Raw genomic sequence first — 51825 nt, 5'->3', positions numbered from 1 at the left:
GGTAAAATATCATCAAGAATAAAATTGGAATTGCGATCAAATTCTATAAATGCTACATTATCAAGCGATCTCCGTCCAATCTACGTAGTGTCATTGAATAATGTTAAACACTAGTTTTTTTTGAATAAAACACAATTAAAAATTAAAAATTTCATTTAATTTTTTTATTTTACAGGGTCAGACTCAATTTAATATATTTAGCTTTAGACTAGATCAAGCTTGACTGAAACAGTAGAGAGTGATACTCTTCACTGCAGAATAAGAAAAGCAGCGAAGAACTGCTTTATGCCACCCCACGTTCCAGACGCAAATAAGAGTGGGTTTCATGATTAATAAATGACATTTTACTCGTTACCAAACTATTATAAACTTGTGGTTTGCTATAGAAGCATAAACAAGCAACTCTAGTAAAGCACATAAACTAGATTCTTACATTCCGAACTCTTAACTACTAGATGATTTTAGAGCTTGTTTGGTATTATGGTTGCGGTTACTTTTTCAAATATTTTTTTTATGTCAAAATGCATGCTTAATAATTTTTTTAAAAAAAAAATATTATTTTTGATATCAGCATATCAAGACAATTCAAAAATATTAAAAATATATTAATTTAAAGTTAATAAAAAATAAAATAAAAATTACAATTTTTTTAAAATATGCTTTTGAAACATAACAACAATCAAACTTTATATTCAAAATTTACACAATATGTGCTCCTAGCATGGATTTTTTTTTGTCGGTGTATATTTTCTTCTTACATTTTTTTAATGTTTTATTTTGATTCCTATACTATTCTCTTCTTGCAAATACGTCTTTAATTGCAAGTTTTTTGGTCATCATGTTTTAAAGTCTTATACAATTCAGTCCTTGAATTGATTTTTTTAAGTCCCTACATGTGAGATATAAACTCAGTAAAATTAGTCGACTATTTAAACTGGTTGGCGAGTAAAATAAGAATCGGGTAGATTTAAATAGGTGTTCCATTTAAAAAATATTTATTTCCCCTATCATCTATACATTGCCAAAATTTTCTTTTCTTCCCTTTTATTTTTTTAATTCATTTTCTTGTTTAAAACCTAAAAAAATAAAAATTAAGAATAGAAGAAATTCTCATTCTGCATATATGATATGATAATTTTTCTTAACTTATTTTATTTTTATTAATTTAAATAAATATCTTTGTTTTAATCTAATCAACTCTTACTCTTTGATATATTTTAATTATTGTTCGAGTTTATAATTTAATATGTAAATAATTATTTTAAAAAAAAAGTCATCCTGGGACTAAAATATATATATATGAGTACAAAATATGATGAACAAAAAACTTTCAATCAAGGATTTATTTATATAGAAATATATAGGGATCAAAATAGATTTTAAAAAATTGCAGGGACCAAAACATACATGAGTGAAAAAATCATGTTATGAGTGTGCGATAAGTATCAATTTTTAACGGCGTTAGCGAATCAATTGATGGAAAATGAAAAAAAGAAAAAAACGTGAAGCGTAAGGTTTGTATTAAATTAAAAACAAAAATACTAAAGAGAGAGGGGGGGGGGGGAGGACAAATAGTGGAAGGATGTAAAGAAATATTAAATCATGACAAAAAAGGGGATGGGATTTAGAACTTTTCATATATAAAAAAAAGGGGGGTGCGTTTAGCACTTTTCATAGAAACAGAGGGATGGGATTAAATTAGATTAGATAAATCATGACAAAAAAAAAAAAAAACCTAGACCGAACTAAACTACGTAGCAGATGGGAGCAAAAATTCCTTGAACGTGTAAAAACATGCATAAGTAGCGGGAAGCTCTTTGATATTATTATTAAAATGGATTTATAGGGTGAAATTTTAAAATTTAACTCCATATTTGACTTGGTCCGAGTTTAATTTAAATGGAGTAAAAATTGTTTTGATGTTATCTTCTCGACTTGATTAGTTTATATATATAAAAAAATTATAAAATTAGGCATGTACAATTTGTACAACGAATGAGAAACATTTTGAATTAAAAAAATAAAAAAATATATATTTTTTTAAAAAATTAAGACTAAAACATTGAGATCTTTGTCAACTCGGTGGGTTTATATGAAAAAACATAAATCAAATGATAAAAAATTACAAAGACAACGCCTACCGCTAGTAAAAAACAATTTGATTTGAAAAAATAAAAATAGTATCTTTTCTAAAAAAATTTAATCATTTTAGTTGTCATTACCATGATAACCATTTATTTTATTTTTTATTTCACTGCTTCTGATGACTTTTTATCTCATATTTTTAACTCAAAAATTTTAAAAAATAAACAAGATGAATTTATAAAAAAAAAATTAAAATTATTGTGAATTTGGAGCTAGCTATATATTTTGTTCACTCTGTGCAGTCGAGTCCTATTTCCTCTGACTCGGTAATTGTATCATATTTACAATGCCAAATTCATATATTTAAGCCACTGATTGATGTAATCAAAGAAAACCATTTTAATGTGAAGTAAACATGAATAATTAACTTCAATTACAAAAAAAAATCACTTTGCATGTTTATGTTATATTATTTAGTTTTTATTTTTTTATAAATAAAATATTTATATTTTATACTTTTTTATTAAGTTACTTTTCTAATTTTATTTAGTATTGCCTTATAAATTAAAAAATAATATCCTTTTAATGTCCCATGTATAAATATATAAATAATAATGTAATTCTTTGTGGATTGTGCTAACCATACAAATAACTAGTTTATTATTTCAACATGAGGTAATAAATAAAAATAATTATTAATGTTACAAAACTAAATCATTTTATATTATACTGTTTATTTTACCGTGTAAATAAAATAATAACCGGTTATTTTTTACTGTGTTAATTCATTTTTAAAATAAACCATCTCAAGTCATGCTATTTATTTTTTCCTATACAAGATGATTACTTACTGTATTTTTATATGATTATTTATTTAATTTAACTTGGTAGTTTCCATTAATAAATAATTATTTATTTTCAATTAAAATTAACTAGTTTATTAATTTATTAAAAAACCACTTTCATAAATAATTGTTTGTTTTGTTAATTTTAAAAAACGATCAATATTTTTTTTATTTTACTTCATAGATAAAATACATGAAAAAAATCTAGCATAAAAAAAGAGGGAAAGATATTTTCAAAATTTAGAAAAGGAGTTTGGATAGTTTAAAAGGAGTATTCATTTAAAAGAGAGTGTTTGAGAGTAAAGTTATGATTGTTTTTTAAAGTACTTTTCACTCGAAAATATATTAAAATAATGTATTTTTATTTTTTTAAAAATTATTTTTAATATTATTATATCGAAACAGTCTAAAAATTATCAAAAAAATATTAATTTTAAATATATTTTTTTTTTAAAAAATTAAAAAATATAATTTATATTGCGATTCTCAAATATTCTCTAAATCTGACCTTGTGGTACAAACATGAGCTTCTCCTGGGAGGGTGGCGAGTCATGAAAAAAATTGGAATGGGTACTACACCCATATCCAAGTCAAGTATTTATATCTTATTAATTAGTTAAATTTTTTTTGGATATTTATTCTCAACTCATCCGGATTTTAGATATTTATAATATTGAATATAGACTAAAAATAATATATACACATATTAAATATAAAAATAATATGTTTACGTGTGTATTATATTAACATGGGTCGTGTATATGCTATATTAAATGGAAAAACTGTAGATATTTTACACAAATATATATATATATATATATATATATATAACTACAATTTATATTGTTAGAAAATAATATAAATCATATCTTGGGGCCTCACCTAACAACTTAAGCTTTTGGGTTGAATTAGTTCTTTGATATAGTATCAGAACTTTAATGACCAAGCGGTCACGAATTCGAATCTTCACCATCCCCATTTATTTAATAAAATTAAGCACAATGGTAATGTAAGCCTGTGCAAGTTTCAAGTTCAAAAGCTTTCACTTTGAGAAGGTGTGTTAGAAAATAATATAAATTATCTCTTGGAGCCTCACCTAACAACTTAAGCTTTTGAGTTGAATTGGTTCTTTGACATATATTTTATTTATTACCCATTGTAAAGAATTTTAAATATTCATATTTAATTAAAAATATTAAATGTTTTTTTAAAAACTCACCGATCCAAGACAATTTAAAATACCATACACTTCAAGTTATACAGCGATCCCTGTACAAAAATAGTCTCGTACTCTTATCCCATGTATACATCTAATAACTTCAGGAAAGAAAATGAGAATTATTAAAACACAACGTATTGACTTTTTTTCTTTTCTTTTTTTATTATGCTCAGAGTGTATTTGTCACAAATACGAGAACATCCGGAGATAGGTTTGATGGTGGAAAAGGTTTAATCCTTTTCTTAACTTCTTTTCGATTTTCGAAATTAACGTTAAATAAATATTACTCCTTTTTTTTAAAGACAAAACTAATAATGAGTTTGTTCATAAAGTCATATAATATTAATTGATGTACACACGGTTCGAAAATATACCTCACCATATAAAATAATAATAATAATAATCACTTGAGCAGAAAACATGGTGAATTGTAGCACGAGGGGCTTCATTATATTTTTTTAGACAATCATTCCAGCCTAGAATTCAAGTGATATATTTTAATATATAGTTTGTTTAAATTTTTTAGACTTGAATCTTGCATACAAAACTATTATTATCTTGTATTTAATTTTATTAAATAAAATAAAAAAGATAAAATTCAAATCCATAATCACCTAGTTAAATAAAATTCTAATACTATATTAAAAAACTATTTCAATTTAAAAACTTAAATTATTATAAGAGATATTAAAATATTATTTATATTATTCCAAAAAATTTAACCCCTCGGCCTCGGTAAAAAAAGTTAATTAGGATTTTATTATTATTGTTATTATTAATATGAGTGTCCGAATTAGCTCGTGTGTACTCTAATTAATCTTATAGGCCCTGAAGTTAATGATCATGTCCGGCTCATTCTTCATGTTTTTTATATCCTTGAATCTTGGAATGAATAAACAATTAAAAGTTAAAAATAAAGAATAAATGATATGAAGCTCGATATAATATTGATAAAAAATTAAAAGTTTAAGATAATATTTTTTTTAACATGGATGTTTGTACCAACTTGTGCATACCTTAATTAATTTTTTAAATTTTTAAAATTAATAATATATAAATTTTTAATGATCTCAAGATTTGTGAGATAATATTTTTTTGAAGTTTGTGATTGAAATTGAAAATTTTATGAATTATAAGGAAAACATACTTTACCTTTCTTCATTTTTATTTTGGTTACAATAATCAGCCTCTCCCATTCATCTACTTTGTAATCAATCATCAATGTTCTTTGATTATCTCCTTTTTCACATCATAAAAGTGAGATTAAACACCATAATAACCTAAAAAACCCATTTTTATACGAGCAAGTTCCCTAATAATCTCTTTTATTGGCTGTTATTCAGGGGAAAAAAAAAAAAAAAAAAAAAAACCCTTGTATTGGAACTTTGGAACCACGCGGGCGGGCTAGACAAGTCGGTCGAGTTAAACTGTGTTAAAACGACGAAATCACTTACCGGCCCATTAACGTTGGTGAAAAGAATCGAAGACATATCGGAGACAGAGAGAAGGAGAGAGGGAGGAGAGAAAAGAGAGGTTTAGAGAAGGAAAGGGGGCGGTAGCTATGAATCCGTTGACGCTGGTGAAACGAATCCAAAACATAAACTCAAAAGAAGCTGCGTTAGGGATTTCAGAGGAAGCATCATGGCATGCTAAGTACAAAGACTCTGCTTATGTCTTTGTGGGTGGCATTCCTTTCGATCTCACTGAAGGCGATCTCCTCGCTGTCTTTGCTCAGTAACTCTCTCTTTCCCTCTTCAATTCTGTGCATTTTTATTTTTAATTATTGATTAAAGGGTTCAACATTCGTGGGTTTTTTCTTTTGGTCTCGGAAAAGGCAGTGTGTGGTTTTCTGTTGATTATTACTGTTCTTATTTTCGGAGTTAGCTGCTTAATTAGAAGTGAGTTTGAAGGGATTAGCTAATAGATGATCTTGTTTTTTTCACTAATATTTATGTGTTTCAAAATGGGTTTTTCCAGATACGGGGAGGTCGTTGATGCTAATCTAGTAAGAGACAAGGGTACTGGTAAATCAAAAGGTTTTGCATTTATTGCATACGAGGATCAGAGAAGTACAAATCTTGCTGTAGGTTGGTTCCCCCTGTCTCTAGTATGCTTGCAAGGGACAGTAGTTACTACCTAAGTGTTTTTGCTTTCTAATATGCCTGCAATGGACAAATCTTTTTGGCTTTCTTTCAGATAATCTGAATGGAGCTCAGGTTCTTGGCCGAATTATAAGGGTTGACCACGTTACTAAGTACAAGAAGAAAGAAGAAGAAGATGAAGAGACAGCGCAGCAGAAGAGGGAGGCCCGGGGGGTTTGTCATGCGTTCCAGAGAGGTGAATGTAATCGTGGAGCTGGGTGCAGATTTTCCCATGATGAGCAAGTAAGGTTCATAGATCCCTGGGGAAGACATTTGTTGATATATCATTGTTTTTTGGATGGCTGTCCCTTTAGTAGTCTGCTTTTATATGCAATTAATAGGCATGGAAGCTTCAAAATGAATTTAAAGGTCTTAAAAACTAACATTTGATTTTAATATTTTCTCCTTTTCAACCTTATTCTTTATTTCCTTTTGAAATTAATTGGATGATAATGCTCATTGCACAGTACTCATCTTACATAAGAGAATCATTTTTCAAGTGTTTGTTTTTACGAGTTTTTCAGTATAATTTTACTCTTTTTTTTTTTATAAAGTAACTCGTTGATGTTCTAAAATCTAAACCGTTCTTTCATGCTATCCACATGCAGCTGGCTGCTCTAGTTTTAAAGGTTGCTCTTAGAAATTTGCCCATGAAATTGAACCACCCTGTCTGTAGTTGGCTGTGGTCAAATTGGTGACAAGTGACTTGCATATCCATTGATTTGAAGTCTGATTATTTAGCAGTCAGTGTTTGTTAATGTATATTTAGAATGAATCCTTGAATCAATGACCAGAGAAATTGCCCATGCCATGAAATAGTCCATGCATCGGAACTGCCCATCATAAGCAATTAAGCACTGATATAATGATTCCAATACTAACATTGAGATCAGTATTGATAATAGTTGATTGTGGTTTGAGATAAAATTTCTTTCTTGCTTACAAAGGTGGCTCATTGAGCTGGACAATGATGATTGAGAGTCTTTTCTAGTTGCTGCTTTAAGCCTTCAAGATATAGTTACTTCCTATTCACATACCTTCTTAATTGGCTGGGGATTTGTTTCTTTGATTTGGAAATCATCACTCAATCCTCTTAACTGCTTTGTTATTTTTTTTTTTTTTTTAATTCATCTCCTGACCAAGAGAATTATGTTATTGGTTTAAATTACTTTGTGGGGTAAGTTTGTTGAATGTGCTGTGCAGATTAGGTTCTTGCAACTCATTTTGCATTTCAATACAGCTGGCTCACATAATTATGCTTTGCTTTCTTTTTGTATCTAGAGAGCTGCAAACACAGGCTGGGGTGCTGAAGATAAAAGTTCTAGATGGGGACATGAAATGTTTGATGGTCCTAAGAAGAGTGAGGAAAGATCTAGCTATAACATGCCCTCAGAGAGCCACCCTAAACAAAATGATAGGAGGGAGGAAAAGAGATCAAGATGGCATGATGATAATGAGATTGTGCAGAAGCCAAGAGAAGATTATAACAGAAGGGAAGACAAGAAATTAAGAAGGCTCGAAGATGATGCATTTGTGCCAAAGCCAAGAGAAGATGATTATAAGAGAGATGAAAATAAATTGAAAAGGCACAAGGATATTGTACCTGAACTGAAGTTGAGAGGAGATAATTATAGAAAGGAGGAAAAAATATCAAGGAGGCATGATCGTGATGAATTTGAACCCAGGTCAAGAGAAGATGATGACACAAGGGAAGAAAGGAGATCAAGAAGGAATGAAACAGAGTCCTATTTTAGAGAAGAGCAAGATAAGAGACGAGGGGACAAATTGTCTGCACATGGGAGGGATTCTTCCTCCAATCGTCATCGAGAAAGAGATGATCACAGGCGTAAAGCAGAGAGATAATGCTCACATTACTAGATATGCTCACTTTGCCAGTACGCAACCAGATGATTCTTATCATGGTTTCTGATAGTGACAATGGCTTTTGTTTTGGGCACTAGGGTTGATCCCAGACTTTGTATTGTGAAACTTTGCATCAAAATCTGCATAGTTGCAGCTTGACAGAGCAGAGTGTCTGATGATATGTTTTTTCAAAAGGGATTGGTTTGTAGAACAGTTTGACGTCATTTAGGAAGAGGCAATCTCACATCTATATAATACGTAGAATGTTAATTGCAATTGGTTCATTGTATTGTGGTGGCATTCAATCCCTTTTTTCTACTGTAAGATGCCAATGGGTGCTTGCAAGTTCCAAGTACTTTAAAAAAGAAACACCCTATGGTCAGTCATATGGATGATTGCTCTGTTTTTCTTGAGTTATTTCTGAGCGGTAATTACCATAGATATTTGTGCTATGATTGGTTCAAATTTTTCACAGGTATATATGACAGGTATCTTGGATCGACATGCAAGGGATGGATGGCTTGTATTATGCATCTGATACTATTTCATTGTATTCTACAGGCCAAATGGCCGATAGCCCAATTGTGGTCTCACTTACTTTGTCATGACACCATTAACCGTCAGGCACTCGGTACTCACGCCTCCTTGAGGGCATGATCCTTTTGACCCGGTGCCTGCTTCATCTAGGATGTTGGTTAGAGGGTGTCAAAGCTGATGAATCGCATAGCTTGTAGTCTTCGTAATCCTTTTCTGTAGGTGTTACGTGAATAGATCCCAACAAATCAGAAGGTTCCAGGAGGTCACCAGAGGAGACTAGAAAACTGAGTTCTTGCCTCTGATATTACCCTTTTCTGTAGGAGTTCTTATCACATTTTATCTCAATCACAGCTGCCCTTTTAATTTACACGAGAGAGCGGAGAGCTGCTCAAATCGACGAGAGTTGAACGGATTGTTCGACTCTGCAAATTGTGAAAGAAAGTAACAATGCAATAGCCAGCCCAAGTTTCGATAGCAAAGCAGCTCGCCGATCCCTCTTTGATGAACCTCAAGGTTTGGACTTGATCCAGAGACGAGGAGTACTGACTTAAGATCGTATTTCAACACAGAAAGCACGTCCTGCTCTCCAGCGGTCGAACATTATGAAATGCTATCCTAGAAGTGCAGGAATGAAATGGCAGTATGCTTTTCAAGCCGTTTAGACTGGAAGCTGTTTTTGAAGCATATGTACTCCCAGGATGAGAGTCAAGTTCTTGAGTCGTAGAGCTAGCAAAAATTTAGGTGGAGTCATCTGAACCAGGAGTTCAACTCGACGAGATTCAGCCAGCAAAATTCTGGATCGGCAAATTAGCAAATTGCAAACTGGATCTCGGGTGCAAGATGTCTAAGACCTTAGCATCCTTCCATCGTGCAGCAAATTCAGTAGCATAACACAGCAAACAGCAAAGGGGCTGCGATATATATTTAATGAGGGGCACTAAGTACATTATTCAATAAGATAAAATTCAAACAGAAGCTATATTTACATAATCAAGTCCCGGATATATTTCAGCAGAAACAGGGAGAATGCGTGGATTATTGCTCCCAAAGCAGAAGTCTGAAAATAACAACAACAACAACAACAATTTGGTTCATCAAAAAGTTGCCCCAGGCACGTTTTTGGGCTTGGTTGCTTAGATTCCAATTGAGGTTTCAGCAAGGATGGAGGCTAGTTCCTTGGAAAGTGCTTCTTCGCTAGAGACTGCTTGTGGAGGATTTCAAACCAGGTACAAGAACAGTGCGTTGTTCATAAGTCAACAAGGTTTCTTCATCCTCCATGGTTACTGGGTTCTTGCAAGTTGGAGTTGTACAATTATTCTTGTCAGCTGGTACTGGCACCTCTTTTCTGCTACCAAAAGATTCCCCTGACTCAAGTTTTATGTCTGCATTAATTATATGTCCCTCCGCTGGATAGGCAATACCATTGACAACCTCATACTTACCATTTGATTTATCTTCTGCACAGGCAATGTGCCCTGAAAGCATTAAATCCTTGTTGACATCAGACATAACTTCTCCCCCCTGAAGAGAAACATTTCCAGCACCAACAGGCTCCAAATCTGGAGTATTGATCATTTGCTCCTCCATAATTTTTTGAGCTCCAGCATTTTCCCAATCCTCTGCAATCACTACACTGCTACTGCTTTCCCATGTCTTGAATATTCTGTCTGGACCAGGTTGCCAGACAATTTCTCCCGTGCTTCTTTTAAGAATATACTTGTATTGCATCGTCAAATCAATGCACACATCCTGCCATAATTCAGAGTTTGTATCATACACCTCATTGAATACCAGTAGAATAGTGTCTTTTAATAGTTCCTCCTTACCAGCTCAACACTCCATGTGTGTCCCTCTGACCAGTCGAGTGGTATGGCATTTGATGGATCCCACAGACCAATCATTGGGTCTTCCCCAACCAGGAGAAATTGCTCACCGAACATACACTCCTTCTGCAACTGGAACTTCACGTGAACAGTTTTTCCTGGTGCTGGGAGGCAGAGAAGCTACAATCAATATTTTGAGGTCACAGTAAGCACAAACTTGGATATAAGAATTTGGAACACAGTACTGACTTACTTATTTTTTGGTTCCCAGACACTGCAGTCTCGAAGCCAGTCAACACCTATTTGAAAATTTAAGCCAATCAAGATGAAACTATTATACGAACTTGATTAAGCTCCTATGTTGTGATAAAAACGAACTCCGGCAGAAAAAAAAGAACTCCAGCTTATCTTAATCTTAAGAGTGACCTCAGTGGAGCAACAGCATAACTCATTACCAATTTGAAACAAAACATGAAGGGTGCTCTTATACTACTTAAGTGGCACCATTGTTGCACCTCTGATATCAGAGAATCACAACGATGACTTTCAAGTTGTTCACATCAGCTAATTGACAATAACTAGTACTCTTTGTCAACATTGAACCTGCGCGTATCTTTAGAGGGGGAAATGCACTAAGCGATACTGTTGATCAATTATAATCAAGGAAATGGAAGTAATCAATGTTTAACATAGGTTTTTATGCATACAAACATGCTCATATGAGAAAGTCCACAGTAATGTATCCATTCTGATTACAATGCATAAATGAACCTGTCCTGTTTCTAAAGGCAAACATATGAGTTTATTTCTTATCCTGTTTATTGTTAAATGAAAAACATGATATAAGCAAGCAGAACCAAATCTTCAGATATCAATACAAATACACAAAGAAATAAGAATCCAAGAAACTTATTAAAGAAACAAGGCACCTCTGCATTAGATGCAGGATGGGATTTCATGACCAGCAATGGAACATCTCTGCGTCGACACAAAGCCAAATGATCAAAATGTGCTCTCTTTAGACTTGGAGATTGAGAAAAGCTAATATCAGATCGACCCAGTTGAGCTGATCTTGATGGTGATAAAGTTTTGTTATTGTTTTTTGTAAAGACCTTAGTGTACAAGCCAGTTAAAGTTTCCATTGCTAACAAACAAAAAGGCCAAAGCTTGGGTCTTGTTGAACTAGAAGAGACGTTTAGTATCTGTAGAGTGAGGAACGTGGCGGGTGTATTATATACACTTTGGGAAGACCAAGGAATGAGAAGGCTTCGGATCTAACATCAAGTTGTGGGTTTTTGACATGTGGCATATCAACAAGAGCTTGCTGGTTTGATTTTCTGTTAAACTCAACAGACCGGAGGGTTTCAAGGATCTTTACCAGGTTTTTTAGCTTCATCTTTCATTGTTTTGGATTGGTGCTCGGTCAAGACTCAAGACTCTTTAGAGCTCAGAATATGAAGAAGAACAAAAAAAAATCTTTACCTTCTGCTGGCCAGGATGAGTTTAATTTTTTACTAGGGTATTTCTTTAAGACGTGTCGTCCATTACTAAGAAACCTTGTATTTATGGGATTAGACGACACTTCATCTATCAGATCAATCTCGTTTCATGTTGCTGGATACTGGATTCTATTACAGAAACTTCAACATTTCAGCTACTGTCAACAGTACATGTAAAGGAATTGATGGTCCTGGTGAAGAAACTATCGCAGTTTAGGTACTGAACCCTCAACAGCGCAGAGCTTCCCAATGGGAGGTTTAAGATGTGGCTGCACCTGGAAGGACAAATGTGTTCAAGATATTCGAACTCACTTCAAAGAATTTGGAGCCCAAAATAATCATTGAACTTCAAGCAACAAGCTAAGTTGCTGACTCTTATGAAATCAGCAAAAAAAGTAAGTCAAATTATAACTCCACGGTAAAAATAGCAAGTTCTACATAGTAACAATGATTACTGCAGCACCCATCCCTGCAGTCAGGAGACAAGCTATCATCAACTAGAGGTTTGTACTCATCATTTAACAAAACAAAATGAAAGCCTCCAGCGGTAAATAGGTTCAAACTTCCCAAGGTTACAATATTTGCAAGTTCCTCCTAAAATCTACTCTTAACAGAGCTGGATTGCGATCAACTAAGCTTTACTCAAGAAATCGAATCCTCATCGGCGCATTCCAGAAATGTAATGGTTGACAATTTCCTCTAAGAGCCCATCAGTGTTCGTGAGTGTAATCATTTTCAGGGAACATAAAGTGCACAAAATAACACCGAGAATATAATTTCCAAGTTTTAAACTTCAATACTGACAACGTGCTGGGGAAAAGAAATAACTAGAAAACAAAAACAAAATCTGGATTTTCACATTCCATACATTTGCTTTGCATCACAGTTAAAAACAGAAATACCATCCAAGCAAGATGCTTCTTTCTTACTTAAGCTTGAAGCCCTGAGCAAACACCATGAGAAGTGCTGAAGACTTGATGAAAGTTTTTCAGCTTGGAACTCCCAGTTCTCCTACAACCCCATCACTCTTGCTTCCTCCCCAGACTACAATGAGGAATTATGTCATTCTGTAGAGAATTGAGGTGAAATCTTCAAACCATATTCCACCCTTATTTACCAGTAATCCATACATGAGCAATTCCCTCCACTAAAATGATGGAACCGATACCGATCTCTCAATAGTATATCTCTATTATAAAGTTTAGATATGAGCTTGGCAACTGAATGACAGTCCCCACAAACACGAAGATTTTTCACAATCCTAATTGGTTGTGATGGTTCCATCCTAATAAGCCCATAGGCAATTGCCAATTTTTCACTGTGAAGGTTAAGGGCATGCGCCTTCATGTATTCTTCTTCAACAAATTGTAGAAGGTGGGACTCGTCAGACACATAACCAGTTGATTTTATTCTAGCTACAATCTCGTCCAACTTAGAGTAGATTTCCGTGGAGAGAGGGTGAGAGTTATCTCCAACGAGAAACTCATGAATGATGCCATTAACCTCAATCGAGCTACAACCTGGTTCCTTCTCCAACCCAGAAACTTTCATGTGCTGCCTTAATCTAGAAACACAGTCCCATTTGCCTACTTTGGCATATATATTGGATAAGAGCACAAAAGCTCCATGATTATTGGAGTCTGTCTCAAGCAAACGACTACAAGCCATTTCAGCGAGCTCAACATTTCCATAAATTCTGCATGCTCCAAGTAGAGCACCCCACACAGAAGCACTTGGGACTATTGGCATTTTTTCTATTAATTCAACAGCTTCTTCAAGGCAGCCAGCACGACCAAGAATATCAACCATACAAGCATAATGTTTGCTACCAGGCACAACACCATAAACTGGCCTCATTTGATTGAAAAACAACCTGCCCTCATCCACTAGTCCCGAGTGACTACAAGCGCACAATAAATTGGTAAATGTCACAGCATTGGGCTTTACCTTAGTTTCTTGCATCTTTGAGAACAAATCAATAGCAGCTCTCCCATGCCCATGCATTGCCAACCCAGCAATCATGGCACTCCATACAAACACATCTCTCCTTTCCACAGAATAAAACACCTCAAGTGCCTTCTCTAGATGGCCACACTTAGAATACATGTCAATAAGCGAGGTTGTCAGATGGAAGTTTAACTTAATGCCTTGCTTCTTTATGTACACATGAATCCACCCACCTAAATCCATTGCTCCCAGCTGAGCACATGCTGCCAAGGTACTTGCAAGTGTAACTTCGTTTGGTTTTGTGTTCTTATTAAGCTGTAATTCACGGAAAATGGCTAGTGCCTCTTTTGGCTTCCCATTCTGTTGATAAGAAGATATTAATGCATTCCAGGCAGTAATATCTTCCCTGGGCATGACATCAAAAACCCTCCTAGCCGCATCATAATCACCCACTTTTGCATACCCATCAATCATAGTTGTCCACGAAACAATATCTTTCTCCTCCATCTTATCAAACAATCTTCTAGCATCTTCAAGGCTGCCACATTTCACATACATATCAAGCATTGCGTTACTCAAAATCAAATTTATATCAATCCCATTCCTCTCAATGTAATCGCAAGCCCATCTACCAAATTCCAAATCTATCTTCTTTGCACAAGCTGATAAAACTCCCACCATTGTCACACGATTGGGCCTCGCATTCTCCATCTTCATTCTTTTAAACAACTGCAATGCCTCCTCAGGGCTACCCCCTTGCACAAACCCCGATATCATTGAATTCCATGATACAATATCTTTCTCAACAATCTTCGAAAAAACTAAATAAGCCGAATCCAAATCCCCCGATGAGGAATAGAAATGAATAAGTGAGTTCGAAATAAACAAATCCGAACCAAACGATGCCTTCATAACCATTCCATGAATAGCTTGTCCAGCAAGTAAACTAGAAACCTCCGTGGCAGCCTTAATAACAAAAGGGAAAGTGTAACTGTTAGGAAAACGTTGGCTCTCATGAAGCATCTGGATAAATACCAAGAGGCCTTGGATGGGTTTGGGGCTTGAAGCAAAAGCACGAATGAGGGTGTTCCAAGTGTAGAGATTTGGTTGGGGAATTTGGTCGAACACCTTGCAAGCATAATCGAGGCTCGAGGGAGAGGACAAAGCACATGCAGTGAAGAGCTTGGTAGCCGATGGAGGGTCGAAGAAGAGACCAGTGCGTAGCATATGAGCATGGAGTTGTTTCAGGTGTTTTTTGTTGGCACATTTGTCAATGAGTACTGGGACTGTGGAGGGATTGCTTTTCTGTTCGTTATTGGCAGTTAAGAGGGTGGCGTTTGAGCTAATTGGGACAGAGGCAAGAGGGTTCCCTAGGGTTGCCATGGATGTTGAGATTATTTTTCCAATTTAGAGATTTGAAGACAGCATCCAGGTACCTGCCATCATCTTCTTTTGCAGACGTATCTCACTGCCGACATTTGATCATTTTGACTTGAAGCTGGCAAAGTACAGGCTGCAGCAGAAACAGTCAGCACTGGATGAATTATAGCTTAGCCTCTGTAGTTTACAAAACTAATTAATTAGTCCTTGTAATTTAAGAACTTATTATCAATCCTTATTTATTTTTAATTACATTTATAACATAATCCTTCGATTAAAACCTTAAATTATTTTGCATGGCCTATGCCCTATCATTTTCGATGCTTACATAAATTAGCCACGTGAAAATGAGTGATTTTATTTCATCAAGTATCTTTGCCTTTGTGTCTGATTCTGCAGTTTAGTGGTGCATCCTTTGTGTCTCTTTTCATCGTTGCCATGTTCTTCAAAAAAAGGACTTTTCTCTTCTCTTTTCTTTCTGGTTTTTGTGATTCTGCAGCGTGTCTTGGTTTTGTCAAATCTTAATGCATATGGTTTCATATTCTTTTCTTTATCCGTCTTGATGCACCCGTATTAGGTGCATATGTCTCACATCACATCGTGAGTTTTGTTTATCCAATAACAGTGCATGACAATTAGTTTTACAAAAAACCACCATCACGGACAATTGTATTTGTACATACAAAATCTTATGCTTTTGGTAAGCTTTGAGAACTTCTTTTGTTGTTTTTTTATAAAATTTAAAGAGATGTTTTTTGGTTACATGCCCCAATATAGGGTCACATATCATTTTTGTAATTATATATTTATATAGTGAATGAGGCAGCTATTATGGTATATAAATTTTGCTAAAAAAATATTGGTCGTTGAACACTAGATCTAGACCATTACAATATGTTAGTCATTTATTTTGCTCAACACTATTAAAAAATAAATTGTAGCAATTAAAATACAATAGAATAAATTATTCATTACTCTAGCTTTATTTGGAGCTCAATGATTACTTGGGGGGCTTACCACCAATTGTTTCGTTAATCTCTGTTAATATTTCAAGTCATCCTAGTTTCTTTTAAGAAAATAGGATCTGCAAGATATTTTTGTTTTGTTCTTATTTCATGCCTCTCCATGTAAACTTATTTTTTAATGCTGTATTTTACAAGTTTCAGTTCTGTATTTCTCCACTTTTCCTTATAACTCTTAACATATTTTATAAAATCTTAACATGCGAGCTATGTTGTTTATATTTGATGTTTTTTTTTTATTTTTTTATTTTTTTATGTATAGAGATGGTGATTATGTTGTCAAAACAAAACTTAATGAGCAAAGGTTCCAAGAAACATCAATGACCACATTGAAACAAGTTTTCAGTGGGCAATAGACACTTAATAAGCATGATCAATTGGACTGAACTTGAAATATGATAGTGGCTCTCTCAATTATTTTTTGTTTAACACAAAATAATTCATGTCTTCATTCAGATTATAGACATACAAGCTATTGTCCTAAAAAAATTAGAACATTAAGGGAAGCATGTTCTCCCTTGCGAAAATCACGAAGAGACATTGCAAAAAACAGAAACAACAAGGGAATCAAACTATGAGTAATTGAATTGTTCAATTTTCTCTATCAGTAAACACAATTAATAAAGAACAAAGTTTCAATGGCTGCAAAAAAAAAAAAAAAAAAAAACTCTCAAGAGATTAACTTAGATTTAATTAACATCTCATAAACAAGATGTGGATTATAAGTCAACACAAGACTGAAGAAAAAAAGCCTAATTTCGATCTTTGAACCTTTTAACAAGTAACCTCAAATTGCTACAATTAATTATTCATTAACACTAAACCAAAACAAAATCAATGCAAATCATTGTAAATTTTCTTCTTCTTCTTCAACACCAGGAAACATCGTAAAGGTGAAATTAGTATACGAAATAAATAAGTGGTTAGAAACACACAAAAATCAAGATACGATTATTACATCTTAAAAAAGAAACTGCATAATTCTACATTATTACACACCTGAAATACCAAGATCATAACCAAAAATCAGACCTCATGTTGCTGCAAAAAGGCAAGTGAAGAACACCCTGAATGTTAACTTTCCAAGGTATTCCTTTCCACCAGATGTTGGAGCGAAAGCCCCTCCAACCATCTCTCTTTCTTTCTATTTGTTTCTTTTACGTATGATTGGTGGAATGCTATATGAAATTATATATATATATATATATATATATATATATATATATATATATATATATATATATTGGTAGCAGCAATGAAAGAGTTTTCATGATAAAATCCTTCTTCCATAGTTAAAATATTTTGAAAAGTAGTTTTGAAAATATATTTGGATTTAGTTTTTGGAAAATTGGTTTGTTGTAAAGAAATAAGGGGTTTTGGAGTGGAAATGCCTCCTTGATGTTTTGAAAGTGGTTTAGAAATACTACTAGTTTGAGAGACAGAATCACTAGAGGTCTGTTGAGACACCTTTTGTAGCACCAGGAGCAATTCTGGCGATTTGGAAATGGTGTCGACCCAATGCCGGACTGCTTCTGTTTGGTCCTGTTGGGGTTTTGTAGTTTCTTCTTCTTCAATAACTGCCTCATACAAGATTTGATTGGTTTGGCAGCTAAGATAGCTGAAGACATGAGTTTTTATGGGACTTTTATCTGTTGTCTTGCTGCTACCGACATTGGTTTTGTCTGTTTGTAGTTGTAGTAACAGGTAATATTTGAAAAAAAAAAAAGCTTAAAACAAACAGGCTTAAAATAAAAAGGGACTCAAAACAGGTGAGTCTAAAATAGGGCTTTTGAACAGATGAGCCTGAGAAAGTTTGAATTTTTTTTTCTTTCCATCGTCACTCTACAAGTTCCAGGTTCTCAGAAGCCTCTTCTTCTTCCAGTATAATAGATCTGGGAAGAATTTTCAAAATCCCTTCTGTTATCAATATCCCTTATCACCAAACCTCTCCAAGAAAATCTACGTCCGATATCCCTTCTACTAGCTTCCAAAATACAAACTATAGTACCAATATCCCAAAACCTGTCTATATATATATATATAGTGAGTTGATTTAAGTATTTGTACCACTCGCAAATCCAAACATAAATATTGTACTTGATTTATCCAAGATTTAAATAATAACTTTATTTGTATCTCTAAAATATCTCAACAAATTTATATATATTTCTATCCAGAGTGCATGTAGAGTTGTTATTGAAATCAACTTGATTTGAGATTGATTAGGGTCACAATTCAGTTGAAAAGATAGAATTTGAACCGAGCTTTTCTCCAATATTTTAAGATCTTTACGCGAGAAATACTACTACTGTCAATCATAAATCACATATTAGCAGGGTCATTGATATTTCCCATTACAATATATATTAAATTATTTATCTTTTGTAAGAAAACCTTATCATTAATATCCATTTATCTAGCACGCAACAATGCATTTTTTTTAAAAAAAAAATATAGAGAGCTAAAGGTCAAAATCTTGACGGACATAGAAGTTTGATGTTTGCTTGCTGCTTAGCTTCTTAGTTTTGGAATAGCTATGCTAAGTTTGCTTCTCGAAACTCCATCAAAAATGCGATTCATAAAACTTTAGGGACACGACATATATAAGAATGATGGAAAGGAGAGTATGGCTAGTCATTATGCAAAAAATGAAAAGAAGCAACCGTTGCTCATTGACTGTTCTTTCACACTAATTTTGAAATGATTTGCATGGCCATTAATTACAGGGAAAAAACAAACAAACTTTGCGCATAAGTATTGGTTTTTAAGACACAAATGATTCATGATATTGTATATTAATTTATATATGTTGACAATTAAAACTTGGGTTATATATTCATTAAGACATTTTGTTTTTTTTAGATATAAATTGTTTTGCCTTTCATTCCTATTTTTTACACTTGCCATTGCTTAGTACTTCTTTTTAATATATGATTCAACACCCAACTTTCCTAGCCAAGACCCTTGAAAGATTATGTAGACTCATCAAATGAACGTCTCTACGAAGATGATGACAGTCCTGCACTAGGACTTTCAAAGATGCAATGCCTCTCCATTTCATCACCTGAAAAGGTATGCATCTACAAATCACCTCTTTGTTTAACAAAAATTAGATCAATCACAATCAACTATATCATTCTCACTTTCTAATTACCTTCCTTTCTTTATGAACTCATATACTCAGCAACAATTACATCTTTATTTCTCATTTCTAATTTATCTTTAAGAATATTTAATGTTTATTGTTTTATAAAAAAATTTATAACTTACCGTTACACTTATCTTTTGCTATAAGAAAACAATTGTCATTCAATTAATCAATGCTTTTTTATCCAACATGGTAAGTTGATTGGACATCTTTATTACTTACTTTGTTAATATAATCTGCCGCTCATTGACATTCAGTTCTCTATCTATATGTATAAAGCATAAAATATTTAAATCTAAATACTTTTGTTATACTTGGATTTAACTATCTTTACTTAATTTTTGCTAACTAACTTTATGAATGTGATATCTTTTGCTATATAACATTTCTGAAAAAAAAAAAAAAAACTTGTGAATTTAAACACCCGCAGGATTACACGGGTATCAAAGCTAGTAATTATCGACAACTTGTGGTCTTGCTTCACGATCTTGCTGGTACATGGCACATGCCATCATCCAACTTCGTAATTTGCTAATGTCTCTCTTCGAGGCATCCTATCTTGGAACTTGGAAGAATGAATAAATGAATAGTTTTCCTCGATAAAACAAAGACACGTGTCCAGCTACACAATATAGAAATCCCATGCAAAGAAGTCCATCAAATCAAATCCTCCTGTGCATTTTCCAAACCCTAATTGTTAGTAATTAAATTCAACCTGAGCTTATTATAATTAGCTTAACAGATCCAGTTGTATCCGTACACTGATGACTGATCATGTCATCGGATCGAAATCTAGCCGTAAAAATAATAATAAAAAAGAGTAAAAATAATTAAGTCTTGATAGTTTTCTCCTAATGGCATATCCACAGAAGATTTGAAGAACAATTATAAGATGAAATTCGACGAACATCAACATAATCTTAAGATTTAAAAGACTGGTTCACTAAAGTTTTTGGACGGACCCGTAATTATCTAAACAGCTCGGCTAAAAAGACCACGTCCATGGTTTAACGTTGTCAAGATGGGGTGAACAGTAAACAGAGAATCCTAGAGCTTCTTTTTGTTTTTTTTTTTCCTTCTGAACAAAAATTCTAGAGCTCACTCCTCGAATGCCAAACAACAAACACAGTGAGCTTGGTAGTCTTGCAGAATCAAAGATTAATGGGAAAAAAAAGACTTGCAAAAATGACTTGGAGGTCCATATGACAGAAATATATATATAAGACAGCAACTCTGCAATCGTATCCTTGTAAAGACTGCACGATGAAATTTAAACTTAAGGACTTCAAATCTGATATATTTGTTTCTGCAGAAGGAGCCATAACAGGACTCTTTAACAATATAGAAGATCAAGTCGAGAAAACATCACACACCTTGGAAACTAGAAGAACAACTAGAGAGATTCACAAGACAGCAAAACGAAAGGCTAACACCTTGGAAACTGGAAGAACAACTAGAGAGATTCACGAGACAACAAAACGAAAGGCTTATGTATGGAAAACATTGCTAACGTTTTACATCAAGGAATACCTTATTTTTCACACACAATTTCTTCAACTACAATGGAAATCAACCCTTACTAGCAGGCGCGCGGTATTCATATCAGTTGTTTCCTGTTATATATATCCTGGATGAGTTGTGTGATGGAAGTGAAAGAAGATCCACCATCCATCACAGCCTTCCTGCCTTTCTCGCTCATTTCTTTCACCTTCTTCCTCACCTCACTATCACTTTGCATAACACATATTACAGATTTTGCCATCTCATCTGCCGTCACAAGATCACCACCTACCCTGGAATCCAGTTTCAGCTCCACTGACAGTCCCAATTCCTTCACCATCGTAAATGCATTAAGCTGCTGTTCAGCATATATAGGAAATGTAACGATAGGAACACCGTACCACAAGCTCTCCGAGATGGAGTTCCACCCACAATGAGACACGAACCCTCCTATTGCCCTGTGAGCTAGGACTTCAACCTGCGGTGCCCATCCACACATAATCCCTCGTCCTTCTATGCGTTCCAAGAATCCTTCTGGTAACACATCTTCAGGATTCGTGAACTGATTAGACGGAGAGTGTGGAAAACGCATGGACCACAAGAATCTGAACCCACTTTGCTCGATGCCAAGTGCTATTTCTTTCACTTGTGGGGGGCTAAAGCTCCCAAAGCTTCCGAAGCATAGAAACACCACAGATGATTGAGGCTGTTCATCAAGCCATTTCATGATTTTGTCCAACTGATCCTGGTTTATTTCAGGGTGAGGCTGACCCTTTAGGTGTAGCACTGGCCCGACAGGGTAAACTGGAGGGATTCGGTGATCATCAGAGAAGGACCTAAGCACAAAAGGCTCCAGCTCAGCAAACGTGTTCACGATTATACCTTTTCCATCCTTGAACCTTTGAGCAACCTTAACATAAGCAGCATAACCACCATGTTTATTAAATACAGCATCAGGCAATACTCGTGCTGGAACAGGATTGAAAAAACCTGGTACTAACGAATCAGGATCAGACATTTGCATCTCCTCGCTGATTTCATCATGGCGTTTGGGTAGGTTTAGCATAAGACCCAAGAATCCTGCGTTGGAGGTTACGAAGATATAAGGAGGGAGACTGAATTCATTTGCAATGTCAATCATGGACACGCAAAAGAAATCAACAATAAACCCGGCAACTCGGACATCCGAGTTAGACAGGGATGATATAATATCCGTGACAGTAGTTTTGACATGGGGTATGTAACTTTCAACGAAATCACAGATATAAGCTTCTGGGGATATCGTTAAAAGCTCTGGTGGGGGAGGATCCACTTGGGGAAGATCAACGAGTTTGATGCGGGGCTGTGATGCAGCGAGTGATCTGGTGTATGAATTAATAGATGGAATAAAGGGAACGTTCATAACAAGTGCTGTGATTGATAATCGATCATCATGGTCGAGCAGGCGCTTTGCTAATTCAAGGCCTGATGCTAAGTGACCGAAACCGGGGCCTGGAACAAAAATCAGCTCTTCTTTCTTCATCGCTTCTTCTATGATCTTCCTTTCTACCTCTTTCTCCTTCTCGTTTATCTACTTACTCGTAGTCTCCCCACAAGTCATAAAGGGTCAAAGGCTCAAAGCCTTATTTCCTCTGGCCCGAACATCGACGGAAAATGAATTGTTTTAATTTTTTTTAATTTTTTTTTAATCGAAGAGTACGCAACACCCATTAAGGTAGTGTTTGAGACTGCGTTTCTATCCATGTTTTGTAAAATTTTGAATTTTTTTTTACTAAAATTGAGTGTGGTTTGTACGTTTTGGATCGTTTTGATATGCTGATGTCAAAAATAATTTTTAAAAAATAAAAAAATATCATTGGCATGTATTTCGGCACGAAAAACTATTTAAAAAGCAACCACTACCACACTGCCAAACACGCTCTAATTGTTTGCCTGCTCGCAAGGTATTTTCTCTAGTTTTGGGCCGATTCATTTATAAGATATTTTATCTGGAGAGATGTTGTCGGTTGGCCCCCATGTGGAATCGAGGTTTCTCAATTTTGATTATTAGTGATTTGGTAAAATTGCTTATTTTAGTTGAAATTAGGTGGTTGGTGTTATATGATATAAGTTAGCTTATTTTTTTATCATAAAAAAATATCAAGACAACATAAGTGTTTCTATAAAAAAATAATTCAGATCATTAACTTGATTAAGTTTAATAAGATCATATGATTTCTATAACATGAAATAAAAAATACAACGACAATAAAATGAGCCAACGAAAAAAATTGACACAAAAAAAAAGATTAAAAAAATTATTAGAGACTAATTGGGTTAGCATGCTAAATATACAATCTAATTGTGATATCATGGTAACCCCGTCAAAAGCAAGTTGAATAAAACAATGATGTTTAATTATCAAATAATTTAATGTAAAAAAAATTAAAGGCACATAAGCAATAACTAAAATAATGAGGTCTAAATTGATACAAAAATAAAATAAAACCAATTGATGAGGAACTAAATTAAAGAAAAAAAAATATTTTTTTAAAAAAGAAATCCAACATGAAATCAAATGAATAAAGACTAAATTCGATATGAAAAGCCACCTTTATATTTTACCAAGGAGAAGAGATGAGAGAGAAAGGAGGGGGGGGAGTTCACTAGAGCCACATCGTACATCCTTCACCAACACATGCCTATCCACCATAAAGATCTCAATGAGTCGCTCCCAACACCACTATCGATGGAGGTGTTTGTCCGTCGATCGAAAGCCTGTGTTGCACGTGCTTTTTCTACTTGATGACGCGTGTGTTGCACGTGCATAAAACTTTTACATTTTTATTTTAATTTCTCAAAATACCATATTGCCCCTTACCTAACATAATATGAATGAAAAAACCAACATGAAAAGACCAAAAAGCTCCTTAATGCAAGTTATATATTTTTTGTTTGTAAAGGCACTTTAGCAATTGCATTGTGCTTTGAAAAGAAAAAACCAAAAATACCATTGACCAAAAGTTTAGAAAATTTAATATTTAAAGATATTTTAGACAATACTGACACGATCAAAAGATTGATGTCTTCTCCTAAGTGCAGGAGTGTCGAAGTAATAAATAACTCGGCAAGACCGAGGTTAAACCACAAGAAGATTAACTATATAAATTATAAATAATAACGGCGACGCTGACGACTTTGAGATGTAAGATTAATGTGAAGATTAAACAAGGATAAAATAATTGTCAATGTTAGATGATCCACTAATAGTATTAGAAATAAGTATAGTATAAACTCTTTTTATTAATCAACTGAAAACCACGCACAAAGGAGGTTCCAAACGGATGATTTATCTTTAATAGTTCATTATAAATTTTTAACATGATCATATTAATTATCTTATTTAAGTAACACCAAATTTTTAAATATTGTCAGGAATTCATGATGCTAACTTATTTTAACAATAAATCAAGTTCCTTTCATAGCACAAGTGTAGGTTATACCATACGGTTGGTTATGAAAGTGCCAATCATTTGTTATACCAAATGTTATACAACACAAATTTAGATTAACCATTTAACAAGCAAGGTATTAAGAATTAGTAAGATAAAAAGATAAGACATGTTAATAACAAATTTTCTTGGATATAAACATTGAAGTCCATGTTAAATTTATATTATACCTATTCTAACACCATTAGTGAAACCTTTTCACCTTGACATAATAAATTTAGCTAAATATAATGAAGAAGATAAATATAAATAAACAACATAAGAACATAAGTATAGTAAAGGAAATGAAAAGCATAAACAAGAGATTAAGAAAAATATAACATGAAATAAAACTTAAACATTACAAAAATATAAAAAAAGAAATAAAGAGCATGATCTTGATTTGGAAACCAAGATGCCCAAATGCATGGCAAATGCCTCCTTTTATATGCCAAAATTTAGAACTATTGATTTGATGACTAATTGTTGAGTGGGTGGCCACATCTTCACTTAGTGACAGTCTTTATCTTCTTATCTGAATAAAACATCATTGATAACGTCTGAATTTGAACCACCTGTATCATGAAAGTTCTAGGAAATTGTCTCATCTTTTCAGGAAAAAAAATTGAGGTCATTTGGACTTTTAGAACTCAAAATATGGGCTGCACACTGAATAATGTCTGGGTTGCAGGACAGATTCAGACTTCTCCGTTATTGCTATAATTTGGACTTGAAAACAACCTTTTTAAATCTTGGACTCCACATGAAAGCTTTAAGCCTATGTGTTATCTTTTTATCCATATAAAGCAGATCTAAATCTGAGATCTAGAACTCTAGATATGACCTAATTACCGAATAATATTCTAGTTTGGACTGAATCACCATATCTTTTCTAAGTTTGGCCATCTCTTTGTCCTTTCAATTTCAGTACTTAAACTCATCAATCAAATCTTTCATTTATGTGATAGGCATGCATTTAAGATGAACATTTACCATAAATTAAAAGTATCTTATATTATTAAATATATTATTATAAAACATGCTTTAGTTCAAGAGTTATTGCTACTTCAAGTGCAAAATGATGATATAAAACCTTGATAAAAAATGCACTTTTAAGTACTAATCAAATACATTATGCAAATTAAAATTAAAAGTACTATTCCATTAACCCCTTCCAAGCTTGCAATGACAAATTGATCTCGTTGAAAAGATATTTTTGCCCCTGAAAGTAAGTTACATGGGTTTCAATGTGAAGGGTAAAATGATCTTTCACTATGCAAATCTATACTGAAATGTGGACCATCCACAATATTTATACTATCTCCTTTTGTTTTGTTAATGGATTCACTCATTTTGTTGAAAAATATTCTTTAATAAAAATTCATTAACATGAAACATTAATAAGATTAAAATAAATTATGGATATAACAAATTGACTTTAAAGAAGCATTAGCATGTATATTTTTTTTATGAAACCCAAGTTTCTCTATTCATGTTTTTAAAACTCAGACTAACCAAGCAAGTCAACTTGGAACTTTGCCGACCCAAACCCTAGATCGGTCCATATTTTTCCTGCCATCTTTGTTATAATTCTCATGTGCTAGTGGTTGATCAAGAAGTAACCCAAACAAAATTCTATTACAGAAATTTTGCATTTTTATCTTAATTCATAACTGCATGAAGTGGATATCTCATGATTCAAAACTAACTCCTGTGACAATGAGCTCAAAACTTCTCTCATCATAGCAGTGACCACTCTGCTTGCACTGCAACTCAGAATACAAAGTCAAAAGCATCTCCTTTGACTCGTTATTTTTCTCTAGGATTTTAAAATTATGTTTAATGATTATCGCACACAACTAATCTTAAGAACTATCATGTCCAATGTTGAATCACACAAAGCCAACAGGACAAATGATGCAACAAAGTGGATTCATTTAATCGGTTAACAGTCCTTAATTCCCGGATTGATCAATTTAGTTTTTAATTAACTCTTCAATTTTTATAGACAATAAAATTATAATTATTCTTGATAGAGTACAAGGAGAAATAAATTATAATTTAAATCATTTTAATATGTTAATAAAAAAATAATTTTTTATATAAAATAAAAAATATTTTAAAAAGTAAACATTCTAAAAGACTGCTTCGAAGTCTTTGGACTGGCTCGCCTTTTTCTAACTGGCCGACGGACCCGTAATTATCCAAACAGCTCGGCAAACAAGACCACGTCCATGGTGTCACGTTGTCAAGATAGGGTGAACAGTAAACAGAGAATCCTAGAGCCTTTTTTCCTTCTGAACAAAAATTCTAGAGCTCACTCCTCGAATGCCAAGCAACAAACACAGAGAGCTTGCTAGTCTTGCAGAATCAAAGATTAATGGGAAAAAAAAAAGACTTGCAAAAATGACTTGGAGGTCCATATGACAGAAATATATAAGACAGCAACTCTGCAATCCTATCCTTGTAAAGACTGCATGATGAAATTTGAAGACTTCAAATCTGATATATTTGTTTCTGCAAAAGGAGCTATAACAGGACTCTGTAACAATATCGAAGATCAAGTTGAGAAAACATCACACCTTGGAAACTAGAAGAACAAGTAGAGAGATTCAGGAGACAGCAAAATGAAAGGCTGATATATGGAAAGCATTGCTAACGTTTTACATCCAGGAATACCTTATTTTTCACACACAATTTCTTCAACTACAATGGAAATCAACCCTTGCTAGCAGGCGGTATTCATATCAGTTGTTTCCTGTTATATCCTGGATGAGTTGTGTGATGGAAGTGAAAGAAGATCCACCATCCATCACAGCCTTCCTGCCTTTCTCGCTCATTTCTTTCACCTTCTTCCTCACCTCACTATCACTTTGCATAACACATATTACAGATTTTGCTATCTCATCTGCCGTCACAAGATCACCACCTACCCTGTAATCCAGTTTCAGCTCCACTGACAGTCCCAATTCCCTCACCATCCTAAAAGCATTAAGCTGCTGTTCAGCATATATAGGAAATGTAACGATAGGAACACCGTACCACAAGCTCTCCAAGATGGAGTTCCACCCACAATGAGACACGAACCCTCCTATTGCCTTGTGAGCTAGGACTTCAACCTGCGGTGCCCATCCACACATTATCCCTCGTCCTTCTATGCGTTCCAAGAATCCTTCTGGTAACACATCTTCAGGATTCGTGAACTGATTAGACGGAGAGCCTGGAAAACGCATGGACCACAAGAATTTGATCCCACTTTGCTCGATGCCAAGTGCTATTTCTTTCACTTGTGGGGGGCTAAAGCTCCCAAAGCTTCCGAAGCATAGAAACACCACAGATGATTGAGGCTGTTCATCAAGCCATTTCATGATTTTGTCCAACTGATCCTGGTTTATTTCAGGGTGAGGCTGACCCTTTAGGTGGAGCACTGGCCCGACAGGGTAAACTGGAGGGATTCGGTGATCATCAGAGAAGGACCTAAGCGCAAAAGGCTCCAGCTCAGCAAATGTGTTCACGATTATACCTTTTCCATCCTTGAACCTTTGAGCAACCTTAACATAAGCAGCATAACCACCATGTTTATTAAATACAGCATCAGGCAAGACTCGTGATGGAACAGGATTGAAAAAACCTGGTATTAACAAATCAGGATCAGACATTTGCATCACCTCGCTGATTTCATCATGGCGTTTGGGTAGGTTTAGCATAAGACCCAAGAATCCTGCATTGGAGGTTACGAAAATATAAGGAGGGAGACTGAATTCATTTGCAATGTCAATCATGGACACGCAAAAGAAATCAAAAATAAACCCGGCAACTCGGACATCCGAGTTCGACAGGGATGATATAATATCCGTGACAGTAGTTTTGACATGGGGTATGTAACTTTCAACGAAATCACAGATATAAGCTTCTGCAGATTTCGTTAAGAGCTCTGGTGGGGGAGGATCCACTTGGGGAAGATCAACGAGTTTGATGCGGGATTGTGATGCAGTGAGAGATCTGGTGTATGAATTAATAGATGGAGTAAAGGGCATGTTCATAACAAGTGTTGTGATTGATAATCGATCATCATGGTCGAGCAGGCGCTTTGCTAATTCAAGGCCTGATGCTAAGTGACCGATACCGGGGCCTGGAACAAAAATCAGCTCTTCTTTCATCATTGCTTTTTCCCTGATCTTTCTTGCGACTTTTTCTCCTTTTTATTTATGTTGTTTGAGATTATAGTTTGTAGTTATTTTTTAAATATATTTTTTTATGTTTTAAAAATTATTTTTAATATAATATATTATTAAAATTTAAAGTAAAAACATTAAAAAAAATATTAATTTTAAAAAAATTAATATTTTTTTAAAATATAAAAACAAACTCCATCTACCTCCAAAAGTCATAAAGGGACACCTGACCCGAAAATGAACAGAAAATGAAAATGTAATTTTTTTTTTTTTTTTTTATCAAAAAGTTGCCATCCAGATGCTGAAGTGCTATCCAAATTACTTTTTTCTTTAAGAGGACGCAAACACCCACTAATTGTTTGCCAGCTCGCAATGTATCTTCTCTAGTTTTGGGCCGAATTCATTTATAAGATATTTTATCTGCCACGATGCAGAGTCGGTTGTCCCACATGTGGAATCTAGGTTTCTCAATTTTGTTTGTTAGTGATTTGGTAAAAATGCTTACCAAAAAACAAGAAATTTGTTTTAATAAAAATATGGTTAATAAATATATTTTAGTTAAAATTAGGTGGTTCGTATCATACGATGTAAGATTGCTTAATTTGTTATAATAAAAAAATGTCAAGACAACTTAAGTTTTTTTATAAAAATAATAATTCAAGTTATTAACTTTATTAAGTTTAATAAAATCGAATGATTTTTATAGCATGAAATAAGAAATATAACGACAAAACAATGATCTAACAAAAAAAATTGACACAAAAACAAAATTTATCAGACTAATTGAGTTAGTATGCTAAATATCCAACTTGATTGTAATATCAGGACAAACCCGTTAAAAACAAGTTGAATAAAATAATGACATTCAATTATCAAATAATTCAATATAAAAAAAATTAAAGGCACATAAGCAATAATTAAAATAATAGGAACTAAATTGATACAAAAATAAAATAAAATCAATTAATGAGGAACTAAATTGAAGAAAAAAATATTTTTTTAAAAAAAGAAATCAAACATGAAATCAAATGAATAAAACTAAATTAGATATGAAAAACAAATTAAAAATCACCTTTATATTTTACCAAAAAAAAGAGAGAAGAAAGAATAGAGAAGAGACGGGGGGTGGAATTGATTAGAGCTACACCATACATCCTTCGCCGACACACACCGATTTTTCATAAAAATATTAATGAGTTGCTCCTAACACTACTATTGATGGAGGTGTTTGTCCACTGGAGAAGTTTACATATGTCACTCAAAGAGCCGAGCTTCTTTTACTCGCTGATACATGTGTTGCACATGTTAACAACTTTTTTATATATATATTTTTTAATTTCTCAAAATACCATATTGCCCTTTACCTAACATAATATCAATAAAAAAACCAACATGAAAAGACTAAAAAGCCTCTTAATGCAAGTTATATATTTTTTGTTTGTAAGGGCACTTTAGTAATTGCATTGGCTTTGAAAAGAGAAAAACCAAAAATACCCCTAACCAAAACAAAATTTAATATATAAAGGTATTTTAGACAATACACTATGCAAATTAAAAGTACTATTCTAGCCCCTTCCAAGCTTGCAATGACAAATTAATCTCGTTGAAAAGATGTTTTTGCCCCTGAAAGTAAGTTACATGGGTTTCAATGTAAAGGGTAAAATGGTCTTTCATTGTGCAAAACAATAGTGAAATATGAGACCATCCACAGTAAAATACTGATCCTTTCATTTTGTTAATGGATTCACTCATTTTGTTGAAAAATATTCTTTAATAAAAATTCATTAACATGGAACATTAATAAAATTAAAATAAATTATAAATAAATAATAAATTAACTTTAAAGAAGCATTAGCATGCATGTTTTTTTTTTGTGAAACCCAAGATTCTTTATCCATGTTTTAAAACTCGAACTAACCCAACAAGTTAACTTGAAACTTAGCCGACCCAAAGCCTAGATCAGTCCATATTTTTCCTGCCATCTTTGTTATAATTCTCATGTGCCAGTGCCCGATCAAGAAGTAACCCAAACAAAGTTCTACAACAGAAATTTTGCACTTTTATCTTAATTCATAACCGCATGAAGTGGATATCTCATGATTCAAAACCAACTCCTGTGACAGTGAGCTCAAAACTTCTCTCATCACACCAATGACCACTCTGCTTGCATTGCAACTCAGAAAACAAAGTCAAAAGCATCCCCTTTGACTCGTTATATTTCTCTAGGATTTAAAAATTATGTTTAATGATTATCGCACACATCTAATCTTAAGAACTATCATGTCCAATGTTGAATCACACAAAGCCAACAGGACAAATGATGCAGCAACAAAGTGGATCCATTCAATCGGGCAACAAGCCTAGTGGGACTGAAACTGAATTCTAGCAACAAAACAAAACTGTTGTGCTTGAGAGTTGGGGTTGTTCTTGCTGCTAAGGTCTGAGCTAAGGCGAGAAGAACACATCAGAGTATGCAGGTGGATGAGTTTAGATGTAAAACATACCAGAGCTAAAGCATATGTTTTAAATATCAGATTTGTTCACCTAAAGCTTAGTGTTTCGAACGAACACAGTTTCCTAAACCCTTCCCAAGAAGCTGAATTCCCACCTGATCCCCATGACAACTACACAAAGAATTTCAAGGATCTAACTGAACCAGTAATATTAATGGACTGAAGTATCCAACTGCGTTTTGAAGAACTAAGAAGTTCATCATCAATCTGCATAATCTGACCTACTTGGCCAAAACATATAATTTGACAGGAACCAAACTCCAATCTCTTGTAATCTATTTCATTTCTTCTGATTTTAAACCGAAATCTCGCTAAAGCCCTACAGCCTTAATGTGTATAATAACAATATACCAAATCCCTTCACAAAATCCCCAACACAAAAAGAAAAATCTATTGCTTTCCCGTAAAGTAACTGGAAATGCGGGCTCTTTTTAATGAATGAACAGATTCCACAACCCTTCATTCTCAATCAAGCACGAATATTAAAAAATCAAGAAGAATAAAACATTTATCAAAACCCCAAATGTAAATTCCTTCGAACTGAGTTTTCTAACAGTCAACTATCCACCTGATTATTGCAATCAAGCAACAAAGTTAAATCACAAAATAAGCAAGCAGATTCAATTACAAAACATCAAAATCTCCAAAAATTAAACGAACAAACACTCAGATTAAACTATAAGAAAAGCACAAGATTCATCATTACATACACAACAGCAGGAGCAACAAAAACAAACATAGTATTTAGTTACCTTTTTTTTTTTTAATTGATACAAGAAAAACAGGTTGATCAGCGAGTGCTGTCATAATCAACAATCTCAGAATCAGTAACAGACCGTGAGTGTTGAACAATTGACCTCCCAATCGAATTGATCCACTCCTCTTTCTCTTTCTCCGAATCTGCTATAAAATACATTGTTTCTTGGCTCGTTGAAAGCTCAAAAGCATAAGGTTTGTTAAGCACATCCTCTGCACCTTTCACGGTCAAGCACTTGCCCACTGGGACCACCCCGCGTGGAATTGACCCTCGCGTCACGCTTCTCTCCTTGAACCAGAGAAGTTTCCCTTGTTTGAGAACGAACCAGCGACGTCGCCAGGTTTTTATGTAGTCTCCTTGCTTTGTTAGCCAACCGGACCGTTCCGGGTCTGACCAGAACTCGATGTTTCTGTAATCATCCGGGTTCGGGTCTTGACCCGTTAAGGATCGCAAGATGGACTCCATTTTCTTTTGGAATTGGAGGAGATGGAGATGTGATTCTGTTTGACTGTTTGTCCTCGTATGATTGTTGTTTATTTGTCAAAGGTGGCTGAGATAAAACGAGGTCGTTTTTATTTTATTTTATTATCTTTATCTTTTTTTAGGAGATATTTTTTTATTTTATTCGAATCGTATCCATGCCAAGGAGATATAAGGGTCGTTTTTAATTATTTTTAAATCGGTGGAGTGTTGCTGATTGATGAGATTACTATTCCAATGCTATTTTCTCCAATGTGATTTTTTTTTTCAAATTTAGTTTTATTAGATGGGAGCAATTAATTCACAGTTAATAAGAGTTAAAAATTGACCCTTAGAGCTGTAAAAAGTAAAAGTAAAAGTAAAAGTAAAAGTAAAAATAAAAATAGTTCAGCTGTAAAATGGTAAAAAGTCAAGATATAAAAATCTTAGGATTAACACTTTTCTAGCATCGTCTCAAGATGTAATATATATATATATATTGGGACTGAAAAATTGTGTTTGTGGTATCTAAGAGTACATTTTACACAGGTGTAGTTTTTGCAATTATAATTTTAAAATATATATATTTGATTAAAATTACTGTAAAATAAATTTTTATATAAAAAATAAAAATAAAATTGTAAAACTACAGTTTTCAGAAGCCAAAAGTCTTACGTTTATTATTATTCTCATGACTATATATAGCCATGCAGCAAGTGATGGTTATAACAGAATAACCGAATAACAGACTAGGAAACTGTTGGCTAACAAACTAACGAAAATAGAAAACAGAAATGATGAGTCGGCAGCTAATGCTGAGTCATCAGCTACGTTTTGTTAACATTCCTTCCCTTAAACTTAAGATATCAATTTCAGTTTACTTCTGGATCTTCACAGACACCCATCAACATGCGCAGCCTCTCAAAAACAATTCGTGGCAATGGTTTGGTTATGATATCAGCTAATTGATCTTGAGAGCGACAATGCAGCAGAGTTACCACTTTATCACGAATTAAGTCACGAAGAAAGTGGAAGCGAACATCAATATGCTTGCTTCTACCATGCATGACTGGATTTTTGGAGAGTTTAATAGTAGAACTATTATCACAGTATACTATCGTAGTTCCAGCAGAGGTATGATTGAGTTTTTCCAACATTCTTCTCAACCACACAGCCTGACAAGCACAAGAGGCAGCAACAATGAACTCGGCTTCAGTGGTGGAGAGTGTGACAACAGGTTGTTTCTTTGATGACCAAGATACAGCTCCAGAACTTAATACAAATAGGAAACCTGATGTGCTTTTTCTGTCCTCCAAATCTCCTGCGTAATCGCTGTCGGTGTAGGCAAGTAGTTCTGTATTGCCACTTGATTTATAAAGGATGCCATATGCGAGAGTCCCCTTGATATAACGAAGTACTCTCTTGACTGCTTGAAGATGGATTTCTGTAGGATGTGCTAGATTTCGACTGAGCAGATTCACAACAAACATAATGTCAGGTCTAGTGGATGTTAAATACATCAGACTACCTATCATTTGCATGTACTGAGTGCTGTTGATTGTCATGCCCCTAGAATTTGTAACTAGCTTGAATCCTGGAACTATAGGATTAGATACAACATTGCACCCAGCCATATTAAATCATTCCAACACCTCCTGAGCATATTTCCTTTGACAAATGAAAATACCATCAGCTCGTTGCAGTATTTCTAAACCAAGAAAATACCGCATTCTGCCCAGATCTGTCATATCAAATTCCTTCAGCATGGAACATTTGAAGGAGATGAACAATGTTTCATCATTTCCAGTAAAGATGAGGTCATCTACATACAGACATACAAGCAATAAGAAGGTACCGTTTGATGCTTTCTTGATGAACAAAGTGTGTTTATAGGGACACTTCTCAAATCCTTCCTTCAGAAAATAGGCTTCAATGCTGCTGTACCATGCTCGTGGAGCTTGTTTCAACCCATACAATGCTCTTCGTAAGCGATACACTTTGTTTTCTTCTCCTTTAACTACATAACCAGGGGGTTGTTCAACATACACCTCCTCATTCAACTCACCATGAAGAAAAGCAGACTTGACATCTAACTGGAATAAAGACCACCCTTTTTTAGCAGCTAGAGCAAGTATTAGTCGTATCGTGTCCATGCGAGCCACAGGAGCAAATACCTCTGTGTAATCGATGCCATGTCGTTGCGTGTATCCTTTGGCAATGAGACGAGCTTTATATTTATCGACTTCTCCATGTTCATTTAGCTTAGTTTTATATATCCATTTTACTCCAACAATTGTTGCGCCATGAGGAAGATTTGTGAGATCCCATGTGTTGTTTTTCTTGATAGAATCAATTTCAGTCTCCATTGCACATCTCCATTTATTGCTACGAGCTGCATCTTCATAAGATAAAGGATCTGCATCAACAAATAGAGCAAAATCACCTTGATGATCTTCATCAGACAAACCTTCCCCGCTGTCATAGTTTTGTAACCATGATGGTGGTTGTCGTGAACGTCTCACAGCAGGACTGGGAACATTGTCAATCTCAGCATTTGTATGTGCATTGATTGTTTGATGCTGCTCTAAATCTCCTTCTGGACCGTCACCATGATGATCAATATTAGTGGATCCACTTGTACTGCCAACATGATAATCACCATTAGCAAATCCACTTGCATTATCTTTGGCATGACAATTCTTAGCAGGGATATCATTGTTGTTTACAGCTTCATTCTGGCCACTGTCAGTGTTTATGTCTTCGTCCCCCCATTCAAGAGATGCATGAATCGCTGCTGCATGATCTTCACTCCAGGGCCAGCTATCCTCCTCTTTAAAGATAACATCACGACTAATAATTATCTTGTGAGAAAGAGGGTCATATAGGCGGTAAGCCTTGGATTCCTTGCTAACTCCCAGCAGAACACATTTTAAGCTTTTACTATCCAACTTTGTTCGTTTGTTGTCTGGGATATGAGCATAAGAGACACACCCAAATACTCGAAAATGTGCAACAGATGGTTTTGTGCCACTCCATGCCTCCTCTGGTGTCTTGTTACGCACTGCAAATGTGGGGCTTCGGTTAAGAACATGCACTGCCCAGTTTACAGCCTCCGGCCAAAATGTTTTGGGAACCTGCCTACTAGTGAGCAAGTTGCGAACCATGTTCATAATTGTGCGATTTTTCCTCTCTGCCACGCCATTTTGCTGAGGAGTAAAGGTTGCAGTGAGTTGGCGATGGATGCCATTGGTTGTGCAGAACTCAGAGAATTTGTTTGATGTGAATTCCCTACCCCTGTCAGTACGTAATCCCCTGATGCTGATGCCAACTTCTTTTTCAATCTTTATCTTGAACAGCTGGAAACGTTTGAAGGCAGCTGACTTCTCTGTCAAGAAAAACACCCAAAGTTTCCTGCTACAGTCATCAATAAAGGTTAGAAGATACCGTTGGTGACTGTTGGAGATAGGAGAAATTGGTCCACATATATCTGCATGGAGCAGTTGAAGAGGCTGAGATGCTCGCCACATACTTTCTCGTGGAAATGAGTTTCTGTGTTGTTTGCCCAGTACACAGTCCTCACATGGTAGTGTAGAACATCTCAGCTGTGGCAATCCATGAACCATCTGCTTTTGTTGTAGAGTTTGTAGGCCACTAAAGCTCAAATGACCATACCGATAGTGCCAAAGATAATCCAAATTCTGTTTTGGAGTAAGAAAGCAGTTCTGATCATGAAGTTGGATCTTTGCTAGAAGAACAAACATTCTGTTAAGAGTCATGGCTGTTTCGATGATGAGTCCTCTCTCAGGGTGATACACTTTGCACTTATTGTATCGAAACAGAATGGCCAAGCCTTTTTCCTGCAATTGGCCAATGCTCAGTAGGTTGTTTTTCAAGTCAGGAATATAGAATACCTCTGAGATCACTTGTGGAATGTTGTTCACTTGCAGATGAATGCGGCCCTTTCCCATTACATCAATGCTGGAGTTGTCCCCTAGCTTAACTGTTTTGCGAAAACTCTTATCCAATTCTGCAAAGAAGTCCTTGTTTCCAGACATGTGATTGCTGTATCCTGAATCCAGGAACCATGTTGTCTCGTCAGGTGCTTTCTCAATATGCACCATTAGAAGTAACTTCATTGTGCATTCATCTATTTCAATAGACTCAAGTTCTCTGCATTCATCCAATTCAAGGGATTCAAATTCTTTCTCAATATGTGCCATTAGAAGTAACTCCATTATGCATTCATCTATTTCAACAGACTCAGGTTCTCTGCATTCATCCACTTCAAGGGATTCAGATTCTGAGCAGAAATCCTTATACTCCATTTTCTCTGTATTGTCAACATAAGCCATTAATAATAATGGTTCATTGGTTTTAACATAATAAGCTTGTGAATCCCTTTCTTTGCTCTTCTTTGGGCATTCATGCTTGAAATGGCCAAGATCATGGCAGTAGAAACATTCAACAAGGGATTTATCAAAGCCTTGCCTCCCACGACCACGTCCCCTTCCATGAAAGGTGTTGCTGCTACGAACAAATGTGCTGCTGTTACTGTTATGAGTAATCTTCAGTGCTTGCTCTTCCACAACATGACTGTGCATGCGCTGCTCATGAACCAACAGACTGCTTTGTAATTCATCAATGGACATGGTATCCAAATCTTTGGATTCCTCAATGGAGCAGACTACGTAATCAAATTTTGAAGTCATGGATCGCAGGATCTTTTCAATGACAGTAACATCATTCAATGTTTCACCAAGAAACCTCAGTTTGTTAGTGATAGTGAGGGTGTGGGAAAAATAATCAGAGACGGTCTCACCGTCCTTCATGTGGAGGATTTCAAAATCCTTGCGCAAAGCCTGTAGCTGTGCACGTTTTACTCTTGCATTTCCTTGGAACTTTTTCTTCATAGAATCCCAGATTCCCTTTGAAGTTCCTTTATCCAAGATAGTCTTAAGAATTGAACGATCGATGGCTTGAAAAAGATAATTCTTTGCTCGCAAATCTTTCAATCTTTGATCTGCTATCATTTTTTGTTGTTCTTCTGAGAGGTTGGTATCATCTGCTGCAACAGAAACACCGGTCTCGACTACTTGCCAGTATTCCTTGGATCGGAGGAAGTTTTCCATCAGCATGCTCCAGTGATCTTAGTGTCCTACGAAGCGAGGAATTGCTGGTTGAACAAAACTGCCATCGCTTGTCATCTTAGTTGCTGCTATAAGATGTTTAAAGAGAGAAGGCAGTAAAGGCTCTGATACCAAATGTGAACTACAGTTTTCAGAAGCCAAAAGTCTTACGTTTATTATTATTCTCATGACTATATATAGCCATGCAGCAAGTGATGGTTATAACAGAATAACCGAATAACAGACTAGGAAACTGTTGGCTAACAAACTAACAGAAATAGAAAACAAAAATGATGAGTCAGCAGCTAATGCTGAGTCATCAGCTACGTTTTGTTAGCATAAATAACATGTTTTTATTAATGAATCATGATTATATGTAGAGTTTAGTATTAAAAAACAAAATCTATATAATAACCAAATAATTTTTCTATATAGTTGGGAAAAAAAAGTTATTATAATATCAATCACATTTTAAGAAGGTGTTTTATGATTGAACTTTAATTTTGTAATTTTTAATTTTTTTTATTTCAAATTAAATTTTTATGTGCTATATAAATAATAAAATTTAAAAATTAAAATAAATATTATTTGAATATATTAAAAAAAATTAAAAATAAGCAATCACCACCAAAGTCAAATTACTTTTCAAGGTTTCTACAAAAAACGTCAGCAAATCAACCATTGCCTGCCATGAATGATCAAAGCAGGGAATCGGCTTGTTTTCTTGTGTTACTTTCATCATTCTTATTAAAATAATATTTTTTTATTTTTTAAAAATTACTTTTTAAAATTAACATATTAAAATAATTTAAAATATATAAAAAATTATTTTTTAACCAATATTTTTAAAAAAAAAAAAACACTGATTGACCCGCGCTATTATATGTCATTGACTAGGGACGGGCATGCGTTTCCTTTTTCTCTTGCATCAACTGAACTTTATATGAATTTTCGTTGGAAAAGAGTGGTCCCTACTGGAAGGTTCATGTCTAAACTAAACTAGTAGGTGTAGACTTCTCGTGCACCTTGGCGAGGAAAAAACAAAATGTTTAGGCAACAAAAAATAATAATAGTGAAGCAATAAGAATACTTATATTAAAGAACTCCAGATCCTATAACTCTAGCTAGATATAGGAAGCAGCCAGAATCAACCAAGGAGAAAAAAAACATATTAAAATCATAGTTTTTAAACCAATCTTATAATTAACTTGATATAATAATAAAATTAGGGGTTAGATAAATTGACCTGATAAGGTCAAAATAAAAAGAATTTCACTCACTTGAAGTTTTTTGCTATTATCTCTCCGATAAAACTCCAAAAGCCGGTCGATTTACAGGATCTTCAGCTAACCAAAGTAATCTCTTGTGTGTATATCTTTTCAAGATTTGTAATTAGTGCTAAATTAAGTAATTTACCGAGCAAATAAGTAATTGAAATGAAGCCAAAGGCTATCATCAAATCCAAGTGATGGTGTCGTGATGATGGATTCGTTATTGCAGAGTACGTCGTCTTCTTTTTCAACCGCCATGCCAACACGACTCCAGATCACACACGACGGTTATGCTGCTGAGGGTGACAGCTTCGATGAACCAAGCCACAAAGAGGGAGCGAAATTCTTTTTTTCCACCACTTATTTCAACCTTTTTTTTTGCGTGCACTGTACTTTCTTTTTTGTCTTTACAGTTTTTTATTTTTGTTCCAAGCCACAAAAACACTTGTTTTCTTTCTCTCTTATCCTTCATCCCCAAGATCCCTGCTTGGCTAACGTGCGCCACTTCCTTAATCTCTCTACTCTGCCACCTCCACGACAAACACAACAAACCCACTATTCCATTTTCTCTCTAATCTTCCCCACTCTTCACCTTTAAAATCCTTCATTTGCAAACTTGCGTTGATCTTCACCACAAAAATAGAAGCGGATTTAAAAGTATAGTTGTAATTATTTTTTATTTAAAAATAATATTTTTTATTTTAGTTTTTAAAAATTATTTTTGATATTTGTGTATTAAAATAATCTAAAAAATATCAAAAAATATTAATCTAAAAATAATTTTTTTTTTTAAAAAAAAAAAAACACTTTAAAAAGCACATAAAAAACCCACATCCATGTCCACACCAATCAAAACCGGATCATCATCACCACCACAAGATCTAACTCCCCTCCAAATAACTGCTCAACAAACTCTCCCTGCATTGCCAACACATCCATCCACCAACCCATGGCGTGATTTTCACCATGATATGGCTTTGTAGATTAAAGAGTTTAGGTTTTCTGTCTTCATGTTGTAAGTGTTTGACAGTAAATGATTAAAACAATGGCGTTTTGCTTTTATATATATATATATTATATAAAACAATTGGTCTTATCTGAGTTTTACTCGGGTCTTATGGGTTTTTTGATCGACCCCACCAAGCTGAGTAGGGTTTTAAATCTATAATTAAAATGCAAAGACTTGGGGAAAAAAAAAACCCTGTTCTAGATAGCCTCATGTCCCCTATTTATATTGGACAGAATTAATTATAACGTTTTTTTAATTAATTTAAAAAATGTTTAAAACTTGAACATAGATGTTTATGACTTTAAACAGTCTAGTTACTAAACAAAAGAAATTGTTGAGAACTAAGATGAATTTCTCATGTTAAATATTTATATTAAAAGAAAATTCTTAACTCGAAATTTGAATGGTTCCCATATTTGAACTGGTCTCCCTTGTGATCATTAATCATGTTTTTAAACCGAATTTCTAACATTAAACGTGTGAAATAGAGTTGTGAGGATCAACAATAATACGAGGGGTTAAAACCATCGGTGATATCACACACGGATTACGACTTGCAGCATTTACCATGGAGCAAGATACCATTTTGCTTCCAGTTCCTTATATCCATTTTCTTGGTGAGATGAATTCACAGATCAAAGTTTAATTCCCAGAAAGATATTCAAGAAAAGATAACGTTGATGGAACAAGTAACACATACTTCTCTCTTGCATCAAGCGTCTTCTTTCATTAAACTTCAGTGAAATGATCATTTGGATCATTATCAGTTTTTACAACATTTTGAAGATGTTCTAGTTTGCTCGGGGAGGCTAACCTTTGAGCTTCTTCGTTATTTCAGAAACATACTTCCCCTGGTAAAAGGCCTGTCGGAGTTCTAATTCAGAGGGTTGACGGCTCCCGTCCGCTGCAAAAGTTCCAGCACCATAAGAAGACCCACCTTTCACTTCACCCATCTCAAACATGCCACTGCCGAAGGTGTAACCCAGAGGAACAAAAAGCATACCATGGTGTGCTAACTGCGTTATGGCTGTAAATCTGCAAACAGGAGGTGAACAAACAATCAAGAGACCGTCAGCTTTTCACAGCAAGTGGGAGATCACAGGACATCGTATCAGAATAAAGATCAACATCATCAGAATGAAGATCAAGTCCTTCATGTTTGAACTTCCATATATTCAGCAACAACTAAACTTATCTTTATCTTTCCTTGTAACTTATCCTTCTCTGTAACTTATCTTTCCTTGTAACCAGGCTTGAATTAGTTTCTCGTAGACCTATATGTACAGCTTGATTGATCAATAAAAGTGTAGAACAACATTGTAGAAAACATTTCTTCTATCACATCATATGCACGCATGAATATGGAATAAAAAATGAAAAACAATAACTAAGAACATACATTTACTAAAACATGCCAGTTTCATACTAAATCTAATTATTCATCAAGACAATGATAGGAGGAGCAGTGCAGGATAAATTGTACGAGCAGGAAGACAAGCGAACTTCCAAATTTCCTTTCCTTCCATTCTATTCAAGCAATTTTGTCCACTGTTTTGGCAGCATTTCTTTGCTGCAGAGCTCAATGGAAACAATCCTTTTTCCTCTTTTTTTGATGGTTGAATGGAAAAGCTGCTCCTAGAGTGAGATGGACAAACCGACCTCTCAGCAAGATTTGATAACAAGAAAAAAGGTCTTTCTTACTTCTCATGCCTCTCATGTTGACAAAGAGGATGAGGAAAAACAAGCACACGGGGCAACGGGATGAAATTGCTCAGCATTCAATGACATTGCATCTATCATTGAATGCTTAGAACATGTTAAAATTGATTAAGATTAAAAAAAAAAAAGTTATAAAGAATGAGTTTTTATTCTTTGTAGCTGAAAGAGCGAATTTGACTCTGGTTGGTTATTATTTTTTCACAGATTAAAGTTGCCATTTTGAGTTTCTAAAAGAAATATCAGAGGGCAGTGAGCATGGATTATTCCATGCCAATTCATTTCTCAATAAGAGTTGCCTTTTCTGTCTGTAACTGAACTAGCAGCTGCTGCACTATCTCTCAGAAGGCGTTAGACTACTTCAGCATGCTTTAATGATTCGGTATCTATTGCTATCATTGCTACAAGCCTGGTTATAAGTTAGCCATCAATGTTCTACATAAAACCTGCACTCCTTCAATGCCTTAAGGAGTGTTGTTGTGTATCTTTCCTTAAACTTTACCATTGCCTCCTGGATCTTTAAAAGCATCCTATCTATGTTTTAACATAACCTATCTAAAGCTTGCAATTATTGACTTTGCATCTCATATTCAATTATGATATCAATTATTCCACAAACTCCTAATTCGCTCCTCTTACCCTGCAGCTATGAGTGAGGAAAAATTTACCACAGAATCCTAAGCTTCTATAAGCTTAGTCATGCTAAAATTTATAAAGTCATAACAAAAAAGGTTCCGAGAGTAGAGGCTGAAGAATGAATAGACTCACGCAGCAAGTTCCTGGCCTCCACCATGGAAACCAGTACTCCAGAAGAATCCAGCAGGTTTCCCAGCAAGAGCTTGGGTTGCCCATAGCTCATGGGTGGCATCAAAGAAGGCTTTGAATTGGGATGCCATCACACCAAAACGAGAAGGAAAACCAAAGAGAAAACCATCAGCCTCCAAAAGTTGTTCTGGCAGAATAACTGGTACATCATCTGCTTTAGGATTGGCCTTCACCTTGTTCAATATCGAGTTGGAAAGTGTCTCAGGTACCTGTTCCATGCCACCAAGTGAAATTTGTTGAGTATCTTATGAGTCTAATCTTCAACCCCCAACACGTTCACTCACACACACAGACACACGAGAATTTGAAGGCTGCTTCCTCTTGTTCACAAGTTTTCATTCCCTTCTAGCATTAACTGATCCTCATATACTACAGAATTTACCTGCCAAAGTGTTGCTTCAACACCCTGAACTGCATTAGCTCCTCGCTGGATTTCTCGTGCCATAATCTCTACATGTCCATGTAAGGAGTAAAACCTGGAAAAAATGGAAAACTTAACATCCAAACTCGTAGTAGCTAATGCACAACAAGGAAGGGGGAGAACTTACACTATGTAGATCTTTGTGGTCCCCATAGCTAAGTTGTAGACAAAGAGTATAATCCTAATTTACCAGCTACTGCCACGCCCGCTCCTCTGGATAAAGGCAACACACATTTTGTAACACGTTAACAAGTTGAAATATGTCTTCTGTCACAAACAATGGCAATAAAATGGCTCATGAATTGCACGGAACCCATTTGTAATCGGAATGGAGAGGTGAAATCGGGACTGCAGTCTATCTACCACTTCATCAATACTTGAATTGAGCTGCCTCACATCACTCACAAAACCAAAAAGCATATACCCATCATTCTGTAAATTCCATTCTTTCACTCTAATCGAAATTCAACGTGATTAGAACACAACTAGCTATTCCAAGACACCGATTTTATAGCACGCATACGAGGATGGTCAAGATCACTACAAGGTTGATGTTGAAATCAATAGCTTTAACTGACAACATAAACACAATCAACCATTAAAAACAAGGAGAAAGGGACCTAAAGAGCGGGTTTAAAAAAATCAAATTGAGAGCCAGAACTCCAAGTCAATCCTGTTTATCAGCAACCAGGTCATCGTATACCAATAGAATCACTCGATTCGGTTGAAGAACAGACTCCAGTATCTTTTTTTTGGCTGTTAAGAATCAACCGATTCTCAAAAAAAAATATTTAAGAAGATGACTATTAGTAATTGGATTGGCTAGTTCAAGAGATTTTTCTCCAATTATAATTACATGCTATACCCCACCAGGCAATAAACATTTACCTTCAAAAATGAAATAGTCAAAAGCACAAAGTTGGATTCTTGTTTTCCACATAGAAAAAGGTCAGCTATTGAATGATAAAATTACAGCAATCAAGTGAAACAAAAAACATAACCTTATAGCACATAGGCACAGGAAAGAGTCATTTCATCTACGTGAAACTTGATAAAATTAAATTGCAGCTACGTAATCTAAATATTTATATAAGCAAAGGGAAAATATAAGAGATGATATATATGTGACCTTAAGAAGAAGCGATTGCCATGAAAATGCAGAGAGCAGATATAGAGAGTATCGAATGAAGCGTCTTTTAAAGCTTTTCCTGTACGTAGTTGTCGACTTCTTGTGTGTTGTAAAACGAGTGTGGTGTTGCGTGGCGTGACAAGCCAAAGATTCATCATCATCATCATCATATATATATATTTTGCGGACTAAAAAAAAAACAGCCACTTGTCTCATGAATCTTCTTCCTTTTTCTCTCTTTTTTTCCCCAACAAGACCGTCTTTAGTTTGCTACTTGCTTGGGGTGATTAGTGTTATTATAGATATTTTTTAAAGTGTTTTTTTTTAAATATATTTAAAATAATAATTTTTTAAAAATTATTTAAAAAAATTATTTGTAATATTAGCATATTAAAATATTTAAAAATATAAAAATTAATTTTTTTATTTATAAAAAACCGTTTAGAATATAATTTCAAAAATGCAAATTACACTGCACAGCCCACGTGACAACGTTACCAAAAATTTATATGCTATCAATTTTGATAGCAACTGCAAGCTATTTGAGGTAAATGAGGGTGGGTGGGCGGTTGAGTTTTTCTTCTGTTTATTAAAATGACGTGGGACCGTGACAGCGCTATTGTTTGGTAATTATGTTTTAAATAAATTTTGAAAATTTTTATTTATTTTTATTTAAAATTAAATTTTAATATTTTTTTATAACCATAATAATATCAAAAATATTTTTTAAAAATTATTTTAATACATTTTTAAATAAAAAAATATTTTAAAAAACAACTACTACCACACTTTTAAACTATTCCACAGTAGTGGTAGCTACGTTATTTTATCTGGAGGCTACAGGACGTCCAAAATAATGCACCTGACGAAATCCAGTGCCTTTGATCAATTTAAGAAGAATAAAATTGGTGTTGTGTATCAACAATTTGACCCTGTGGTCAACTTGAAATGAGCAAGTAAAAATACCCCGAAGACGAGCACGACCGTGGAAACAAGAAGCTAACGATGAACACTGACGAACACGGCAGCGACGCGGCCTACGCCCCCATCTATCAACAACACAGTTTGGTCCTTTTGGTTGAAGCTGCAGAAACCGGGAACCGGGCTATTCAGTATCTGGCCGCTTTGAAAAATCAGATTCTTGTTGCCTTTATCAGATTTTCCAGTCCCCACTGTATAATCTGACAGAATTATAGTTTCCTCATTTAACCAAAAAAGAAGAAGAAAAACACTCAAGTCAGTACTCGCACAGATACTACACAGCACATTTCCTTTGAATATAGAAATATTGCAACACAAGCTACAAATTTTAAATCATTTCTTGAGAAATGCTGACTCTGCAAGATCAATGGCACGAGCAAGTGCGGCTGCTTTGTTCTCACACTCTCTCTGCTCGTCTGCAGGATCACTGTCAGCCACAATTCCAGCCCCGGCTTGGAGGTGAGCTACCCATTCTCGACGAGTGTTCACATCCTTGTATGAATACATTGTATCATAACGAGTACTGGTGGGGAAGACAATAGTCCTAAGAGCAAGGGCAATGTCCATGTCACCGGAAAATGAAATGCCTCCAAATCCACCACTGTAAGGCCCTCGTCTGGTCACTTCCAGCTGATCGATCAATTCCATCGCTTTCACCTACATTCCACCAGAGTTGATAGCGAGAACAAAGAACAATCAACCAGCGTGAAGGCTTAAAGTCAAATTTCCTTTCAAGTCAAACCGAGTGCTTTTATGCGAGTCTATAAGTAACTTCTAAATGTACTTTTCAAAGTATTTTTTTCATTAAAAATATATTTATATATTTTTTTTTTTTAAAAATTTATTTTTAATGTCAGCACACTAACATGATATGAAAACATAAAAAGAATAATTTTAAACAAAACAAATGAATTTTAGCAAACCTCTGTTTCAGTTGCACTCCAAAACAGGATCGAAGCTTGAATTGAAGAGACATCAGCAAAAAGAACATAGATGCAGATATAAGCAGAGGAAAGCTGATTTATATATACCTTTGGTGCTCCGCTAACAGTACCAACAGGCAGTGCAGCGCGCAACACATCCCATCTAGTTAAATTATCAAGCAACTCTCCAGTGACCTATAAAGATGAATCAATTAAATGAAAAGGGCTTTACAAAAGAAATGAAGATCCCTACAGTCACCAATAAAAACAAAGAAATGAACTGGCCAGTCTTTTTATTTAGCTAGAACCAACTTCATTTAATTCAGTTTTTATGCATTAACAGGAATAGCTGATTCATCAAAATGACCTATAAAACATATAGAAGATAACATGTAGATCTACTTACTGCCACCTGCAATCATAGAATGTGATGAGAGATACATACTGTTGAGCTGATGTGCATAACATGGGAATATCGTTCAATATTCATGAGCTTCTCAACCTTCACAGAACCAGGTTTGGAGACCTGCATGAAGGACCAGTCTTCAGCACTGATTTATTGGCACAAGTATAAAATTTTAAGAAAACATTCAGAAACTGCTGCCATGGCTCATTAAATGGAGCATTAAAGAATACTATTCACACAATTGCATATTCATTTTCTAGTTCATTAACACATTCCATGCATGTAAATTAACAAGAACCAACCTTGCCCACATCATTCCTCCCCAAGTCAACAAGCATAATGTGCTCTGCACATTGCTTTTGATCATTCAAAAGCTCCTTTTCCAACATTAGATCTTCTTTAGGGGTCTTTCCTCTCCTAACAGTCCCAGCAAGGGGTCGGTTTGTAATCTTCTCCTGTCAACAAACATCAAATTCAAGTGAGAAACAAGAAAGATACAGAAAAACAACTGTGATTATTCATCGCATTGTCAGTAAGAAATACCTTCTTCACACGTGTAAGAATTTCAGGACTAGAAGCAACCAGTATACATCCTCTAGCCTGATCACAAGAAAAGCAAACAAATGTCAGATTTTAAAATTGTCAGAAATCTTGGAACAAATGGTTTTAAGGGAAGGAGAACAAACTTGTAAATATGTCATGTATGGACTTGGATTGACAACCCTCAAAGCTCTGTAAATTTCAAAAGGATCTGCAAATGTCCGACGTTCAAAACGCTGACTTAATACAATCTGGAAAATATCACCAGCCAAAATATGGTCCTTTGCCTGTAACACTGCATCCTTGTATTCTTCACTCGTCATGTTTGAATTCTCCAATTTAGGGCCAAAAAGACGAGTGAACAACTTTATTGAACCTGCAGGTAGCCTTGGTCTGAAATTGAGAATTGAGCCTGAGATTTTAATCTTGAACTTGTACCCTTAGAGGAAAATATAGCATGGCAGAACAAGTGAGAAAAGGATTACTCACGGAGCAATATCATGCACTCTTGATAAGATACTTTCCAGTCGATTCATTCCATCCTCATAGGCCTCCTTGACAGAAGAAAATCGGTCTAATTGCACCCAGTGAATCACACAAGCTTTCTGAGGTCAAGAATATTACAAAATTAATAAAAGAAGAAAAGTATTACCAGATAAACTATCAAATTAGACATAATGAAATTTATAATAAAAAAATGACATGTTGCCAGTTTTTTTCTTTTTAATTATGCTTTATGATGGACATACATGCTTTGTTCCCTGAATTCTGTAATTGAAGTGTAAATATAATTTACTTGGATCCACAAGTTCTTACATCTTAGTGCAAGAAAACATAGAGTGCAAAATTTGGGTCAGAAACGAAGCTTCACCATGAGAAATTGCATTTCATTCAAATGAAAGAAAGGCTCAAATTAAAGAAGAGAAGACACCACAAACATGGAGTTATAAGCAAAATATATGGAAAAAAAGACATGGGCCCTGGATCAGTTTAAAAGCAATATACAATCACCTTTTCCACGTGATCAAATACAATCACATCATCATAAAGGCCTAAGTGGACATCGGGGAGATTCCTATCATCGGGTGGGGCACCAGAGAAAGGCAGCTTTTTCTTCTCTACATACCGCACTGTGTCATATGAGAAATAGCCTACCCATCCACCTATTCAAGAAAGGAGCATATCAACATACTATCACCCTTAGAATAAAGTCAACATAATTTCAAGGCTAAATTAGAGAGGACAACAAGAAAAAAAAATTCATGGACGTTATACTCTTTGAAGCATAAAATTTCTCCAGAGAGAACACCTACAACATGCAGAGAAATATATAGACAGGACTCTATCAAAAAAATTCTCCTTGATTTGTTCCAGACTTAAGGAAAATGTAAAGAAGCATGAACAATGAACAATACTTCAAGTGCATAAATACAAATGTATCCAAGGCAATTTCGACAAGTTATCCTTCCTGCAAACCAAAACAAGACCAAAGATATACATTGAAATGGAAGATTACAGCACATCAAGGAGATAATTATCAACTTATCTTACCGCAAAATGCTTCTGGAAGCTCGTCAATAAGTTGAGGTTTCCAGCCCTCCATGATTTTTCTAGGAACCTCCATTGGATCCTCCACAATCTCCTCCATCCGACGACCTTCATAATGGTCCATTATTGTAACCATGTTCTCTTTAGCTACAATCTCCATTCTTGGTTGAGCTCCTACGAAACTATATCGCCCCTAACACAAATATAAGGACTGAAATTACATAAAAATGCATTTTGACACGTATAAAAACAGCAAAAGTTGAAGGTCATACAACTGTGGAAGCATCCAAGCCAGGCTCAACTGACTCAAACAAAAAGCTTGGAGCATCTCTATCATCTTCCCTAACCAGACATCGGTAAGCAAGCACTGGAGTTAGGTGATCTGAGAATATATATCGGTATAGAGGAATTAAATTCCCATTCTTTGAAGCTTCTTGAAATCTTGCTGCTTGGTTATCTGAAAAAAAAAAATCAAACAAAATACTTAGCACTCGCTTTTTATTTTTATTTTTTTGAAGAAAAATGGTGATGATACATTAACTCAATAAATAACTAGTACAGTGAGTAGTCGGTACATCGGTACATTGTTGAGTATGGAAAACTGGATGAACTTTCATCCAATTAATACAATCAGTTATTAGCTTGCCTAGCCAAAAGATGAGCAGCTCTGCTGCTGGAACCAGGAGCAAGGATAATGTGCAATGAAGACACCTTCTGAGAATAACACAAATATCCTTACAAATCACAGAGACCACACAAAATCTTCCAATGAATGAGCCTTGACCGCCTTGCATGGATGACTTGAATCAGATTCAAGGATTAGATCTAGAAAACCACAACCTGCAGCAAAACCAAATCCTCCTTAACAGAACAAGCCTCAATAACAGATGGACCCAAGACAGAGGCTTTTATGAAGTGACCTTCCTTCCATAAGTTCACATTGTAATTTCTTAAAAAAAAAAACACCACCACCTCCACTTCTGCTAGACTTGAAAACAGCATCATCGACATTTATCTTCTTATAAGGATCTGAATGAGGCTGCCAACACTGGACAGCAGATAAATGATTCCTTACTGATTGAGAGTGAAACAGTACCGTTCAATGAAACTCAGCAAGATAAGAAGCTGTGGCTGTCATGGTGGATGGAGGGGTCTTTGACAGGTTTGACATGGAGTAAATTATTTTGATTCCCCCAAATAACCCAAAAGATTAAAAAAAAATATTCCAACAAAACCTGAATCTGCAGGAAGAGTTACAGTAAATCAAGAGCATAAAAATGAGCAGGCACCCTCCCCAGAGATGAAACCAATCAAGTAGCTCTTGCATGACCACATTCAAAAGACGCATGCACAAGGGACTCGTATGCTATTCCACACAGGCTACAACAAGAACCAACATTAATACCCTTCCCGCGTAAAGCTTATACTGTTGGAAGATTACCATGACAAAACCTCCATAAGAAAAGTTTGATCTTGTTAGGCAGCTACAAATCCCAAAATCTTCTCAATAGAAAAAGCTCGATTACCTTCCCCTGTGCACCATACACAAACACATATCGATGCATGATAGACACTACTCACAGTGAAGATGCCTTTGGAATTATGAGCTTGCACCATCTTCCTCACATTGTGTGCTCATAGGGATTTGACAAATTATAACAGCTTTGTGAAGTGAGATAATTGGTCTTATCAGGTAGAGATCCCACACATTCCCAAACATCTAATTTTTTCACTGGGGAAACCGCTTTAAAATACTAAGGATTTAGCAACTATCGATCCTCCAGAATCCAAATATTGCATCCATTACCAATCCCCCAAATCAAACCAGCTTCAAGAGCCTGATGACTTGTACTCCTTAAGTGTCCAGGATTTGCAATTAACAATTATGCACGAGAAAAATATTTTCTTGGAACCCAAACACACAGTGGAAAGGGTTTGTCAAAATCCTCCACCCTTGATTGGCTAAAAGCCTCAAATCAAAAAGTTTTCCAAATCCCTGTAACCCAAGCCGCCACCTTTTCTGGGGTACAAGGTGTCTCCCCTGACAGCCATAGATGTCCCTAGCATCTGAATTTGGCCCTTACCATAATTTATCAAAGGAGAAAACAAGACCAGGGCCCACCCAAATTCTCATGCACAAGAAAATGAAGAAATATATGCAAGCCAATGAATTAATGCATGCAGACACATGGTGTGTAGACAGCATATTTTGAGTTACGAGAAGCCTTGCCTTAAGACCTTTAGGTTTCTGAGAAAATAGTAACAAAAAGAAGATACAGGGACCACTGGTTATTTGATTTTCCACATCCTGTACTCTCTTTACTAGGACCTAAGTACTCGTGGTTCACTCAGCATTGCAAAATTGGATTTTGATCAAATTAAAAATCAATAAATTTTATTCTCTTTTGAAGCCCCGGCAACTTTAAGCAAACAGAGTGTCTAATTGAAATTTTTTATTTATCTTCTTTTCTATTGCCAAGATTAATGTCTCAGCAACCAAACAGAACTTACATTGACATAATCGACTAAGCTAGCATATAAACTTTAACTTGTGTTGAGAAAACCAACTTGACATGAAACAAACATACCGAAGTTTCCAATCCCATTCCTTTCCTTCATTTCTTGACAACCAAGCAGTACAATTCATTGTCTTTTCCACTTTGTATTATTTTGTTCACGACACAACAACAACAACACAAAAAATAAGCTAAAAGGAACACAATTCAGAAAGTGAAAATGAGAATAAAGTACCAAGTGTTGAAGCTGAGCATTTTAAAGTGCAGCCACGCGAGCTTGAACCAACAAGATCAAGGGACCTTGAGCTTGATCTTGAAAGTCTAACGTTGAAATTAACAGAGGAAGCTGCAGGCAAGCGGAAACTTAGCGGAAGCAGACGATGAGTGACGGCTAGGGTTTTGTCCATGGTCTTCAAAGAGAATTTGTTAGGGAGAGAAAAGGGAAACTGAGAGACTTCGCACATTGCGGCAGAGAGAGCTCAAAGTACTGTGCGTGTTAATGCGACTGCGCCCTTCTTCTATATTTGATTTCGCTAGCAAGTTTTGAATTAACACATGTGAGCGTTCCTCGTGAAAGAAAGGCTAAAACAAACTTCCTTAATTTTGGGCTACTATTTACATATAGTTTGGGTGAGTTTTGGGCTTGTCTAGATTTGGTGAAAAAGAAAACCCTAATTATGGTAGCCCATTAAAATGGGCTAAAAGTTTACCCTAAATCATGGTAATAATGAGAATCAAATGTGCCTCCTAATTTCATGTAGGAAATAATTTTTTTATGTCCTTAATGTTTTTTATGGTATCTGTCTCGACATGGCCGGAATGGAAAATTAAAATTGAAATTTATTGAATTTTTCTAAGATTATGAATACTACTAATTATATTTAAATTGATATATTATCTCCTTTCAAAATTAAAGCTATATGTCCATTGACGAAAAAGAAAAAAGCAAAGGCTTCATTTTTTTTTTATGGAAAATAACTTGTTTTTCAAAATACTATTTTAAATATATATATATATATAATATATATTAT

The 51825-nt window shown here is 34.9% G+C and overlaps 8 protein-coding genes across 14 annotated transcripts; 1 reads left to right on the top strand and 7 right to left on the bottom strand.

The window, feature by feature from the left end:
• The first annotated feature begins 5537 nt into the window (after window positions 1-5537).
• Window positions 5538-8570, top strand: LOC118035205 (zinc finger CCCH domain-containing protein 25). The gene is made up of 4 exons (XM_035040723.2): window positions 5538-5883; window positions 6127-6236; window positions 6346-6533; window positions 7572-8570. The coding sequence occupies exons 1-4, from the start codon at window positions 5711-5713 to the stop codon at window positions 8151-8153; spliced, it is 1053 nt and encodes a 350-aa protein (XP_034896614.1). The 5' UTR covers window positions 5538-5710; the 3' UTR covers window positions 8154-8570.
• Window positions 8571-9426: 856 nt separating this feature from the next.
• LOC118035207 (uncharacterized) lies at window positions 9427-12615 on the bottom strand. The gene is made up of 4 exons (XM_035040725.2): window positions 11443-12615; window positions 10767-10812; window positions 10517-10677; window positions 9427-10439 (listed from the first exon to the last, which is right to left on the bottom strand). The coding sequence occupies exons 1-4, from the start codon at window positions 11653-11655 to the stop codon at window positions 9885-9887; spliced, it is 975 nt and encodes a 324-aa protein (XP_034896616.1). The 5' UTR covers window positions 11656-12615; the 3' UTR covers window positions 9427-9884.
• Window positions 12616-12762: 147 nt separating this feature from the next.
• On the bottom strand, window positions 12763-15549 carry LOC118035206 (pentatricopeptide repeat-containing protein At2g29760, chloroplastic). Its single transcript, XM_035040724.2, has one exon. It carries the CDS (start codon window positions 15340-15342, stop codon window positions 13126-13128), a length of 2217 nt encoding a protein of 738 aa, XP_034896615.1. The 5' UTR covers window positions 15343-15549; the 3' UTR covers window positions 12763-13125.
• Window positions 15550-20802: 5253 nt separating this feature from the next.
• On the bottom strand, window positions 20803-22551 carry LOC118035208 (UDP-glycosyltransferase 71K1-like). The gene has a single exon (XM_035040727.2). The coding sequence runs from the start codon at window positions 22529-22531 to the stop codon at window positions 21107-21109; it is 1425 nt and encodes a 474-aa protein (XP_034896618.1). The 5' UTR covers window positions 22532-22551; the 3' UTR covers window positions 20803-21106.
• A 4545-nt stretch (window positions 22552-27096) lies between these two features.
• Window positions 27097-28694, bottom strand: LOC118035210 (UDP-glycosyltransferase 71K1-like). Of its 2 annotated transcripts, XM_035040729.2 has the most exons (2): window positions 28148-28694; window positions 27097-28030 (listed from the first exon to the last, which is right to left on the bottom strand). In XM_035040729.2, exons 1-2 carry the CDS (start codon window positions 28640-28642, stop codon window positions 27227-27229), a joined length of 1299 nt encoding a protein of 432 aa, XP_034896620.1. In that variant the 5' UTR covers window positions 28643-28694; the 3' UTR covers window positions 27097-27226. The 2 variants fall into 2 exon arrangements, with proteins under 2 accessions (XP_034896620.1, XP_034896619.1); XM_035040728.2 differs by having other exon boundaries at window positions 27097-28694.
• Window positions 28695-31817: 3123 nt separating this feature from the next.
• LOC118035211 (pleckstrin homology domain-containing protein 1) lies at window positions 31818-32452 on the bottom strand. The gene has a single exon (XM_035040730.2). The coding sequence runs from the start codon at window positions 32387-32389 to the stop codon at window positions 31958-31960; it is 432 nt and encodes a 143-aa protein (XP_034896621.1). The 5' UTR covers window positions 32390-32452; the 3' UTR covers window positions 31818-31957.
• Window positions 32453-40449: 7997 nt separating this feature from the next.
• On the bottom strand, window positions 40450-44037 carry LOC118035212 (probable NAD(P)H dehydrogenase (quinone) FQR1-like 3). 3 transcript variants are annotated; one of them, XM_035040731.2, is made up of 5 exons: window positions 43881-44037; window positions 42879-42964; window positions 42713-42806; window positions 42274-42539; window positions 40450-40824 (listed from the first exon to the last, which is right to left on the bottom strand). In XM_035040731.2, exons 2-5 carry the CDS (start codon window positions 42902-42904, stop codon window positions 40599-40601), a joined length of 612 nt encoding a protein of 203 aa, XP_034896622.1. In that variant the 5' UTR covers window positions 42905-42964; window positions 43881-44037; the 3' UTR covers window positions 40450-40598. The 3 variants fall into 3 exon arrangements, with proteins under 3 accessions (XP_034896622.1, XP_034896623.1, XP_073267373.1); XM_035040732.2 differs by having other exon boundaries at window positions 43753-43884; XM_073411272.1 differs by lacking the exon at window positions 43881-44037 and having other exon boundaries at window positions 42879-43626.
• Window positions 44038-44727: 690 nt separating this feature from the next.
• LOC118035213 (anthranilate synthase alpha subunit 2, chloroplastic) lies at window positions 44728-51318 on the bottom strand. Of its 4 annotated transcripts, none has more exons than XM_035040733.2 (11): window positions 51030-51318; window positions 48551-48735; window positions 48282-48471; window positions 47742-47893; window positions 47220-47335; window positions 46877-47123; window positions 46734-46790; window positions 46493-46645; window positions 46230-46310; window positions 45893-45979; window positions 44728-45518 (listed from the first exon to the last, which is right to left on the bottom strand). In XM_035040733.2, exons 1-11 carry the CDS (start codon window positions 51256-51258, stop codon window positions 45195-45197), a joined length of 1821 nt encoding a protein of 606 aa, XP_034896624.1. In that variant the 5' UTR covers window positions 51259-51318; the 3' UTR covers window positions 44728-45194. The 4 variants fall into 4 exon arrangements, with proteins under 4 accessions (XP_034896624.1, XP_073267607.1, XP_073267608.1 ...); XM_073411506.1 differs by having other exon boundaries at window positions 48282-48460; window positions 51030-51171; XM_073411507.1 differs by lacking the exon at window positions 51030-51318 and adding an exon at window positions 48854-50950 and having other exon boundaries at window positions 48282-48460.
• Between the last annotated feature and the right edge of the window lie 507 nt (window positions 51319-51825).

This window comes from Populus alba, chromosome 9 (genome assembly GCF_005239225.2).
Source record: "Populus alba chromosome 9, ASM523922v2, whole genome shotgun sequence".
In the NCBI taxonomy this organism is placed as follows: domain Eukaryota; kingdom Viridiplantae; phylum Streptophyta; class Magnoliopsida; order Malpighiales; family Salicaceae; genus Populus; species Populus alba.
This window is presented reverse-complemented; position numbering and strand designations above follow the sequence as displayed.

What these genes read in the sequence shown, in the direction of transcription:
- LOC118035208 (XM_035040727.2), bottom strand. Translation starts at nt 22,531, where the DNA reads ATGAAGAAAGAAGAGCTGATTTTTGTTCCAGGCCCCGGTTTCGGTCAC.
- LOC118035213 (XM_035040733.2), bottom strand. Translation starts at nt 51,258, where the DNA reads ATGTGCGAAGTCTCTCAGTTTCCCTTTTCTCTCCCTAACAAATTCTCT. An exon ending in ATGCTCAGCTTCAACACTTG is followed by an intron (nt 48,736 to 51,029) that starts GTACTTTATTCT and finishes TTTTTTTTTCAG; the next exon opens with ATAACCAAGCAGCAAGATTT. An exon ending in GCTTGGATGCTTCCACAGTT is followed by an intron (nt 48,472 to 48,550) that starts GTATGACCTTCA and finishes TATTTGTGTTAG; the next exon opens with GGGCGATATAGTTTCGTAGG.
- LOC118035207 (XM_035040725.2), bottom strand. Translation starts at nt 11,655, where the DNA reads ATGGAAACTTTAACTGGCTTGTACACTAAGGTCTTTACAAAAAACAAT. An exon ending in ATCCTGCATCTAATGCAGAG is followed by an intron (nt 10,813 to 11,442) that starts GTGCCTTGTTTC and finishes ATTTTCAAATAG; the next exon opens with GTGTTGACTGGCTTCGAGAC. An exon ending in ACACATGGAGTGTTGAGCTG is followed by an intron (nt 10,440 to 10,516) that starts GTAAGGAGGAAC and finishes GAATTATGGCAG; the next exon opens with GATGTGTGCATTGATTTGAC.
- LOC118035206 (XM_035040724.2), bottom strand. Translation starts at nt 15,342, where the DNA reads ATGGCAACCCTAGGGAACCCTCTTGCCTCTGTCCCAATTAGCTCAAAC.
- LOC118035210 (XM_035040728.2), bottom strand. Translation starts at nt 28,642, where the DNA reads ATGATGAAAGAAGAGCTGATTTTTGTTCCAGGCCCCGGTATCGGTCAC.
- LOC118035211 (XM_035040730.2), bottom strand. Translation starts at nt 32,389, where the DNA reads ATGGAGTCCATCTTGCGATCCTTAACGGGTCAAGACCCGAACCCGGAT.
- LOC118035212 (XM_035040731.2), bottom strand. Translation starts at nt 42,904, where the DNA reads ATGGGGACCACAAAGATCTACATAGT. An exon ending in ACCACAAAGATCTACATAGT is followed by an intron (nt 42,807 to 42,878) that starts GTAAGTTCTCCC and finishes CATTTTTTCCAG; the next exon opens with GTTTTACTCCTTACATGGAC. An exon ending in TTGAAGCAACACTTTGGCAG is followed by an intron (nt 42,540 to 42,712) that starts GTAAATTCTGTA and finishes GGCATGGAACAG; the next exon opens with GTACCTGAGACACTTTCCAA.
- LOC118035205 (XM_035040723.2), top strand. Translation starts at nt 5,711, where the DNA reads ATGAATCCGTTGACGCTGGTGAAACGAATCCAAAACATAAACTCAAAA. An exon ending in CTCCTCGCTGTCTTTGCTCA is followed by an intron (nt 5,884 to 6,126) that starts GTAACTCTCTCT and finishes GGGTTTTTCCAG; the next exon opens with ATACGGGGAGGTCGTTGATG. An exon ending in GATTTTCCCATGATGAGCAA is followed by an intron (nt 6,534 to 7,571) that starts GTAAGGTTCATA and finishes TTTTGTATCTAG; the next exon opens with AGAGCTGCAAACACAGGCTG.